The following is a 72,089-nucleotide window of genomic DNA, read 5'->3' on the forward strand; positions in this document are numbered from 1 at the left end:
CATCAGACAAAGATGATGGCAAGTTAATGGATGGGAGTTTTGACAGTGATGAGGAGTTGTATGCATTTTATAATGAATCAGACTTGAGTTCAATAACTTATATAATACATTCTTTTTCAAATTTCAGGCCCCAAAATTAATGTGTGTCATATACATGGGAGCATGTTACATGTAGAGAAATACGGTATATGACTCTCTGTCATACAATAAAATAAATATGTGACAAAGACTTTATTCAACTTATTAGTGTAAGATATAAAAACTGGCTCTAAGAAGCATTTGAGAAGCGGGGTACTTTTGGCAACCTTAAAATAAAATCACCGGGTTGTGCACCAATCTGGCTAATGTCCATCAGGTACATAAAGGGTTAACTGGGAGATCTTTTCAACAAGTCAGAAATTACCAGACAGAAATATCCAAATTAACATGAAACTTCAGTAAGTCTGAGACCTTTAGTAAATAGTAAATCAAATTAAATTTCTCAGAACCCTTGGGTAGCCTTCATATCATAGGACATCAAAAAGACACGTAGTCATGATCTTTTTTAATACTTCAGTGAAAGCTTGCCTGAGGTGAAGGTAATCTCCTTGTATCCATCCTTCTTTCAGCAGCTGGGAAGCAAACTAGGGGAGGTGTCCTCGTGTTGGTGACAACACTTTCCTTACATTACCCTCCTGACCAGATTACATAATTCACTCCACGGTGAAAAGAGCTGCGAACTGGAGATCTGAATGAAAAGGGGTAATGATTTTAATACTCTTGAACTTTAAAAATATGTTGCCAATAGCTTGAAAAATGTATATTTTTTTAAAAAGAATGTAATGAATGATGTTAACCATTAAATCATAAAGACTTTTTTTGATTTTGTAGCTTTGAATTTTATTTGAAATGATGGTAGCCTACTGAACTTTAGAAAACGTTCTGTGATTTCATTATTGTTCCTTTTTGTCTTTATACATACAAAAAGTTAAAAGCTCAAAGTTTTTTATTACAACAAACTTGCTATGTATACATACATTATAAATATTTAGATATTCTTTGCAATTTATATTATTGAATTTTTAAATTTCCAGTGGGTGACATTGAATATATTCATACTTGTTGAGCAAGTTTCTGTATGATAATCAATATGTTTACAGATCTCATAGTTGTAAAGTGAGTAAAAATAGCATAAAAAGCTCAACAGGAACTTTTCACTTTTTTTTTCTGTATTTTTCCAAAGTTAGAGGCTGGGAGGCAGTCAGACTCCTGCATGTGCCCAACTGGGATCCACCCGGCATGCTCACCAGGGGGCGCTGTTCTGCAGCAGCCGGAGACATTCTAACCCCTGAGGTGGAGGTCATGAAGCTATCCTCAGTGCCCGGGGCCAACTTTGCTCCAATGGAGCCCTGGCTGCAGGAGAAGAGCAAGATACAGAGCAGGGAGAGAGAGAAGGGTGGAGAAGCAGATGGGTGCTTCTCCTGTGTGCCCTGACCAGGGATGGAACCTGGGATTTGCACACGCGGGGCTGATGCTCTACCACTGAGCCAACCAGCCCGGGCAAGCTTTTCACATTTTTTATTGTTTAGAAAGTTTTACAGTATGTGTATATTGGTTTTTAAATAATAAAAAGATATAAAAAGGGACTGAGACATAATTAAAATTTTTTAGGTGAGAATTTTGAGAGAAAATACAATCATTTAAGAAAAGGAGTACAGCCTGACCAGGCAGTGGTACAGTGGATAGAGCATCGAACTGGATTGCAGAGGACTCAGGTTCAAAACCCCACGGTCGCTGGCTTGAGTGTGGGCTCATCTGGTTTGAGCAAGGCTCACCAGCTTGAGCCCAAGGCTTGAGCAAGGGGTCACTTGGTCTGCTGTAGCCCCCCCAGTCAAGGCACATATGAGAAAGCAATCAATGAACAACTAAGGTGCCGCAACAAAGAATTGATGCTTCTCATCTCTCTTCTTTCCTGTCTGTCTTTCCCTATCTGTTCCTGTCTCTGTCTCTCTCTGTCTCTGTCACACACATACACAAAAGAAAAGGGGTAAAGCCCAAAGAGATTTATGTAAATGTCCTTTGATTAAAGTAAATCTCAAAGGTTTAGTCTGAGTTTTGTTTAGATTTTTCTCCTCAGACAGTGAAGCCTTTTCTACGAGAGCGAGAGCGGTGTGGTACTTGCTGGTGCATAGGAACTATTGTATTTCCCCATGTAGAAGACGCTCCCATGTATAAGACACACCTTAATTTTGGGGCTTGAAATTTGAAAAAGAATGTATTACATAAAGTTATTGAACTCAAGTTTTATTTATCATAAAATTCATACAACTCCTCATCACTGTCAAAACTTCCATCCATTAGCTTGCTTTCATCTTTGTCTAATGACGAATCATTGTCTTTATATATTGCAGGGGTCGGGAACCTATGGCTCACGAGCCATATGTGGCTCTTTTGATGGCTGCATCTGGCTCGCAGACAAATCTTTAATTAAAAAAATAATAACATTAAAAATATAAAACATTCTTATGTATTACAATCCATTCATTTCCTACCGCTCATATTCATGGTTGCGGGTGGCTGGAGCCAATCACAGCTGTCCTCCAGGACAACACCAAATTTTTATTGGATAATGCGTAAGGTACACAGGTCGTTGTATGACTCTCATGGAATTACATTTTAAAATATGTGGCGTTTATGGTTCTCTCAGCCAAAAAGTTTCCCAAGACCTGATATATTGCCTCGTCCTCAGTTTCATATAGCATTTAAAATGCCATATCTCTACAACCAGTGTATAAAACGCACCCAGTTTTTAGACCCCAAATTTTTCAGAAACGGTGCATCTTATACATGGGGAAATATCGGTAAATCCTACGTTATCACCCTGCCAGTGACTGGGAATTTTACCAGTGGTGATTTTATGCTCAGTGGGTTGAAATCACAATCAGACATATAATTATTACCCAGGGAACAGACCTTGCTTGCTGAGTTCTCTCTGTGAAACAGAGTATAACCACTATAGATAGATAGATATCTTTGCCCCATAGTTTTCATTCACAAATTCAGTGAAACTGCTTTCTGTTAGACAGATTTGCTCCTGAGCTTAATGAGTCAGGGAAGCATCTTAAATTTTTATTTATTTCTGTTAATTTCCCTTCTCACATTCACTGAAAGTAGTCAGATATATTACATACCCCAAAATCAATTCTTGGAAAACATCATTAATATCTCTTCGGTGCTCAGTTGGTATTTTGTTCACCATCTCAGCTCTAAAAGGTTAAATGTTTGAGACAAGAAATTTCCCCTAATGGCCATTCAGTACTTTAACACATACATATTTATTGAGTCCATACTGTGCACTAGATTTGGGCTGGTCCCCAAGAATGCGGTGGAGACCCGCTCCGACCTGGTTCGCTGCCCTGCCTTGTCCTGCAGACCTCACAGGGTGAACTTGCCTCCAGCATGAGTCTGGCTTTGTGCAAAAAATCTCTGCCCTCTTCCCATACCTCCTGAGGGCAAGTATAAAATGTCATGTGCTAACTGAGGCATGTTTGTGCCTCTTAAATACCTATTACCGGACTTCTCATATGCGAATTATTCTGCCATGTTAAACATCAGTCCTCTTTATTGGCATAACAGAAACCTTTGTGTCCTGAGGGCAACCAGAGGGCTGAGAATCTTGGAGGGCGAAAGAAAGATCTACTCCAAGGTCAGTTGGTTCTCAGTCTAGTATGCACGATGTATCATAATTAATCAGCTGGAAAGGTTTAGAAAACACTGACGCCTGGGTCTCTCCCAGAGATAGTCTGATGTATTTGTCTGGGATGCCACATGGGAATGTGTAATAGCTTCGCAGATAATTCTCATGTACAGTAAAGGCTGCAAACCACTGCTCTAGGGGCAGTTAACTCCTGGCTGGTGGACCCAGTACATCACAAAGCACAGCCTAACATTCGCCTCTGACATTGCCACCTTATCTACAAGAGAACATTATGAAAGAACTTACTTTATCTTTTCTCTCTGACCTGTTGGTACCTGCTATGATCCTTTTGTAAAGATAAGCATGTTTCCTTTTAAGCTCATATGACAAAGAATTTCAAAATACTAATCTTACCTATTGTGAGTAATTCACCTTTTGTCACTCACTGAGATGTAAGTTGTGACTGAACGTCCTTTATTAAGCTGTTTCTGAAAGAGCCAGCTTGCAATGCCTCACAATTGTTTACTTTCCTTGCTTACCTTTTGGATAAAAAGGAGTCCTGGACATCCAGGACGACAGAGTGTACCAACCAATGCCAGAGAGATTTCTTGTTTTTCCTTTGTTTTAGAATTTCCTTTGGAAGCCAGTACTGACTGAAGCACTGCCCTCCAGGACCCATGCCAGCTCACAGAGTTCATCCACAAAGCCCGGTAACCCGTCCTGCACAATGCATGTCTGTTAGGAAACCTCTCCCCCCTCACTTGGCTGCCCTGGTGTTTGCCCTGCTACCAAGGAGACTGCCAACAAGAATGAGGTCAATTGAGTGTGCTCTTGTCTCAAAGGTCCCTCAGCTGCTTAAGGTTGTCGGTATATTTTTTATAGGATTTAAAAGAAATTATTGATTGATTTTGGAGAAAGAAGAAGAAGAGAGACAGACAGATAGAAACATCCATCTGTTTCTGTATATGTACTGACTGGGGATGGAATCCACTACTTTTGTTTGTATCTGGTCAATGTTCTAACCAACTGAGCTATCTGGCCAGGGCAGGTTGTTAGCATTTAAGGACGAGCCCATTCACCCAGCTGTGCCAGAGTTTGGCATCACTGCCCTCTCCCAAGAATAAATCACTCTCTCTGTTATTGAAGATCTTTCTTTAAAATATAATGTTATCTTTCCTATGCTGATGAGATGTCATAGGGCCCTCCTCAAGAGAGCATTGTGTCCCTAGTCAACTTTCACACAGTCTCCTACTTGGGAAGAAATGAAATATATCAACCACTGTTGTCTTTCCTGACCTGTGGTGGCACAGTGGATAAAATGTCAACCTGAGATGCTCAGGTCACCAGTTTGAAGCCTTAGGCTTGCCCAGTAAAGGCACATACGCAAAGCAAGTAAGAGTTGGTGCTTCCCATTCCTCCTCCTCACCTGGGCCTTTCTATCTTTCCTCTCTCTAAAATCAATAAATAAAATCTTAAAAAATAATAAGGTAAAATAAAAAAATAAAAATCACTGTCACCTTATGAGAAAGCCTAGCACAAATGTCAAGGCTTGTGCTAAATGCTGGAGTTGTAACCACCATGCCACAGGGATCTTGTCAGGGAGAGAATACGGTACAAATTAAGTAACCACAAAGTAATATGAGGTGATAGGTAATAAAAGTTAATGTTAAGGGATAGATAACAGAAGTTAATGTGCAAGGAATAAATTTGAGGAACAAAATTATTTCTGTGGCTCAAAAAAAGCCAAGGTCAAAATCCCCAATACCTTGGCATTAAAAAAAAAAGTATCTTTATTATTTTTCCTGAATATAAAAATAATATACATTTTTGTCTTATATCTGTTAGGATGCTTTCAGCTGTAAAATAAAACCCACTTAAGATAGCTTAAATAACTTCATGTGTTTGATAATAAAAGAGGATGTCCAAAGGTAGGTGGACTTCCAGGTTTGGTTGATGGCGCAGCTCAACAATGTTAAGTAAGATTCAGATTCCTTCCATCTCTGCATTCTCCTGGCCCCAGCTCTGCTTTATCCTAAGTCTGGTTCCCCTCAGGGTCATAGTGTGGCTTCCATGAACAGCAGGGGCCATAGACCTCTTTACTTCTGTCCATTCCAGGGAGTGAAAGAGGTGTCCCATACCCCTTCCAAAAGAATAAGGAAGAACTCCCACAAATCTCCCGGGAAACCTTTCATTTCATCTCATGTATTGCACTTGGGTCACATGCTCATTCCTGAACCAGTTATGGAGGTTGAGATCACCCCAGCACCCACCAGTCATGACCCTTTAGCTGAGGGCCAGCATCTTCTGTAGCACCTGGGCTGAACGGGGAAAAGCATTGGCATTTTGTTAAGAAGGAAAAAAAGAAACAAATTCAAAAGATATGAAAGTCACATTGGAGGGCCATGACCAGGCACCTTCACTAGATAAGCAAGAGAATGATATATAACTAAAAAGCTAATAGAAAAGATAAAATGGAATAATAAAAACTATATATTTGATTGATTCAAAGGAAGGCAGAACTAAAAGATGCAGAGAACAAGCTGATGACTGCCAGATTTTGGGGGGGGTGTTTGGTGGCTTGTAAAAAGGGTGAAGGGCTTGAGAAGTACAAATTAGTAGTTATAAAATAATCATGGGTATATAAAAGCACAGTATAGGGAATATAGTCAATAATATTGCAATAACTTTGTATGGTGCCAGGTGAGTACTTGTATGATCAGGGAGATGGCTTTGTAAATTATATAATTGTCTAACCACTTAGCTGTATACCTAAAACTTATAAAATAATATTGAATGTTATTGAATATTGAATAACATTATAATAGAAAAATGGAATAAAAAAGAAGGCAGGAGACAAAAAATATGGGGGGGGGGATGAGACAAAAATGAAAACAAAGAGCAAGATGGTAGACTAAAATCCAAGGTTAAATGTAGCTTTTTCAGATTGATTTCTTTCACTTAGTAATATACATTTAAGGTTCCTCTATGTTTTTTCATCACTTGATAGTTCTTTTTAGTGTTGAATAATATTTCATTGTCTGGGTTATTTATTCATTTACCTATTGAAAGACATCTTGGTTACTTCCAAATTTTGGCAATTGAGAATAGAGCTGCTACAAACATCCACATGTAAGTTTTTATGTGGACATAGTTTTCAATTCCTTTTGTTAAATGTCAAGGAGCACAATTGCTAGATCACATGCTAAGAGTATGCTGAGTTTCAGTTAAACTGTCTTCCAAAGTGGTTGTGCCATTTTGAGTTCCTACCAGTAACAAGTGGGAATTCCTGTTGTTCCACATCTTCACCAGCATTTGGTGCCATCAGTGTTTCAGATTTTAGCCATTTCATTGGTTGTGTAGCAATACCTTATTGTTGTTTTACTTTGCATTGCCCTGAAGATATCTTTTTACATGATTATTGCCATCTATGTATCATCTGTATATATACAACTATATATATATATTTTGCCTCATCTTTGGAGAGGTGTCTGATAAAGCCTTTGGCCCATTTTAATTAGGTTATTTGTTTTCTTTTTTGTTGGTTATTTCTTTTTGTTTGTTTGTTTTTAGGACTTAATTATATACTGTCTTTTCTTTTCTTTTTTTATTAATTTCAGGTGTATAGAATACTGGCTAGACAATCATATACTTTACAAAGTGTTCCCCCTAATATTTCTAGTACCTGCCTGGCACTATAGTTAGGGTGGTTTGTTTTCTTACTGTTGGGTTTTAAAAGGTAATAGTCCTATGTCATCTATGTCTTTTGCAAATACTTTCTTCCAGTCTGTGGCTTGTCTTTCACTATCTTGAAGGAATACTTTTTGTACTAAGGAATACTTATACACTAAGGCCTACTTTGCTGCAGGTATTTCCCAGTGTATAAATTAAAAATAATTCTGTTGAAAGAACTAGAACCCAATTCATTGACATAATAGAAGACATTTACTGGTTTACATGATTTGAAACATCCATAAGCAGTTGCAACTTTAAGTAAAGCCTGATTCAGCAGCTGAAAAAATGTTCAAGGATCACAATATTTTTATTTCTCTTTCTTCTCCCTTCGTCCACAGACTCCATCAACTCTAGACCTCACATGCCCACTCTATGCCTTCCAGGGAAAGAGAGATGGTGGTTCTTATCCAAATTCTGAGGCTACTCTCTTTCTCTTTCCCTCTGTCCCGCCCTCTCTCCCTCCCTTTTCCTCTCCTTTCCTCTTCCTCCTTTTCACTAGGTTTTGCTCCCATCCTTAATTCAATTAGTTGGTTCAACTTGGGAGTATATAGTGATTAGTCTAAGTTCGTTAGGCTCTACACCCACTCAAAGTATACAGATAAAATAAGGAGTAGAAAATTCCTGTCAAAGGAATTTTCAGCCTATAGAATGTCAGCCTATATAAATAACTTGAAGAGAAAAGGGTTCTGGGCATCTATGACATACAAGCAGAATAATATAGCCACAGAGTCCCTGATTGTTTTATCAAGTCTAACTTTCTTTAAGCCTTGCACTTACAGACTCAGTTCTAGCAAATGAAATTCTATACCTTGAAAAAGCAAGCCTTACTAGTTACAGATAATGGAGAAAAGAGTTACTGATGCCAGTACAAAAGATGAAATGCTAAGCAATAATTTTTAAAATATTTTATTTATTAATTTTAAGGAAAAGAGAGAGAGAAGAGAAAGAGAGAGAGAGAGAGAGAGAGAGAGAAAGGTGGGGGGGCAGGAAGCATCAGCTCCTAGGTAGTTACTTCTTGTATGTGACTTGACTGAACAAGCACAGGGTTTTGCACCAGTGAACTCAGCATTCCACCTCAGCATTCCAGGTCGATGCTTTATCCACTGTGCCACCACAGGTCAGACATACTAAGCAATAATTAAAAAAAATAATTTTAGATAAAATTTGGAGGCTGAAACATTTATAAGAATCATATTCTATTTTAGATTAAGTAACCACAAAAGTTTCCTTGTGAGGTTATCTATAAAAAGTTCTTTTCTGTGGTATGTGGCTGTCAAAGTTTAGTGTACTTTCCGAAAAACATAGCTTTTAATTGCTAAAACCCTTGCATGCTGACATGGATAACGATATTCACATGGAGATTTGTCACTTTAGAAGATTGAAACTGCCATTCAATTCTTCTTTGTCAAAAATAATCATCTTAGAACTAACTCCCTTTCTCTCATCTCTTTCTGTGCATAAAGGTAAGCAAATAGAAGACTGGTGAATTTATCTTAAACAAGGTGTTTCAGAAAGTTTATGCCAACAACCAGTTAGTCAATTGGCTTTTGGTTTTATGTTAATATTTTTAGAGTAGGCGTACATTATTTTTGTGCAGTGAAATTCAACAGTTTGCTGCTGCTCCCAAAACAATGTCTCAAATCCTCTCTCTCCCTATAAAGAAGACAAATAGTTCAGGTGCTTTCTTTCCTAGCTCCTTCATTTCTCAGCCCCGCTCCCCTTCCAGCCTCCTTTGCAGCTAGAGTGCAAGTTTGTGATGGAGGTTTCACCGGTCTGATGCTCCCACCCCAGATTTTTGAATTGGCAGCTCTTGACCCAAAGCGGTAAGACAGCGGCAACCGCAGCGATATTCAGTTTTGGGGAGCGGTAGGTACTGTGTAAGATGTGATAGCCATGTGTCACTGGCAAGGGTTGGGCTGTGACCCAGCAGCAGCCTGGTGTCCTTGTTCCTGACCTTTGTCCAGCCTGCTTCCCAAGACTTCCTGGTATTTCTTTTCTATTTAACCAGAGTTGGTTTCTGATGTTAAGAATTTTGGTAGTTACAAAGAAATAAGGAGAACGTTCCTCTCCCAGACTGTGTGTCCCACTTTGCCACATGAAAACAGGTCCTATAGCCCCGGTCATGCTTCATTTCCCATCCTCCCCTCTCCCCTCCCCTTTCTTCTCTTCTCTGCTCTCTCCAGGGCTCAGGTGTGATTCCATATCCCAGAAGACCCACCCAGCAGCCTGCGTCAGAGACATTCAACTCTCCACCCCTCACTACTTCAACCTCCCCCACAAACCTTCCCTGGGAGGAGCCACACAACTCAGCTCCTCTAAGCAGACAAGTCTGGTTTGTGTGGCTAGGATACCTCTGTGCCTATGTCAGAGCCCCCTGCATGCTGACAAGTTAGTTACTTTGGGAAATTAATTGTCCTTTTTCTAGAAAGATCTTTCTACATTGTCTTTAGCAGGACTAAATTATTCCTGTTGAGCCTGACATCTGCTTCCTAAGGGTTTGAACTTGCTAATTTCCTTCTCTCCTCCCTATCTATCTTTCACAAGCATTCCCTGAGCACCTCCTAGGAATGAGACAAAATGAGGGCACTCAACTCAGCCTCCCTCAGAGAAGTCTCACTTCGTGCTAGGATGTTCTGTAACTCAAAACAAAGCACTGAGCATCAGTGTAGTCAAGGCTGTTTCTCTTCTTTTAGGTGGCAGAAGTCTCTTCCCTTTCCCGTGCAAGGGAAATGCCTTCGGGCCAGGATCATAAAAAAGGTGACATTTCTACTTTTTCAAAAATAAATAAATAAATAAATAAATCAGAATAAAAAGTTTTTGCTCAGCAAGAGAAACTGATATCAAAATAAACAGACAGCCAACTAAATGGGAAATGATATTTTCAAACAACAGCTCAGATAAGGGCCTAATATCCAAAATTTACAAAGAACTCATAAAACTCAACAACAAACAAACAAACAATCCAATAAAAAAATGGGAAGAGGACATGAACAGACACTTCTCCCAGGAAGAGATACAAATGGCCAACAGATATATGAAAAGATGCTCAGCTTCATTAGTTATTAGAGAAATGCAAATCAAAACTACAATGAGATACCACCTCACCCCTGTTAGATTAGCTATTATCAACAAGACGGGTAACAGCAAATGTTGGAGAGGCTGTGGAGAAAAAGGAACCCTCATTCACTGTTGGTGGGACTGTAAAGTAGTACAACCATTATGGAGGAAAGTATGGTGGTTCCTCAAAAAACTGCAAATAGAACTACCTTATGACCCAGCAATCCCTCTACTGGGTATATACCCCAAAACCTCAGAAACATTGATACGTAAAGACACATGTAGCCCCATGTTCATTGCAGCACTGTTCACAGTGGCCAAGACATGGAAACAACCAAAAAGTCCTTCAATAGAAGACTGGATAAAGAAGATGTGGCACATATACACTATGGAATACTACTCAGTCATAAGAAATGATGACATCAGATCATTTACAGCAAAATGGTGGGATCTTGATAACATTATAAGGAGTGAAATAAGTAAATCAGAAAAAAACAAGAACTACATGATTCCATACATTGGTGGAACATAAAAACGAGACTAAGAGACATGGACAAGAGTGTGGTGGTTACCAGGGGTGGGGGGAGGGAGGACATGGGAGGGAGGGAGGGAGAGAGTTAGGGGGAGGAGGAGGGGCACAGAGAACTAGATAGAGGGTGGCGGAGGACAATCTGACTTTGGGCGAGGGGTATGCAACATAATTTAATGACAAAATAACCTAGACATGTTTTCTTTGAATATATGTACCCTGATTTATTAATGTCATCCCATTACCATTAATAAAAATATATAAATAAATAAATAAATAAATAAATGGAAAAAATTTTAACTAAAAGAATCTTCTAAATAAGAATCATGTTGCAGGACATCAGCCATGTGCCAGGAGTCACTCAGGAGTACTTTCTCTGTGTGTCAGTTGATGGCTACAAGTGACAGAAAATACCAATAATAAGAGTTTCCCAGACTTGGGCTCCTGGGAAGCTTTAACTAGAGGTTAGATGCAGGTAAATTCTGAGTGACAGCTGGTGAAGGTCAAATCAGCTACCTATATCACACTTAGACCTTCAGAGTTTCAAGGAACCAAAGAATATGCACAAGAACTGCTCAGTTACAGTCAGTGACAATCACTTTCAATAATCCACTTTCTCTTATTTTTGTCCTTTTTTATGCTCAATCTAATCAGCTTTCATAAATGTTAATATGCTTACATTGATATATATATAACATATACAGTATATACATATATAACAGTTTCATCATAAAAACATTTTAATAAAATTATGATATACATAAACATAGTCTCAAGTTAAAACAAATATGTAGCTGAATTGTTTAAAAATTTTGCCTAAGTTGTAAATACGCCAAACCATTCATAAAATAATAAGAGCCAGCAGTAATCTTCATTCCTGCTGAAGATGACTTTCCATGATGGTGACTGGAGGAGGGTTTTCACAAGCCACAGAACCTCAAGGGCCAGATTATCTGCATCTCCAGGTGCTGGAGTCACACTCACTTATAATACCTGTCAGAGATTCAGTCAGCACCTGGCAAGGGCTATTCCAAGTCATGTCCATTGAGAGGAAAAGGAGAAAGGGATTCCCAGGTGGCCAACCCACAGAAGAGTTCAGGACAGCCTCTGCTTTCCCTTGCTTTGGGAAGATTGGGTCCACTCCCCATGGGGTCCCCAAGGCACAGGCTCTCCTCCGCCTCAAGAGGGCTCATTCTGGAGACAACCTGGGTTTGACGGGTTTGGCTTCCCAAAGTTCTGAGAAGGGTTCATGCTCCAGCTCAGAAGGTGCCACCCACCTGCCAGGTAAACGTGCACCTGGGAGACAGATGAGCCTATTATTGGGGTTGACTTCCCAGCCACCTGTGCACCGAACTGTGTCCACTCACTGAGCAGGACTTCAATGTCATCACCAGTGGCTTAAAGGGTAACAGTTTGTCATCATTTTTAAACCCTAAAAACGGGCTAAATTCTTTGCACTACACAGACTTAGATCCAATCCTTTGCTTTTGTTCCAAATTATTTTAAAAGCTAAAAAAATTAATTAAAAATGTTTATTACTTCTACTACAGTACTTGCCAAGACACTCTTTCCAAGTATTTTTAAATTTTTTTTATTGATTGATTTTAGTGAGAGAGAAAGGAAGAAAGAGATAGACAAACAGACAGAAACATGGACGTGACCAGGGATCGAACCAGCAACCTCTGTGCTTCAGGATGATGCTCTAACCAACTGAGCCATTCAGCCAGGGTCTTTAAGTATTTTTTATCAATGATTGTCATCATGCACTGTTATAAAGCTTTTAATAGTTACCAAAATGCTTTTCCCCATTGCCTTGGTTGGCCACCCAGTAGTCCCTTGGTGTTGAAAGGAATAGGGAATATAATCATTTGACAACCAAGGAAACCAAGACCCAAGGAGGCATAAGATTTGCTCAGCCAGTAAACAGTAAAGGAGTCAGGCCGCCCGTGCTTGTGTTCTGAACATGTTTAAAATAGGACCAACCAGAGGACTTACCTCATATTTTTCCAGGCTGAAATACTTTGTAACAAAAACTATTAAACCTATCTTATGAGGTCTTCTATTCATTTTTTTTATTTGAAAGAGAAGATGCTGACTGTACTTTTCTGTTATCTACACTTTGCAGAAGGAAAGAAACAGAAAAAAAGAAAGATTCTGAGGACTAACTTACATACTGACATAAGAGTGTTTCTCCTTCAGCAGATGAAAGGCAGGTAGCAAACACAGCTGGCCCGCACAGCTGTTACCGACTTTGTGTAATAGTGACATTTCATCAACATTGGTGTCAGCTAGGATCTAGCAAACCAAGTTATATTTTAAAGGCCCAGAGTCATTAAGGGCCTACCATGGAAAATTATGCAAAATGAAGGATTAGTCCCTAATTTTTATTTTATGCAAAGATACCCTGTTCCAACAATTCTAAAATGCACTCTTTATTTTCTCATTTTACCACTCTAAAATCAGCACGCATCTCTGAAGGCAGGGTCCTCAACCTCAAAAGTACCTGAGACTTGATGACATACATAATGGCTTGCTTGAAGAAAGATACAACTGCAAGAGTTGATTTTAAGTGGGGGATCAGACAATAATACTAAAACCTAGGTTATATTTTAATCTTAGCTTTAGAATTCGTCAGTAGCAAACCCATGAAGCCCTAGGTACCCCAATCTCAACCTCAATAAAAGCCGAACCCTAGGTCCCCAGAAACTTCCAGGTCTTTCTCTCTCTGCCCTCGTGACCTCGATTTGTGGCCCTGGGTGTGCCATGTAACCTCTAGGACTTGCTTGTGAGTAACATAATGTTTTCAACGTTCCCTGGTGGGTATATTTTGCAATCGTAATGAGAACCACAAGGGTATATGCAACCACAGCACTGGCTGAGGAAATGTCTGTGGGGGCTCCACAAGTAGTACCAGCCCACTTGGATGCCCCCAAGCGTTCTTACCTGAGAGCGTCACTTGTGCTAGGCTAAGACCAGACACGAAACAACTGTTATCTTAAACAGCTCAGACTATTATTCTGTGACCTTTTATAGTGTGTGGCATATAAAGAAAATTGCAAGTACATGCTTTGCAAGACTAGGCAGGTAATTTTTTCCTTTTTCTCCACTCCAACCTTCTGCCCATCTGACTTCACTGCATATTTATAAGTAGACAAATCAGTATGATAAAAATGTCCCTAAAAAAGGAAGCCAATCTTCAAAGAAGCTAATAATAAATGACCTATTTCGTGAAAAAAAAAAAAGTGGTTAAAAACAACTAAAATGTCAACTTTGTTTTGAAGAAGCCAGTTAAGCAATATAGATATAAAGAAGCTACACTTGGCTAACAAAACTATGAAGCCTATTACAGAAATGTTAATAAAACATCCTGGTGTTGAAAGCTTATTTTTGATGAGCTGGAAAAGCAAAGAAAAATAATCCTGAACCATTTTCCAGTTTAGAAAGATTTTGTTTATTCTTCTTTGCTAGAGCTGGAGCCAACAGTTCTAAAGGTTTGGATTAGCTCTTAATATTTCTAGTCATTTGAGTATTCAAATCAGTGGTGCATTTCTGGGAACAGGCTGTCTCACCACAGGCAGTGGGCGGAGGAACAAAGCTTCCCCACATGTCAGTCACAAGCCTTCTCTCTCCTTTCACCACTTTAACCAGTGGCCTTTAGTCAGAAACTGGCATAGGGAAGTCAATGACCCCAGGACATCAACACAGCAAGGTCACACACCTAGGCCAGTTCCATGTGTAAAATAAAGTTATTGGCCTAGATTAACATCTCAAAACTTTTCCCAAAGAGAGTCCCCTGATGCACACAGGAGCTAAGTGTGGAGTTATGATGAAAGAAATGTTGGGGCTGATATTGCTGGAGAAGAAAGAGGTGAGCAGTGAGATTGCCAGTGGGGGTGGGGGGAGGGCAGCTTCCTTTGATGCAGGTTCCTCAAACCCCAATACTTAATGAACCCTGACAGGATGGCTCAGTTGGTTAGAGCATTGTCCCACTACACAAAGGTTACAAGTTCCATCTCTGGTCAGGACACATACAGGAACAGATTGATATTTCTGTCTGTCTCTCTCACTTCCTCTCTCTCTCAAATAAATCAATCAATAAAAAAAATTTTAAAAGCTCAGTTGGGCCTGACCAGGCGGTGGCGCAGTGGATAGAGCATCGGACTGGGATGCGGAGAACCCAGGTTCAAGACCCCGAGGTCGCGCGAGCTCATCTGGCTTGAGCAAAAAGCTCACAAACTTGGACCCAAGGTTGCTGGCTCGAGTTGCTGAAGGCCTGTGGTCAAGGCACATATGAGAAAGCAATCAATGAACAACTAAGGTGTTGCAATGAGAAACTGATGATCGATGCTTCTCATCTCTCTCTCTCTCTGTCCCTCTCTCTGACTCTCTTTCTATCCCTGAAAAAAAAAAAAAAAAAAAAACTCAATTGGTTAGAACATCTTCCTAAAACACCAAGTTTGTGGACTTGATCCCTGGTTAGGGCACATGTGGGAAGCAACCAATGAGTGCACAACTAAGTAGAACAAGAAATGAATGCCTCTCTCTCTCTCTCTCTCTCTCTCTCTATCTCTCTAAAGTCAATCAATAAAAAAAAATCTTTAAAAAAACCAACAACAAAAGTAATTAATGAACCCCTTTACATTCTTGGACAATTATTGCAGGCCTCCTCACCATGTTACTATCATTTTAATTTTTATTATAATGTTATTTCAATATACACAACTATAAAATAATGTGTAAACTATGTTTATAGATTACTATATAACTGCAGAACAAAATTACAATCAAATACCATAAAGATAATAGAGTTGAAATTTGTGATGTTAATTTAATGTAATGGATAAATGGGTGGTATTATCTTTCAGAAACTAAATTGTCAACTTGAGGTTAATGGTAGAGAAATGTTAGTTCAGGTCTGGTCTTATATTTAGTCTGCTTCTCTATTGTAAGTTTGTAAATATACTTCAGAGAACATCTGTTTGCATGCAAACAGGAGTGTTAATACCGCCCAGCCTTGGCTTGCAGTTCGGGAGAAGCACACATTTCACTTAACTGACACCCCATAAGCAAGTAATGCAACTCTGGCCAGTTCTCTCTGCTATTTGAAGATACTAGTCTGTACTCAGCAGATACTAGTCTGCTGAGAACAGACTAGACCCATTTCAGAACAGAATCATTCTTCTAGTCATCCTTACTGCTAAAATTATTGTTGATGCAATGGTGAAAGTTAGTATTTTCAATGACTGAGACCATAGTGCACATCTACTGGAAATGTGTCATGGTTATGGGACATGCTTGCATTTAGTGTGTCCTGAGATAACTCAATTCTCCCACCACATTTCCATGTTCAGCCTCCTGAAAAATCTCTCAGGGATAGAGTACACTACAAAGTATCCTAGATTGCACTTGCTGTGAATTCCAGGATAAATTGAAGGGTTAGCACAAGGATTTTGATGATACATATACCACTACTTAACTGTGATCATCCAGATGGTTCAGGATGTGCTAAGAGTAACTGTTACAGGTTATCACGACAATAAAAACCAAAATTTAGATTCTCATAGAGAACTTGCAGATCCTTGAGAAACTGTCCAAGAACTCTGAGAAAGACTAGTTTAGCTAGGAAATATAAACTCCATTTGCTTTTAGGAGACTTGGGTCTAAGTCCGGCTCTGCCACTAAAGCTGTGGTTAGGCAAGTGTTCACATGTTTGCGCATCTGTTTCCTCATCTATATGTAAATGGTTCTACAAATCTCATTTACCTCACAAGCTCACTGTGAAAGTGAATGAGGCAGTGTATTTGAAGGTACTTAAACAATTCTACTGATTACAAATGGAAGACACAATCACAGTGGCAGGGGCAAGTGGCTGCATGACCTCCAAAAGGCTTTAACATGTCCTGGTCCACTGTTCCCTAAATAGCATAGGACAGACAGACCTGAGTCTCTTCTGGCCCTTCCAATTCCTCCTGTTTGACCACTCCTGAGCCAGCAAGGGTGGTAGTTATTGGTCAGTGGGTTGAAAGGATCCCGAGAAACTTAGAGCCCATTTGTTGCTCTCTGCTGCCCTCTTCAGTACAGAAATTGTCATTGAACGGGGTCTCAGAAGCAAGTGAGGAAATGTTATTGTTCAGGCCCAAGGCTTCCAGGCACCTCAGCTCAACTTTCCAGCCCTAAGGCCCTCCTCAGAATCCCACTACCCTGGGCTGGCCCTGCGCCATTGCAGACCCTTAGGCCTTCAGGCCTATGTAAGCCCCTCTGTTCATCAAGCAGTCTGCACAACCCCTTCCAACTCCCTTTTGGTTGTTATGGCTTAGATAAGACAGATTTTAGGGCCCAGAGACCCCGTAAAGTTTCCTTATGTCTGTTGACCTGAAGTGGAATAGTTTCTGATTACATATTAGCCACCGAGGTAATAAAGACATGTTTTGTTGTTCTACTTCCATTTAATGTCACAGGTCCTTTTTAATATCCAAAACTAGCCCTGGCCGGTTAGCTCAGTGGTAGAGCGTCAGCCTGGCGTGCAGGAGTCCCAGTTCAATTCCTGGCCAGGGCACACAGGGGAAGTGCCCATCTGCTTCTCCACCCCTCCCCCTCTCCTTCCTCCCTGTCTCTCTCTTCCCCTCCCGCAGCCAAGGCTCCATTGGAGCAAAGTTGGCCCGGGCGCTGAGGATGGCTCCATGGCCTCTGCCTCAGGCGCTAAAGTGGCTCTGGTTGCAACAGAGCACTGCCCCAGATGGGCAGAGCATCGCCCCCTGGTGGGCATGCCGGGTGGATCCTGGTAGGGCGCATGCGGGAGTCTGTCTGCCTCCCCGTTTCCAACTTCAGAAAAATACAAAAAAATAAAATAATAATATTCAAAACTATTTCAACCATTAGTGTTTGCATTAGCTTTTTGAACACCTTTAAGGGATGTCATATTAAATAAGCAGTAACTGTCCTGTCCAGATAGTTCACTTGGTTAGAGCATCATCCAGAAGCCCAGAGGTTGCCAGTTTGATCCCTGGTCAGGGCACATACAGGAGCAGATTGATATTGCTCTCTCTCTCTCTCTTCCTCTCTCTCTCCACCAATAAAATAAACATTAAAAAAAAAGCAGTAACTTCCTAAAATAGCTTCCTTTCCTGTGTTCCAATCACAGTCTCATTATCTTTTACACTAGAGAAATAATTTTTGAATGAGCCACACAGGGCACACAGAGGATCGGCAAGGTCAGGGAAGAAAATAGAGAACCTTTATTTTTATATAATATATTTAATTGTACTTTTCTTAAATTTTAATTTTGGACAATGTTTTACTATATATATACTGTAATATATTTATTAATGGACTAGTACAGGCATAGATTTATAAATAGTTACATATTATGAGGGAATGCTAATTTCATTTCACTAATTTATCTTGTTACTGAAGAAATACAGTCATAAAAGTCAAAAACCTCTCTTCTAGAAGAGATCTGTTACCAGAATAACTGAGTTTTTTAAAAAAATTATGTCCTAACCCCATTTCAGACTCAGTGAACCATATAGTCTTCAGGAGTAAAGCAGGAGCAGATTTTTAAAAAGCATACCTGGTAACTCTGATGCAACTCCTACCACCTGCAAAAAAAATCGCATTATTCAATGGACTGTAAGCTCACTGAGGGCAGACTATGTCTTTCTATCTTGCTCACCATTGTATCTACAGAGCCTAGTACACTACTTGATACAGATATTCCACAAATATTTGCTGAAAATAAATGAATGAACACATGACCCACAAACTGGAGACATTCACTGCTAATTCCCCCAGCCTTTGTTTTCATGGTTAATTTTCTTAAATGTCTATTTTATTAATTTGAGAGGGAGAGAGAAAGCAACAGGGCACATCTGTTCCTGTATGTGCCTGACCTGAGATTGAACCAGCAACCTCTGTGCTTTGAGATGACACTCCAACCAACTGAGCTATCAAGCCAGAGCTCATGCTTAATGTTTTTATATAATTGCTTTATATGTTCAAGAATCCATCTTATATAAAACTAAAATTCTTGATCATTTTAATAGATATGTATTTAATATTTAAACTGACTAAAGTGTTTTAGTACTATTTAGCATTTTCTATTGTATATTGCACTATGTAAAAAATCATTTTGTGGCCCTGGCCCTGTAGCTCCATTGGTTAGAGTGTCATTCTGAGGTTATGGGTTCAATCCCCAATCAGGGCACATACAAGAATCAACTAATGACAGCATGAATAAGTGGAACAACAAATCGATATTTTCTCTCTGTCTGCCTGTCTCTCTCCCAACCTCTTGCTCTAAAAATCAATATAAAAAATCATTCTGCATAGCCTGACCTGTGGTGGCGCAGTGGATAAAGCGTCAACTTGGAATGCTGAGGTTGCTGGTTCAAAATCCTGGGCTTGCCTGGTCAAGGCACATATGGGAGTTGATGCTTCCTGCTCCTCCCTCCCCCTTCTCTCTCTCTCTCTCTCTCTCTCATTCTCTTTCCCCTCTAAAAATTAATAAAAGTAAAAAAAAATTTAAAAAATCATTCTGCATAAAGCTTTCTTCTATACATCCAATTATATGCATAGAATAGAGTTCCTGATTAAGTATTTTGAGATCAAAGATTTAAAACATTTTAAAGGCTGTAGTTACTATGGCAAGGACAAATGAACATTGCCCCTAGGAGCAGGAGACTGGTTTAAGGAGCAAAGGCTTACAGGGGTTTTGTGATCGGTAGAATGAGATTCTTCAGGAGTGCTTTGGGTGTGGCAAAAAGACTTGCAGTGTCTGAGTTCTAGGCCCTGTTTCTCCTATTTATTGGCTGTGACACTTACTAACTTTTTTAATATTTATTCATTTTTTTAGAGAGGAGAAGAGAGAGAGAGAGAGAGAGAGAGAGAAGAGGGGGAGGACAGGAAACATCAACTCCCATATGTGCCTTGACCAGGCAAGCCTAGGGTTTCAAATTGGCGACCTCAGCGTTCTAGGTCGACACTTTATCCACTGCCCCACCACAGGTCAGGCCAACACTTACCTTTTTAAGCCTAAGTTTCTTCACCAATAATATGAAAACCAGATCTGAGGAAACCCTGGCATAGTAGACAGCCCTAGACAGGAAATTGGAAGGCTGGACTGCAGAGAGATAGTTCCACTTATATCAGCATAAACCTCAGAAGTCATGTCACCTCACTGACCCCGGTTTTGCATTTTATCGATTTATTTTTTTGTTTATTTTCTTGATGTTTAGTCCGAGAGGAAGAGAGAGAGAAAAACAGAAACATCGATCTGTATATGCCCAGACCAGGGATGAAACAGGCAACCTCTGTGCCTTAGGACAAGGCTCTAACTAATAGAGCTCTCCAGCCAAGGCTGTTTTTGCATTTTAAATCTTCATTTTCATAACTGGGGGAGCGTCACTCATTCATCATAAGGCTGGTTGCCCAGAAGATTGAATTAGAACCTATAGGCAGGAAAAGCAACACTATAATTCACAGCACATGTTTAAGGTCTTGTAATTTTGGCTTCTGCCTTTCACACTGAGATAACTAGAAACATCTGGCTACTTAACACTGAATCTATGAAAATATGTTCTCCTTTGTGTTGTGTTTTGCTGTGACAGAACAATGCTGGCCTCCCACCAAGTGGTGCATCTGGATTCCCTGCACGGCATTCCTTGTGCTCGGAGTTCTGGCTGCTGTGATCGGTCTTGGGATTACCTTTGGGATGCCTGGAAAACCTGCAAGTATGAGTCTCCTCCAGGTGTCAGATATGTCAATAATTCACGCAACCCATGAGAGTATCTCGATCCCCCACATTATTTCCGAAATGGGTGCGTCTTCTAATAGTGGGTGGTGGGCACATAGTATGTGCCCCTACTGCTATACACACTTCATGCAACTTTATTACATTCTTTTCAACAGTGTTACAAGGTGAGCTGCTGTTATTGCACGATGAACAGAGACTCAGGGAAGTTAGGGGACTTGCCCAAGATCATATAGCTGGTAAATCAACAAGCCAGGATTCCAATCCAGGTCTGCCTAACTCCAAAGCCTCTACAGGACATGGTTTCTACCTTCAAGGAGTTTCTGCTGTAATTAGGGAGAACAGGGAAACAGTGCTAAAGAATACAGAAAAGCATGTAATTCAGTATTAAATTAGGTTGGGTGGGCTGTTAAACATTATTAGTAAGTTGAGAAAAATCAGTCACAATCATAATGGTAAGCACCTCATGAATTGAGAAACTCTGGAGTCATCTTCCTCTTAATTTATCAACTTGATAACAACTATGAAAATTTCAAGATGCAAAATGTATCTTCACTATGCCCTCACCAGTGCTAAACCAGGTCTCTACAATATTTCCAACATGCTTCCCACTCTACACACCAAAACAGAATTTTCTGGAAATAAGTTATTTTAGGGGTAAACATTTTTATAGTACTTAAATGTTTTTAAAAAACATCATCTCATTATTTTGACAAACTCCCACTCATTTTTGAGTATGCAGATATATTGCATTTAAATAATGATCTCAATTTAACTTATAGTGTTCTCTAGAGATGGGTGTACCAAGATATCTTTGTTCCTAGTTCTAGCTAAGAAACTAATGGAGTGGGCTCCACGTGCCCAATCCACAGCAAAGCTGCCCCCAGAACCAGGGATTGCTCCCTCTCCCTTCCCGGCATTTCAATTCCTTCTCAGGCAGGAGTGAGTCTGCACTTGTTGGTCCAAATGCGAGTAGTATTGCAAGACATGCAAACAAAGTAGGTCCAGAGAGTTTTGGAGAAAAAGAAAATAAAGGAAAAAAAGAAGAAGAAATAACAGGGTAAAGAACAATGGTAAGAAGCAGAAGGGGGAAGGAGGAAGCAGACTGTTAATATTATCACATTATTATATAAGCTAGATGTTCAAGGTCGTGGATGCATACGTCAATATCCAGTACTTGTCTTATAAATCTTCCAGAGTGGCCATTTCGACAGTGTAGAACAGCTTCACAGCATGTTGGCTTCTTGTGTGAGGACCTCACAACTTGTTTGCCACCCTCCCTGCTCTGTAACGGCAAGCTGGACTGCAGCGGTGGCGAAGACGAGTCTGCTGCCTACTGTGGTGAGGGGGACAAATAATCAAAATGAAAGAATAGGCACCAGTAACTAATGAGTATAATTTAGAATTATCATTGAAACATTACCATGCATGAATGATTTCTATTAGAAATAATGCCTTTGTTTAATATAGCCCAGATGCCCAGCAGTCTCCCACAAAACTTGATATTCAAGTGTCCCAACCAGAAGACTTGGACATATGTGGACAAGGTGTGTGACATGAGAAACGACTGTGGTGATTGTGCAGATGAATCAGGTAAAAATAAAAATATGTAATTGATATTTTAATGGATACATAAACTAACCCATACTTTAAAAACTTTCTACGGATATTTACATTTACAATTAAGCAATTCCATTATTTCCAGTAGCTTACATATTTAAAGGAGGTGAGCTCTTTAGCCAAAAAGTAAAGCCAGATTTGCAAAGATTAACAAAGGAAATACTAATCCTGGTGGACAACTCTTGTCTGCGATCAAATTCCTTTTAGATTTCTTTGGAAATTTTGGTCAAGATTAAAGAAAAATCTATTGACTGCTTTGGCTCTCAAGAAGTATTTTTGTTTATTTCACTTTCTTTATTTTCTTGCTCCTCCTTCCCCTGGTCCTTCCGGCCTCCCAGTGTTCTCCGTGGTGGTTTAACACTGCCCAGCACCCTGCATGGCTCTGTAATCTGGCATGCTGGACTCTTCAAACCATGGCCATAAATACAGTTAGTCAGATATAAAATAATCTATCAGAAATATAGTACAACTACAGAAATCATTTCTGGCCTTTTGCCTGGCCATCACGGAAGGTAGAAAAGAAATGCTGCCTGGAAGTTGCATGTTATCTAACAATGTGTTGGCAACAAAAAGCTAAAAGCATAAACAAATCCCTTTCTTCTTGCTAGCTGCCAATTAGCAAATACTGATTCTCTTCCCTGCTTACTGAACATACAAATTCATATGGACCTTCCTTGTTTATGTAGCACGTCAGTGTGTATATGTGTAGGCTGATGGAGAGAGGTAGTACTCTTTTTGGATTTCAAAGTACAATTTTTCTTTTCACCCAAATGTGTAGAATATTTAATAAACATCTGCAATTTTCCCTTTGAACAGTTTTCACTTAACATTTTTAAGATCAAAGTGCCATTTCATTTCCAACAGCATCTTTTCCAATCCACCTTGATAATTTAAGTTATGCTTTTAAAAATAAATAAAATTGTCCAGTTTTACAGTGCCCAGAGTGTTCAGGCTGGAGATGTGATACTGTTTTCTTTGCTGACTGTGCCTGCATTCCCAGAACTCGCTGCAAAAATGGCATTCAAGACTGTGCTGATTGGAGTGATGAAAACGTATGTGAATAGAAGCATTTTCTAATTATTATATTGGGAAACATAATAACTGTTATTAGTTTCCTTCTGACTTTTCACCAAAAAGTTAACATATTTATATTTTGGGAGGGAACAATCTACTAAAGAATCCGGTGTTAAATAATGGAGAAAAATAATGATTAGTAGAAATCAGACCCAAACTTAGTGACCTTGAGCTCATTTCTAGACTTGTGTAGATTTCTGCCCTGTGCACACATTGTTATTATGGGGATATCACAAGTGTACTCTAGTTTATTTCAAAAAAATAAAGAGTATTAATCCTAAGAGTTCTCAGATCAAAATTGATGTCTATCTCTTTATTAGTGTACCCTGGTTCAGATCCAGCTGAAAGCTAGTTTGGCCTAGGGTTAGTCTTAGTTGTGGACAACAGCCAGCAAGTAGTGACAACAGCCAAAAGTTCAACGAGATCAGAACTATCTGCCTTTCTACCCTAACAGGGCCTGAAATTCTTTCTAGTAGGTCCTGAGGTCAAGAGCAGATCTGGATTTGAATATCATCCTACCACTTAAGGGGTTGTGTGACCTCACATGCGCAATATCACTGCTTGAGGATGGTTTCCTTGTCTATACAAAGTGGCTCTTTTGGGGGCATTGTTATGATAAGCAATGAGATACAATAGTCACAGCAATTGTAGGCAATTAAAGAAAGATTGTAAGGCCTGAGCAGGCAGTGGCACAGTGGATAGAGCATCGGACTGGGACACAGAGGACCCAGGGTTCGAAAGCCTGAGGTCACTGGCTTGAGCGCGAGCTCACCAGCTTGAGCACTGGGTCAGTTGCATGAGCGTGGGATCATAGACATGATGCCATGGTTGCTGGCTTGAGCCCAAGGGTCGCTGACTTAAAGCCTCAGGTCGCTGGCTTGAGCCCAGGGTTGCTGGCTTAATTAAGCAAGGGGTCATTCACTCTGCTGTAGCCCCCCAGTCAAGGCACATATGAGAAGGCAAACAATGAAGCACTAAGGAGCCGCAACGAAGAATTGATGCTTCTCATCTCTCTCCCTGTTTGTCCCTATCTGGCCTTCTATCACAAAAAAGAAAAAGATTGTAAAAATATGATAGATTGTATTGTTGAAAAAAACAACTGTGATCCGTTCTGGGGATTATACTTCCCCAATCCTTTTGGCCATCAAGACTTGACTATGCCTGACTTGCTTTGGCTGATGAAGTTTGGTTAATGATGTGCATTACGTCCAGCCCTAAGTGTGAAGAGCCAGCTAATTGTTTCCTTTTCCTTTCCTGAGGCTGCCAACATTGATTAGAGGCTGCTCTGAGGAAAGGTGGAGTCCAACCAGCCAAACCACTAACATCAAGTGTGACAAACCTTTGTAGCAACTAAACTTTTTAGTCATTTGTAACACAACCCTGCTTATCTAGATATTAAAGATATTACAAGAAAATTCTTTATTAATCCATAGCTACCAACACATATCAGATTATTTAAATGGACCAAAGAAATAACATTTTTAGAGGTTGTTGGAACAAAGTCTAAATACAGGCAAGAGAGGATTAACCTGAGCCAGCATCTGCTACAAGCAGCAAGTTTACCTAGCCTTTTTTCTATTTAGCCCCATTCCTCTGCAGATCCTGGGTGAAAAACTGGGTATTCACATGATGGAATTCTTCACATGCTCAAGTCAGCCTATCACTCACCTCAGTCTCTTGGGATGAGTTTATTAAATCTAATTGTTTCTCAACGCATGGCCAGTGGACCTGTAGCATCCGCATTACCTGGGAGCTTATCAGAAATGCAAATCTTCAGGCCCCACTCCAAACCCTCCCAATTCTTTGCCCTTTTACCCATTCCACATGCTTTGGTCAAACTCAAGTGACAACCGCTTTAAGAACCAGCACACAACCTATCATCTCACTGCCAGGAAGCTGAGTTCCCCGAAGGTTGCCCATTAGTCTGGGACCTGGAATGACTACATAGCAGAGCCCAACCTAACCCACAAGTCTGGAAACATGTAATTCTGTCAATCGAGGCTTTGGAGTTCTTGGTACTGTAGCAATGTATAGAACTGCTACATGTACTTTAAGGAAAATAATACGTCAAGATATGCACATACTGTAGACACATATCCCACTGCGCCATCACAGGTCAGAGACAAGTACCTTTTGAAGGTACTGTAGCTGTATCTAAAAGCTAGTGGTCCGGCTATCGCAGGGGTTAGGTTCCAGAACCACCCAGCCCCCGCTGCGATAGGTGAAAATCCTCTTAGTGATTTTATAATTTTATTTATATATACAGAACACAGTGCTCTGGTTGGTCGCCTCCCATCCATCAGCCAATAAATAACTCGCGTGTACGATCTCATATGGGCAAACTAGTTCAAGCGGAAGCGGCTGTAGCTGCATTTTCCATACATGGGAGTCTTTTGTCTACTCATCTGCTGTACCCTAACGTATTTTGATTTCAATTTAAAACTTCTAATATTTTAATTAATATTTTTTAGTTTTCAATTTTTTAGGCTTAGAAAATGGTTATTTTACCACAAATATAATTAAAATATAATGCCTATATACCACAAAACCCCACAATATAGCAAAAAATCCACAATACAAAATTAGATATATACAATTTAAAAATTTGCAATACAGTGAGACCGCAAAAAGTGAACTGTGATATGGCGAGGGATGACTGTATCCAAAAATGCTGAGGTCATCAGTTCAAATCCCCAGGCTTGCCTGATCAAGGCACACAAGAGAAGCAGTTAGCCACACCTCTAACCTCTAAAATCAATATAATCTTTAAAAACATTTAAAAAGTACTTGTAAATTGGTATGAAGATTTAAAGTGAATTATAAAAATTTTAAATTATTTTTCATTGTTCAAGTAGAAACTAAGACAATTTTCTTCAATTGGCCCTAATGCAGATTACATGATTGTTTTAATTAACTTTTGCAAAATTGTTAAAATTTCAACATTACAATTGTTAATACAATTTTTAAAAAGTAGGCCTATTATTGAGAACTTCTGGAGTGATGAAATTCTTCCAGTACCCTGGTTATGGTGGCAATTATACACGTTGTGTGTTTAAATTCTTACACTGCATACGTCAGCATTACTGTAAATTTAAAAAGCAGTTTTTAAAAAAGTAGCCCTATTCATTTAATGTTATCAATTAAGGAAAAAGTCAAGGTGACATTTCTGCCACTATCCTACACAGAAGGGATGAACTACTTTCATTTTTTTGAAGTAATTTTTAGTTATGTCTACAAAATGGAACACCTAGTTACTACTTCATATATTGAAGATTAAATGAGAGAAAATATGTAAAGGCACTCAGAATTGCTTATAATATAGATGATAATTAAGAGGAAAAAACCTTTGCTCACCAATGAAGGAATATTCTCTTCTAGGTTTATAAGTCTACCCATCACATAAACCAGGAAAGCCCTGAGGGCTATTGGAGAAGTTTTCAAACATGAGAACTTTATACCACCTTTGTTATATTATACTATCATGTTAAATCTTTAATAAAATTTCATCAAAGATCATCTGTCTTATTACATGCCATGATTAGCTTTCTACAATAAACTGCTTTCTGTGTACAAACCAGTGTCACAATGAAATAAAAAATAAAACTATACTAGGCAAAGAACTTTATTAACCTTTGTTTCAAATTTTATTCCCAGGCTTCTTCAGCTTAATTAGCTGCAAAGAATGATTTAAGTATAAGCAAAAACTGAAAAGAGCTGCAGTGTCCAAGGCGCATAGGCTTAAAAATATTAAGAGATCTAGATTTTATCAGATCCATAAACAAAATTTGAAAAAGCAGTCATAATATAAAATAGCAGCTCCCAGTAACTTCTTCAAGTTTATCTTCTTCAGACATCGACTCAATTCAATTTGCTTCATTCTTGGAAGCCTCATCAAAATTCTCCACAAGATCTAGAAAAAAAAAAAAAGGTAGAAACTCAGAAAAAAGCCACCTCTACAAATACAGATCTTAAGAGAAAATAGGGAAATGCTCTCAAAATATATCCTACAGCTAAATCAGAATATAAATTTAAACACTTATTTCCAGAGAGACCACTACCCATCTGGCACATTTTGAAGTATGTTTTGACATATAATTAAAACAAGGAAAGTCATTAATTTGCCAGTGACATAAATATTGTGCTTAAAGAATATGTATAATCGCCCCATTCCTATCCCACACTAAGAGTTAAACTTAAGCAATACAATACATTAGTCAATGTGGGGAGCAGAATCAAAGAGAAGCATGACACACAATACTGAAGTTTCCCTGTATTCCTAAGAACACCTGTCCATGCAAAGCGGAATTACTATCGCTTCAGTGTCCAATTAATATTTGTTTTACCACACAAAAAATAATCCAAAAACAGCTGAGATACAAAAATGCCTTATGATTGCCAAAGGAGATTTTTTTACCGATTTTAGAATGGTTATACCCCAAGAGATCTGAATAACTTCTCCATGCTGTCTTACAAATTTTGGATCTCATAGTAGGAAACAAGGATCATTTGTGATCTGTCCATAGTTATTATATTTAGGTAATAATATACATACATGTTTATTCAATACTTAAGGTTCTATACCTCCAACTTCTTGGGATCCCAAACAGAAAAAGCCAAGTCCACAAACATACCTCCAGTGAAGTAACACTGCATTACTTTTCTCATTCTAAACCAGTGGTCCCCAACCCCTGGGCCATGAACCGGCACCGGTTCATGGGTCATTTGGTACCGGTCCGCAGAGAAAGAATAAATAACTTACATTATTTCCATTTTATTTATATTTAAGTCTGAATGATGTTTTATTTTAAAAAAATGACCAGATTCCCTGTTACATCCCTCTAAGACTCATTCTTGACGCTTGTCTCGGGTCACGTGATATTTATCCGCTCCACCCCAAAGGCTGGTCCGTGAAAATATTTTCTGACATTAAACCGGTCCGTGGCCCAAAAAAGGTTGGAGACCACTGGTTTAAGTGAATGAGATTCATGGCTCCTCTCCCTCTCTTTACTCTATACTTCCTCCCTCAAGGTAGTTTTTCCTATACAACAAAGACTCTTGACTCTCCCTTACTAAGGGTCTTCAGTTTAACCACAAGTGAAGGTTCCTACCTGGAACTTCATCATCATCATCCTCTCCAGTAGCCAGTGGTGCTTTTCCATCCACAGCTGTGAAAGGGAAATGGAAATGTTACTCACACATTTGTCTAGGTCTTCAATAAACACTAATCAAAAGAACAAATGAAAGGTTTATATTCATATGGTGACATTTGGGATTTCATCTCTAATACTAGCAGTAACACGATAGTCTATAAATGAGCTAGAACACTAGCAACAGCCAACAAACCAAATTCTACACCCTCCTTCATCCTTGGGCCCACCACAGACACTGAGGTAGTATGAGATTATTAGGGAGCCACCAGTGTACAAGTAAACCTACACACCAAATTATGGTAAGACTTATTTTGGAAGGTAAATTAGGAGGCCATTTTCTCATGTTTTGCATGGCATAAGGGAAATGCTCAACAAACCTTTACAAAATGAAAATAAAACGATCAAAAAATTAAGCATCTTTGAGAGGTAAGCATTCAGTTTCCTTTTATTACACAAGAAAGGGAACTAAACTTGAGAGTTGGGACTTCACAGTCCTCTAGCCCCATATTCTTTTCAGTGGGCTGCTTCAAATGCCTATTTCAGCTCCAAAACCCTAAGACGACTTTCTAGGAACTCTATGCCTCTCCATGTAACAAAAAAATTAACTGAAGCAGTGAGTGAATGCCTAGAAAAACATGGACCACTAAATAAGACTATATAATTTTTGCTTCTGTATTCCTATTCTTAAAAATGTTAATCAGAGGACTTCAGCATAAAGTAGCCACACCCCTGATGTACAGTTAACTCAACTACATGATTTTCTGCCCTGAACAAAATCTTTATCATACTATAATTTAACACACTAGAATAGTGGCAGGCCAAATCTTAAAGATTAGTGGTAGTATCAATATAGATACAATAGAAGAAAACTGATAATTTATAATATATTAATTAATTTTAAACTTCCAGTTATTAAAAAAACCCACAAAATTAACATTTTCATCATTTCCAGTTAATCAAAGGAAACATTTTAAAGTCTCTCTTCCAAAGCAAGAAAGCTAGTAGGAAACAAACATGTATACTAATCACAGCATACCAAATTATTGCATACACTAAGAATACCCAGTTAAAATTACTGTAAAAATTGGGTTTTGGCCCTGGCCGGTTGGCTCAGCGGTAGAGCGTCAGCCTGGCGTGCGGGGGACCCAGGTTCTATTCCCGGCCAGGGCACATAGGAGAAGCGCCCATTTGCTTCTCCACCCACCCCCCTCCTTCATCTCTGTCTCTCTCTTCCCCTCCCGCAGCCAAGGCTCCATTGGAGCAAGGATGGCCCGGGCGCTGGGGATGGCTCCTTGGCCTCTGCCCCAGGCGCTAGAGTGGCTCTGGTCGTGGCAGAGCGATGCCCCGGAGGGGCAGAACATCGCCCCCTGGTGGTCGTGCCGGGTGGATCCCGGTCCGGCGCATGCGAGAGTCTGTCTGACTGTCTCTCCCCGTTTCCAGCTTCAGAAAAAAATACCAAAAAAAAAAAAAAAAAAAAAAAAAAAGGTTTTTTTTAGAGAATAGGTTGCATTGCCAAATTTTAAGTCATTTATATCCACTTTGTACCCTGAGATCTTAGAAATCTATTAAAAAATAGTAACCCATGCAAAACTCACATTGTTTGGGCAGAGCTTCAGCCAGTCTCCTTAAACTAGTCAGACTGTCTGCACCAAGCTGGTTTAAGATGCTGGGTAGCATTTCTGTCAGCTGCTTTGTCTCAGCATGGCCTGTAATGGTGAAAGTGTTCGCTGCCAGAGATGCCTGAACTTTAGGGTTGTTAAAGTGGATCACTGTTCCTTGGTTTGTGAACATATTTACCTATAAAGAAAAACAAATTTAATTAGCAATGCCCACCAAAACCCCTTTAAAACTAAACATTTTATTAAGCATAAATTGAACTCTGGCTAACTAATCTAGTAGTCACTGTGTAGCACAGATAGAATGGAAAGTGCAATCTAAGGGCTTTCAAGCTTATCTCCCTCATAATCATTTACAGAGTAGAAACATTTTAGAGGAATATAAAATATTCTGTTGCAAGTACTGTAGAGTCAAAATATCATTTAATGTATGGACATTAAAGCTTTATTCAGACAAAATCTTGTTTTTATTAAGAAATAAAACTTGACACTTACCTCTTCAATACCAGAGATATTGTTTACCCCCAACTTCTTTAAGGAGAACTGAAGTTTTTTATCATCTGCTGTAGCTGTTCTGTGAACCACCTTCTTCTTTCTACGAGCAGTTCCCTAAAGTGGGGGAAAAGGAAAGAACACAGAACACATTTATACCATAACAGACCTCTTCCAATAAAAACAATTTCAAATTCCTTTTTGACTTTCAGATCTCTATAAGAAAACTACCATGACCACAAACTTTTATGCAGTGAGTAGGAAGGTTAATGCAAAGATAGAAGTCAAAAGAAAAGGAAAAGAAATATCTGCAAATACTTAATAATTTCTAAGATTCTAGTTTTTTTAAATATAAATGATCTTCAATCCAAAGTCCTACTTTTTATATTATCTGCCTAAAGTGATCAAAGAGGTAGCATATGTCAACATAAATTACACCTCCTTTAGAAGCTCAATATCCAAAACTACTAACCGTTTGTTTTTACATTAAAGAAAAATCAACATCCATTAATAGTCATATGCAAGACAGTATATGACCCAATCAAATCTGTCTGTACACACTTCTTATAGCACCCAAGAGTAAAATCTGAAATTCTTATCTTAACCATGATCTGTCTTGCCTGTGCTATGCCACTCTTGACCCTCACATCTCCTACTACACACATAAACTCATCTTCACCAAATAAGCCTCTTCACTGTTACTTAAATAGTCCAAACAAGAGCTTTTGGACATACTTCCCTATTCTTCCCTAGTATGCATGGCTCTCTCCCTAACTATAGATCTGTGCTCTTATGCCACCATATCAAGAGTGGCTTTTTCCAATGACCCCAATATCAAATAGCAACTTCCACACTCACCATTTTCCATCTATCCAGATTTAATACTCTTTATAATACCTATTACTGATGGAGATAAGTATATTTTACTGTCTGTCTCCCCTCATTAGACTGTAACTCCTTGGGGGCTTCTATCTACTGCCATAAAACTCAGTATCTACGATAGCATCTGGCTCACTGAATACTCAATACTCAATAACTTGATGAGTGAATGAATACAGGCTTCAGGAAAACTTGTGGTCTCTTGCACTTACATGCCAAGTCTCCAATCTCCCCTTTCTCTAAAATTTCCTATAAATTTCCAAAACCAGGCAAATATGACCACCCATATTCTGCTTAATTACACTCAATAGACTCTCATATTGGCTAAGCCCTTTACATTGTACACAGCAGGGGTCCCCAAACTTTTTACACAGGGGGCCAGTTCACTGTCCCTCAGACCATTGGAGGGCTGGACTATAAAAAAAACTATGAACAAGTCCCTATGCACACTGCACATATCTTATTTTAAAGTAAAAAAACAAAACGGGAACAAATACAATATTTAAAATAAAGAACAAGTAAATTTAAATCAAGAAACTGACCAGTATTTCAATGGGAACTATGGGCCTGCTTTTGACTAATGAGATGGTCAATGTGCTCCTTTCATTGACCACCAATGAAAGAGGTCCCTCTTCCAGAAGTGCAGCGGGGCCGGATAAATGGCCTCAGGGGGCCACAGTTTGGGGACCCCTGGTACACAGGCTCTTCTTGGAAAGACTACCATGCACCTGCTTCACTGTCCCCAACCTCCATACCAATTCTGATCATCCTTTAGAATCCTGTTCAAGCCATTATCTCTTCTGTGTTTTGCCTAAACTCGACAATTAACACCCTGAACCAGCCAAGTCATTTTCAGCTCTATATTTTGTATATTATACTGTACAGTGAAAAAAGATTTTAATAAAAGATTTCTACCTCCCCTACTAGCCTAAAAGTATCCTCTGGATACTTTAAAGTTTAAACTACCTAAATTTTTTATTCTCATGATCCAGCATAGTAAAAGCTAAATAAATAATAGTTTAACTGAAAAAAAAAAAAATCAATAGTTACACAGAATACTGGTAACCCCCCCCAAAGAAACCTTTAAAAATAATGATCTTGAAGAGACCATGTATACTTGGTTTTCAGAGAATCCTCTCCCAAAGACATTCTAAAACACTACTAAAGATTCTAAAAACAAAACCAGCACACCTTCTAGTTTTCATACACTTTACATATATAGGGTTCAATTTTCTCTGAAATAAGTTAATATCAATGGTCTTGATCAGACACCAAAATAGAGCTTTTATAACACTTATCTAGAAGTATCTACATTTGTAATTTCCTCTAAGGCAAAACTAACTCACCTAATTTCACATTATGGTCACAGAAATACTTCCTCTATTAACTAATTACTCCTTCTGAAACCTAGTCCAAAAGGCATGATTATTAAAAACACCAGTATTAAGAGCATCCAAACACTGACCCACAAAGAATATGATGAGTATTTTCTGGCACTTGAAGGTCACACCTTGCTTGTAACAATTACTAAAAAGGACAAGAAAACACCTACTAATAGACAAGTGCTGATCTTAACTACTGCTAGCTTTAGGGGGATAAAAATACATACACTGCAGGAGAAGTCCAGGACCTAACAGATGTACATCTCAGTATTTAGGTCTAAGTGCAACTTCAGGCTATTTCATGGTAGACTGACTCTACTTGAAGGCAAATGCTTAAAGTTGGGGATAACTAATAGAAAATAAACTTGTAGTATGGAAGCTTTTACCATACAAGTGAATGAACACAAGTTTTCCCAAACGAAGACATACTCTGTTCCAACAGGCTATACCACACCTTGTTAAATACTAGGAATGTGCTAACAATGCAAAATATAACCAGGTAGACTTCAGTCTGGAGTGGACTTCCAATTTATGTATATCACTTAAAGAACAATCTAAATTAAAAAAAAAAAAAATCTCCTAGAAAGGACTCAGTATCCATCAGGAAACACCTATCAACCAAAAACTGATCATTAAAAAACCCCAGTCAAACTCTCATCCATCAGTTTTGGCGTATTTGCAAAGTTAAAATCCACTTAGGTAATATTTTCAAATCCATAGTCACTGCTCTTAATTTCCAAAATGTATTCATAACATCTTCAAATATCCTAGGAAATATACATTGCATTGGATTGCAATAGCTAAGGAAGCCTCACAGAAAGGTCTTAATTTACAAAGACACCAACTTCTCACCATTAAGCTGACTGTATACAACTTAGGCCGAAACATACCAGAGGTATGATGGCCACAATGATAAGTAACTGAAATGATACATTTTCTTACCAATAACATTAGGAAACACTTTTGACCTACTTAAAAACATTGTAACACTGGAAAGTATATTTACATAAAAACAATGTAGTTTAAGTACTCTTTCATCTCTACTAACTTGCTTTTTTCTTTGAGTAGACGACCGGCAGGATTCGCCGATACTCTATTGTGTATCTAATTTAATTCGCCGTCGCCTCCCCCAGTTCGCTAGCTCCGTGAAATGCCCTCCGCAGACAAAGTGACGCGCCATAGAGAGCAGCGACGCCAAAGCAAAAAACCTAAAGCTTAACACTTAAAAAAAAAAACCCAAAAAACTATTAAAACTTACTTTCCCACCAATGCGCACTTGTGCCTGCAGTTTGGCCAGTTTCTCTTGGTTCATGATAGTTTCTTTCATCTAGAAAAACAGGAAACCTTCAGCGAGGCCAGGTCCAGTTCACTCGGGCATTCCACGCTCGTGACTTCCCAACACACAGCAGCAGAACAAACGTCCTACACAGGCCGCGGCCTGCATCCCAAACCCACCCTGCAAAGCTCCCCATTTCACCTTCCTGCCCGCCCCCCAATACTCCCCCCTTTTTACAGGTGCGGGGAGTGGGCTCTAAACCACGCCCGGTCAGCACCCCCCACCCCGGCCCTGGCCCGGCCTCGGCTTCGGCCTAGCCAGGGCCCGCCCGGCCCGGCCACTCTCCGAAAGCCTCGCGGTACCTGAGGCTCCGGTCCTCGGGTCCCGCCGCGAGGTGGAGGAAGAGACGGCGTCGCCTCGCCCCCAGGGCAGCCGCCCGTGGCTCGACCTCGACCCCGAGAGTCAGCCTGAGCGGGTGCGCCTGTCCGTCGCATCGCCTTCCTCTCCTCAGCCCTGACCCTCCCTGTCTCGCTCCTTCCGGGCACTTCCCGCCCCCGTTCCCGTCCTCCTCCCACGCTGGCGTCCACAGCCTTTTTGTACCTTGTTGGAGAGGAAACGGGGCCGTGCGGGGGACTAGGGTTGGCGCTCAGGGGGTCTTGGGCAGACCAGCTGAGAATAAACTCACACGCGCGGGGACGCAAGATGGCAGCTAGAGGGAGGCCGGAAGTGACGCAAGGCTACTTCCTCGAAAAGTCAGGAAACGGACTTCGCCGCGAGCCCAGTGCTTTGCTGCGCAAGCGCGGCCCCTGGACGCGCGGTTTGTGAAGGTCCCGAGTGGAAGTCCTTTCCTTATCACCCAGCGCTGGCCGGGTGGGGATCACATCAAACACTGGGCAGGAGGCACCGCAAGTAGCCCCGGGGAATGCCGTAGTAGAGGCTCAGAGAGCACAGCTCCTTGCACAGTTAGGGTTGAATAAGTCGGCCCTGTCTCCCGCGAGCTGTGAGCTCCAAGTTCTTTCCTCAGAAGAGGGCGTTCAGGTTTGCGGAAACGCTTGGAGCTCTCAGCGTGTGCTCATCTTTTCATCTGCTCATGGCTCGCTGGGTGACATAGATTGGAGCGATCTGAATGTTTTGAAAGTTACCCTTTGACCCGAATGAGCCTTTACCAAACTTTGTCAAAAACAATGAAGCTAAGTTTTTTTTTTCTAAGGTTAAGTGGTTTGGAATGTTGCAGGACCGTGATTCAGAATCTCTGGGGAGCGTGTTCGGAAAGCGATTTCCTCGGACTGGAAATGGGCCCGGGTAATCCGCAGTTCAGCAAGGGCTGATCACCTTACCCTTGCATGTGATTACTTTACTTCTCTTGTCTATAACAGACAAAATGTTGATTCTGTATCAGTTGGCATGGATTTGACAAATAGCGAGTCACAACTGAATGAATTTTGCCTTAACTACAGTAGTAAGTCAATCAAAAAAGAATTTGTACCTGGACTGTTTTGGAGAGGCTAAACTGGTGTGAGTTGAATTTTTTTTTTAAACGTTAGGACATGGATTAAGACAATCAACATTAAAGACAGATATTAAGAATGGAAATTTAAGCCCTGGTCAGTTTGCTCAGTGGTAGAGCCTTGCAGGCATGTGGATGCCCCGAGGTCGATTACAGGTCAGGGCACAGAGGAGAAGCGACCATCTACTTCTCCACCCCTCCCCCTCTCACTTCTCTCTCTCTTTCTCTCTTCTCCTCTTCCCCTCCTGCAATGATGGCTCCACTGGAGTGAGTTGGCCCTGGGGATCACTAGGGATGGCTCTAAGAAGAACTTGATTGCTGAGTCACCGAGCAACACCCCAGATGGGCAGAGCATCGCCTTCTAGCGGGCTTGCCCCGTGGATGCTGGTCAGGGTGCATATGAGAATGTCTCTGCCTCCCCTCCTCTCACTGAATAAAGAAAAAAAAAAAAAAAAAAGGAAATTTAGCCTGACCAGGTGGGGCAGTGGATGGCCTGGGATGCTGAGGACCCAGGTTTGAAACCCCATGTCACAGGCTTGACTGCGGATTCACCAGCTTCAGCACAGGGTCACTGGCTTGCCTGGAGCCTCCTGGTTGTATGATGAGAAAGCAATCAGTGAACACCTAAGGTGCTGCAACTATGAGTTGATGCTTCTCATTTATGTCCCTCCCTCTCTCTCTTTTTCTCTTGCAAAAAAAAAAAAAAAAAAAAAAGACTGGAAATTTAAATCAAAATGCTGATCTAATCAGCCTTTTTTGTGATCTTAGCTATGAAAAAAGCCTTTGAAAAAAAATGAGCTCGAAATCTTAGAGAAAATACAATTTAGCAAGAAAACATGAAGGTGCAGATTCCTCTACAACGAAGATTAACATTTTGTTTTTGAACAGTTTACACATTTAAACTTGTATAAATTGTGTCTCTAAGAAAATAATTTCTGAGTACATTTTAAAGATAATTGTAACGGTTGATATTTTCTCAGAAAATAATATTGCTTGTATTATTAAATATGAGTCAAGTTTAGCACAGGAGAGGGAATTTGTACTGTTAAGCTATGTGGGTCACTTTCCTCACAATAAAAGTCAAAATGACTGTTTCAACACAATTCAGTGCTATACAGATGTTACAAACTGTATAGAAAGACTCCTCTTTTTGAAACTTTATCTTTGTTCAGGAACAGTTTTTTCCCCTTCATGTTATACTGTGTACATCTGAAGCATTCTCCTAGTCATGTGATGTTTTCTGAATATTTACATAAATACAAGATTCTGATTCACTATTTATATGCTTGTTTTCAGGAAATATTCCAGGTTATTTTTTATTTTCCTTTATTTTCCACTTTTCTTTATTGTTCCTTTGTAATTTTTAAGTCTCGCACCATGTTGAAAATCATGAACAGCCTGACCAGGAGGTGGCACAGTGAATAGAGTGTTGGACTGGGACACAGAGGACCCAGGTTCGAGACCCCGAGGTTGCCAGCTTGAGTGCGGGCTCATCTGGTTTGAGCAAGGCTCACCAGCTTGAGCCCAAGGTCACTGGCTCGAGCAAGGGGTTACTCGGTCTGCTGTAGCCCCCAGTCAAAGCACATATGAGAGATCAATCAATGAACAACTAAGGAGCTGCAACAAAGAATTGATGTTTCTCATCTCTCTCCTTTCCTGTCTGTCTGTCTCTATCTGTCCCTCTGTCTGACTCTGTCTCTGCCACAAAAAAAAAAATCATGAACATTTCTCTAATAGTAAAAAATATTTTTGATTTTTGGTTTCTTCAGCTGCTTCTGCTTATTAGTGAGTGTTAATTTTATTAGTAAAATTATGCTTCTGCTAATATTTATATACTCATTTTTTAAAAAGTAACAAAAGATTATTTTACTCTAAAAATAGTCACTAAGTTGCTGTCTTAGCTCAGGGTTGGCAAAGAGTAATTTCCATGCTACCATTTCCTGTGTGCTTCTGTGCTATGGCAAATAGGGATAACTGGCCCACACTTTCCAGCTGAGCTTGAATAAGTCAAAGAATCATTTACTCAGCACTCAAAGTGGCCTCTGTCAATAGAGTAGGCAAGAAACAGGAAACCTGTTTTCCCTCCTTGGTTTATAGTTATGGTCTAATCAAAGTCCATAAATTGTCTTCATGTCTCAGTTGGACTTGAGTCTGCTTCAGCAAGAGCTAACATATTTACTTTATATTATGTTTATTTTTTAAAAGCCCCATTCTGACCCACAAGAGGTTTTGGAAATCACTGAGGATAAATATTACCATGCTTTTAGTTGCTTCATAAGTGGCTCTTGACTGATGGCCACAAGGGACTTTTGTGGGTTTGTTTCTAAACCTTCTTAAACTTGTCTTGCATCCCACCTTGTTCAAGTTAATATCTAGACTACATTTAGCTTTCTGTTTAAATGTCTTAGGAAAACCTTTGCTGACACCCTCAAACTCATTAAGTTATAATTATTTTAGTTATTTTTGGTTGTGGTATTTTGTTAAATGCAAAAGGACAGATTGATCATTTTATTGAATTAATGGAGACTTGAAGTAGGAGTATTAATAACAATTTCCCACTTGGTTAATATAGAGTGTAGGCTCTTTGGTTGTTGGGTTCTCAGAAATCTTATGAAATAGGGACTCCCAGATTACTGGTGAGGGAACAGACATTTTGAGTTAAATCTGTCAAAATAGGCAGCACTTCATCCACCCTCCACCAATTCTATTCATCTGTATGTATCTGAACCTATAAACATCGACTTCACTCCTATTATACATGGAAGAAATATTTCCTCTACTTGCACTTTTATTTCATTCAGGACTTTGATTTCTCTATTACTGTTATCTTCCTGTATCTCTATTTCCCCCCTTTAACTAGATCATTCTACCAGTACAATAATATGCTTTGTATCAGGTACTTGAAAAGAGAACAAAAAACTTCTTTTGACCTCTTTTCTCCAGCTACTACTTAATTTTTGTGCTCCCCTGTATAGCAAAATTTCTTCTCCAAACAATTGTCTAAACCTTCCTCTTGACAAATCCAAAAGATAAATTCGCTTCTCTTTTTAGCCTTTAGGTCACATTTGGCACATTTGAACACTTCTGTATCTTTGAAACATTTTCTTGTCTGGGCTTCCAGAGTATCTTACTTCCTGCTTCCTCTTAACTATGTTATATTCTCAGTCTACTTTATCTTTTTCTCTGACTTCTAAATATCAGAGTTGCTCACATTTTAGCCCCATTTTCTTTCCTGTCTGTACTCTCTCTAAATGGTTTTATCCAATCCCATGGCTTTAAATGTTACCTTTACATTGATGAGTCCCAAATTTATAATTCCAACCCTAACTTTTTGAACACTAGACTGAATATTCTTTTTATGTTATAATAGAAAACTTCAGGCACACAAAAGTAAAAATGTAATGAACCTACATAAGCCCATCACGCAGCATCATCAATTATTAAATTAATATGTAATTTCAGTATTTTTAATATATGGTAGGGTGAATACATTTTTTTCCCTTTTTTGGTGACAGAGATAGAGAAGACAGAGAGAGAGAGACAGACAGGGACAGACAGACAGGAAGGGAAAAAGATGAGAAACATCAATTCTTTATTGTGGCTTCTTAATTCTTCATTGATTGCTTTCTCATATGTGCATTGACCAGGGGGTTCCAGCTGAGCCAGCCTCCCCTTGCTCAAGCCAGTGACCTTGGGCTCAAGCTGGTGAGCCTTGCTCAACCAGATGAGCCCACACTCAAGCTGGCAACCTCGGAGTCTCGAACCTGGGTACTCCACATCCCAGCCCTATGCTCTATTCACTGCGCCGCCGCCTGGTCAGGCAATTTTGTCTCTTTTGAAAGGAAAAGGAAGTTCTTCAGATAACCTTTATTCTATAGTTAAAACTAAATGACCCAGTCGTCTTTGCAAGCCAGAAAGCTTCTACATTCTTCTCCCTCCTTTCTCTAAAGAAAGGACAGGCAAGAAGCCTGACTTTTCCTCCTAAAATTTTAATATTAATTTTTGCAATTCTTTGGTACCTTACCACAAGTGAACCTGTTTTCTCACCTAAAAATTGGGTTCCCAAACTTTTGATGTGTATCTCAATGACCTAGAGTCCCACGCTCACTGAAACAGCCTAAGGCTGGGCCTAGCTATCATATTTTTACCAAGTTTCCCCAGAGATTGTTAGACACCCAACTCAGAACTGTTGTCTAAATATACTTTTATGACTTGATTGGTCAATTCATGCATTTATTTATTTATTCATGTATGCAGAAATAAACATGCACTGAGTGTCTGGGAACGGTCATAAAGCTCTGAGGTCTCAGAAAGGAAAGACCTAGCCCAGCCCTAAAGTTCTCTGTGGAGAAGACAGACAGCTGCTAAATGCGATACAGTGTTACACACTCTAATACAGGCAGGTGAGATACTGAGAAAGCACAAGGAAAGGCATTCCCACTTCTGCTCAAAGAGCACATCAAGGAAGATTTTCCTGGCTCTCGAAGCGCTAGAGGAATCAGCCATATGAGAAAAAGAGGAGACTATTTTGGGCACAGAAGAATAAGGAGGCATGAAACTACAAGTAGTTTGAGACAGCTAGAGTGAGTAGTATTTCCTGAAGGCTAAGACCCGTCACACAATACTCAGATTTAGGTAGTGCACACTCACGTAAGTCATTGTATAGTAATAGAATTATACTCTTTGCAATTTTTTTTCACATCTCCTTTTGTACAGAGAAAGTATATATAAATATTTTGGGTTCCAGTGTGTAACACCTTTGAAATATTTGCTAATCTTTTAAGTGTAGGTTTAAACTCAGAGCTTTAGCTGACAGCATTTTTACTTTATGGCAGTTGAAATCAACTTGCTATTTTTGTTAGAGATACAAAGTTTTTCCTTTATAAAATACTTTATTTGAATAATTAAAATTGATCTATTTAAAAAATATTAAGTAGATCATTCTGGTATACCAAAAATTATGAAGAAGGTGTTTGAATAACTGACTTTTTGAAGGCTTGATGGAGATAAGTGGCAGGAAATAAGGCTACAAAGACAGAGGAGTAATTATGGGGACCCTGGAAACAGGGCCTAGACCTGAATTTTACTATTAAGTGAATGAGGGAGTCCAGAAGAGTGTTAAGAGGATCAAACTTGGAAACATCTACAAACAATAGTGGAGGAGCTGGATCAGGGTGGGATGGGATGGGTTAGAGGGAATTCTCTGAAGATTGGCTATAGACAGTCCAAAGCTGTTCTTCTGGATGGATTTGGTAAACCCATTAAATCAATGGAGACTTCTGAAGGAGGTGAAATTGATCACTTTAAGAGCCTTCAGCCCAGTTTGACTGATACTGTAGTTTCAGTATGAACAGAATAGCTAGTTTAGACAATAAAGCATGATAGTTCTACAGATTATTAGTTACAGAAGTAATATTCCGTGCTAAAATTTCATAAGAAGTTTGAGATATAACAAAATTACAGCTGGTTTATGATAATTGGTACCCAAAATACATACCAATAAAAGACAAAACAAAACTCCTTTCTTCCATGTAATTTAAGTGAAATACTTCATACTACTCCTCAAGTCCCCTAAATCTGGATGCTCAACTGTTGCCGGTCATTGTTCCCCCATTGAGACTGGGCCAGGAGTGACTGCCAGCTTTTTTTAAAACAGTGACCATACTTGGTTGTAGAACCAGATGCCAGACATCTGTCTTCTAGCAACTAAGATCAAAATGAAACCCTACTCAGCCCTGGCTGGTTGGCTCAGCGGTAGAGCGTCGACCTAGCGTGCGGAGGACCCGGGTTCGATTCCCGGCCAGGGCACACAGGAGAAGCGCCCATTTGCTTCTCCACCCCTCCGCCGCGCTTTCCTCTCTGTCTCTCCCTTCCCCTCCCGCAGCCAAGGCTCCATTGGAGCAAAGATGGCCCGGGCGCTGGGGATGGCTCTGTGGCCTCTGCCTCAGGCGCTAGAGTGGCTCTGGTCGCAACATGGCGACGTCCAGGATGGGCAGAGCATCGCACCTGGTGGGCAGAGCGTCGCCCCTGGTGGGCGTGCCGGGTGGATCCCGGTCGGGCGCATGCGAGAGTCTGTCTGACTGTCTCTCCCTGTTTCCAGCTTCAGAAAAATGAAAAAAAAAAAAATGAAGCCCTACTCACTAGATATTTAACATATAACATAGAACCTAAACAAAAACTGCCTCAGTTAGAAGACTTCCTTTCCTACTTTTTCAACAGCTATGAAGATATAGGCATTTGCAATGTGGCCTTTTGTTCTTTACTTTGTCTTTTTTTTTTTTTAATGTCGGACTGGCTTATTTTTTCAAATGCCTTTTTAGATTCTCCTCTTCTTGACTTGAGACTTTCTATAGGACCTTCTGCTTTTCTCTCTTTCCTCCAGAGAATCCAGCCATTGGTTGAGCCTCCACAGTTGAATTTCTGCTGACTTCTAAATTTGTATTGCAATCCTTGGCCCCTCGTTCCCAGGCCTGAATCTTCATATGTCTCCTAAATCTCTATCTTTGGATGTCCTCAACTTTAGTGTATCCTAACCTAAATCTTCCTAGTGAGTTAAATCTCCTCAGTCATCCCATTTTGACTATCAATTACTGAAGCTGATAAATTATATATCTCTTTTAGGAGAAAACATTTGGCAGCAGGGTAAAAAAAATCTAGAATTCACTGAATTTCCAATTATTGAGTACAGGGCTATTAAATAGAATACTCAGGAGAATACTGAACAGCTTTAGCTGCTGGTGATGCACTGATTAGAACCTTACAAATTCTGTACTGTATTAGCCAATATACTTACTATAGGTCAATTTAAAATATATTTTTGAAAGATAGTTTATAATACAGTTATCTAAGTCTATCTAACATCTGTCTGTCATAAATTAGCAATAGGCATTTTTCATGAAGGTCAGAGTGGAATTTCATTAAGTATAGATTCATGTTTGTTGCCTTTCAGTATGTAGTACCCTAATAATACATACTTGATAAATGAGCTGATATTGATAGAATGTCACATAGATATGTTAAACAAATTCTTTCACAGCTGAAAGTTTTTCTGAAAGAAAGGTTTTATTGAGCCAGTGTTAGCCAGAAAAGGGGCCAGGTCCTGGAGGATGAAGTCTAAACTGCCAGCAGCATGGCTAGGTGGAAAAGACGAGCATGTCTGCTGTCCTAGAGCTGACAGGCACTTTTATACATTATACAAATATAAGTTGTTTGAAAGAATTTACATTGGCTACAGATAAATGGAGCAGGAAAAGATGGAGCAGGGGGAAGTTCTATAATAGGTACATAATCTATAAATAAATATTTACTGCTTTCGATTGGTTACAAACAGCAGCTGAAAGCTCTTGCATATGCAGGATGCAATGGTGTTTAGTGGTCAGCCAGTTGATGTCTGGAGGTTGATTCAAAGGCTCCAACATACATTCAGGAGTGTGAACAGTGTTTTCTTAGTTGGCCCACAGTTATTAACTTATTAAGTATTCTTGGTTGCTAATTACAGAGACTCATCTCCAGTTGGATTAAGTACACCAGGAAGTCCAGGGGTTCAGATATCTTCAAGCATGACTAGATCTAGTTCTCAATGATATCACTGAATACTAGTCTCTCTCTGTTCTGGTTCCCTGGCTCTGCTTTCTGCTCTTGGTTTATTTTGTTTTATTAATTGAATTTATTGGGGTAACAATTGTTTAATAAAGTTAATGTAGGCTTCAGGTGTAAACTTCTACAATATATCATGTTCACCACCCCAAGTCAAGTCTCCTTCCATCACCATTTATCCCCCCTTTACCCTCTCTTACTTCTTCCCACCCCCTTTACCTCTGGTAATCACAATGTTGTTGTCTGTGTCTGAGTTTTTAAATTTTTTGCTTAATTTCTTCACCTTTCTCACCCAGCCCTGCAAGCCCCCTCCCCACTGACAGCTGTCAGGCTGCTCTCTATGAGTCTGTTTCTATTCTGTTCGTTAGTTTATTTTGTTCATTAGATTCCACATGTGAGTGAAATCATATGGTACTTGTCTTTCTCTGCCTGGCTTATTTCAATTAGCATAATGCTGTCCAGCTCTATTCACATTGTTGCAAAGGGTAAAATTTCCTTCTTTTTTACAGCTGAATAATACTCTATTGCATAAATGTACCACCACTTTTTTATCCACCCACCTACTGATGGACACTTGGGCTGCTTCCAAATGTTGGCTATTATAAATAATGCTGCAGTGACCATAGGGGTGCACATATTTTTTTGAATTAGTGTTTCAGGTTTCTTCAGATATATTTCCAGAAGTGGAACTGCTGGATCATAAGGCAGTTCCATTTAAAAATTTTTTTTGACAGAGACCGAGAGAGAGAGACAATGAGAGGGACAGATAGGGGGACAGACAGACAGAAAGGAAGAGAGATAAGAAGCATCAATTTTTTAAATAAATTTTTATTAATTTTAATGGGGTGACATCAATAAATCAGAGTACATATGTTCAAAGAAAACATGTCCAGGTTATCTTATCATTCAATTATGTTGAATACCCATCATCCAAACTCAGATTGTGCTCCATCATCTTCTATGTAGTTTTCTTTGTGCCCCTTCTCCTCTCCCTCCTCCCCCCACCCCCTGTAACCACCACACTCTTGTCCATGTCTCTTAGTCTCGTTTTTATGTTCCACCAATGTATGGAATCATGAACTTCTTAGTTTTTCTGATTTACTTATTTCACTCCGTATAATGTTACCAAGATCCAACCATTTTGTTGTAAATGATCCGATGTCATCATTTCTTATGGCTAAGTAGTATTCCATAGTGTATATGTGCCACATCTTCTTTATCCAGTCTTCTATTGAAGGGCTTTTTGGTTGTTTCCATGTCTTGGCCACTGTGAACAATGCTGCAATGAACATGGGGCTACATGTGTCTTTACATATCAATGTCTCTGAGTTTTGGAGGTATATACCCAGTAGAGGGATTGCTGGGTCATAAGGTAGTTCTATTTTCAGTTTTTTGAGGAACCACCATACTTTCTTCCATAATGGTTGTACTACTTTACATTCCCACCAACAGTGGATGAGGGTTCCTTTTTCTCCACAGCCTCTCCAACACTTGCTATTACCTGTTTTGTTGATAATAGCTAATCTAACAGGTGTGAGGTGGTATCTCATTGCAGTTTTGATTTGCATTTCTCTAATAATTAATGAAGATGAGTATCTTTTCATATATCTATTGGCCATTTGTATTTCTTCCTGGGAAAAGTGTCATTCATGTCCTCTTCCCATTTTTTTATTGGATTGTTTGTTTGTTGTTGAGTTTTATGAGTTCTTTGTATATTTTGGATATTAGGCCCTTATCTGAGCTGTTGTTTGAAAATATCATTTCCCATTTAGTTGGCTGTCTGTTTATATTGTTGTCAGTTTCTCTTGCTGAGCAAAAACTTCTTAGTCTGATGTAGTCCCATTCATTTATCTTTGCCTTCACTTCTCTTTCCTTTGGAGTCAAATTCATAAAATGCTTTTTAAAACCAAGGTCCATGAGTTTAGTACCTATGTTTTCTTCTATGTACTTTACTGTTTCTAGTCTTATATTTAGGTCTTTGATCTATTTTGAATTAATTTTAGTACAAAGGGACAAATTGTAGTCGAGTGTCATTCTTTTGCATGTGGCTTTCCAGTTTTTCCAGCACATTTGTTGAAGAGGCTTTCTTTTCTCCATTGTGTGTTGTTGGCCCCTTTATCAAAAATTATTTGACCATATATATGTGGTTTGATTTCTGGACTTTCTATTCTGTTCCATTGTTCTGAGTGTCTATTTTTCTGCCAATACCATGCTGTTTTGATTGTCGTGGCTCTATAATATAGTTTGAAGTCAGGTATTGTAATGCCCTCATCTTCATTCTTTTTCCTTAGGATTGCTTTGGCTATTCAGGATTTTTTGTAGTTCCATATAAATCTGATGATTTTTTGATCAATTTCTTTAAAAAAATGTCATTGGAATTTTGATGGGAATTGCATTAAATTTGTATATTGCTTTGGGTAATATGTCCATTTTGATTATATTTATTCTTCCTATCCAAGAACAAGAAATATTTTTCCATTTCATTGTATCTTTTTCGATTTTCCTTAACAGTGCTTTGTACTTTTGTTATATAGGGCCTTTACATTCTTTGTTATGTTTATTCGTAGGTATTTTTTGTTGTTGTTGTTGCAATCGTGAAGGGGATTATTTTTTTGAGTTCATTTTCTAATATTTCATTGTTGGCATATACAAAGGCTATGGACTTTTGTATATTAATTTTGTATTCTGCTACCTTACTGTATTGGTTTATTGTTTCTAGTAATTTTTTGTGGAGTCTTTGGGGTTTTTGATGTATAGGATCATATCATCTGCAAAAAGTGATACCTTTACTTCTTCTTTTCCGATATGGATGCCTTTTATTTCTTTATCTTGTCTGATTGCTCTGTCTAGAATTTCTAGCACCACATTAAATAAGAGTGGGGAGAATGGACAACCCTGTCTTGTTTCTGATTTAAGGGGGAAGGTCCTCAGTTTTATGCCATTTAATATGATGTTAGCTGATGGTTTATCATATATGGCCTTTATCATGTTGAGATATTTTCCTTCTATACCCATTTTGTAAGTATCTTAAACATAAAGTTGTGTTGTATTTTATTGAATGCCTTTTCTGCATCTATTGATAAGATCATTTGGGTTTTGTTCTTTGTTTTGTTGATATGGTGTATTACATTAACCGTTTTACCTATGTTGAACCATCCTTGAGATTCTGGGATGAATCCTACTTGATCATGATTTCTTTTTTAATATGTTGTTGTATTCGATTTGCTAGTATTTTTTTTAGTATTTTAGCATCTGTATTCATTAGAGATATTGGTCTGTAGTTTTCTTTTTTTGTGCCGTCCTTGCCAGGTTTTGGTATAAGGGTTATGTTGGCCTCATAAAATGTGTTTGGAAGTATTGCTTCTTCTCCAATTTTTTGGAAGACTTTGAGTAGAATGTTTGATAGAATTCACTAGTATAACCGTCTGGGCCAGGAATTTTATTTTTGGGGAGGTTTTAAATAATTTTTTTCTATTTCCTCCCTGCTAATTGGTCTGTTTAGGCTTTCTGCTTCTTCTTGACTCAGTCTAGGAAGGTTGTATTGTTCTAGGAATTTATCCATTTCTTCTAGATTGTTAAATTTTGTGGCATATAGTTTTTCATAGTATTCTACAATAATTCTTTGTATATCTATGATGTCTGTGGTGATTTCTCCTCTTTCATTTTGGATTTTGTGTATATGAGTCCTTTCCCTTTTTTCCTTGGTGAGTCTTGCCAAGGGTTTGTCAATTTTGTTGATCTTTTCAAAGAACCAGCTCCTTGTTTTATTAATTTTTTCTATTGTTTTTCTGTTTTCTGTTTCATTTATTTTTTCTCTGATTTTTATTATTTCCTTTCTTCGGCTGGTTTTGGGTTGTCTTTGTTCTTCTTATTCTAGTTCCTTAAGGTGTGAAGTTAAGTGGTTTACTTGGGCTCTCTCTTGTTTGTTCATATAGGCCTGAAGTGATATGAACTTCCCTCTTATTACTGCTTTTGATGCATCCCATAGATTCTGATATGTTATATTGTCATTTTCATTTGTCTGTATATATCTTTTTATCTCGGCGCTTATTTCTTCTTTGACCCATTAATTTTTTAAAAGTATGTTGTTTAATTTCCACATTTTTGTGAGTTTTTTTCCCTCATTTTTGCAGTTGAATTCTAGTTTCAAGGCCTTATGATCAGAAAATATGCTTGGTACAATTTCAATTTTTCTGAATTTTCTGATGTTATTTTTGTGGCCCAACATATGGTCAATTCTTGAGAATGTTCCATGTACACTAGAGAAAAATGTATACTCTGTTGCTTTGCCATAAAATGTCCTGTAGATGTCTATCATATCTAGTTGCTCTAGTGTTTCATTTAAGGCCAATATATCTTTATTGATTTTCTGTTTGGATGAATGATCTAGAGCTGTCAGCGGTGTATTGAGGTCTCCAAGTATGATTGTATTTTTGCCAGTTTTTGTTTTTTTATCAATAAGTAGCCGTCTTATACATTTTGGTGCTCCTTGGTTTGGTGCATATATATTAAGAATTGTTATGTTTTCTTGATTCAGTGTCTCCTTAATCATTATGAAACAATCGTTTTTGTCTCTGATTACTTTTGCTATCTTGTAGTCAGCATCATTAGATATGAGTATTGCTACATCTGCTTTTTTTTTGGATGTTATTTGCTTGGAGTATTGTTTTCCAGCCTTTCTCTTTGAATTTGTTTTCATCCTTGTTGCTTAGATGTGTTTCTTGTAGGCAGCATACAGTTGGATTTTTTTTTTAATCCATTCTGCTACTCTGTGCCTTTTTTTTTTTTTTTTTTTTTTGGTATTTTTCTGAAGCTGGAAACAGGAAGAGACAGTCAGACAGACTCCCGCATGCGCCCAACCGGGATCCATCTGGCACGCCCACCAGGGGCAACGCTTTGCCCACCAGGGGGCGATGCTCTGCCCCTCCGGGGCGTCGCTCTGCCACGACCAGAGCCACTCTAGCGCCTGGGGCAGAGGCCAAGGAGCCATCCCCAGCGCTCGGGCCATCTTTGCTCCAATGGAGCCTTGGCTGCGGGAGGGGAAGAGAGAGACAGAGAGGAAGGAGGGGGGGTGGAGAAGCAAATGGGCGCTTCTCCTATGTGCCCTGGCCGGGAATCGAACCCAGGTTCCCCGCACACCAGGCCGATGCTCTACCACTGAGCCAACCGGCCAGGGCCCTCTGTGTCTTTTTATTGGTGAGTTTAATCCATTTACATTAAGTATAATTATTGACACTTGTGGGTTCCCTATTGCCATTTTATTTATTTTATTTTTAAATTTATTCATTTTAGATAGGAGAGTGAGAGAGAGAGAGAGAGAGAGAGAGAGAAGGGGGGAGGAGCAACATCAACTCCTATATGTGCTTTGACCAGACAAGTGCAGGGTTTCGAACTGGCGACCTTAGCATTCCAGGTCGACGCTTTATCCACTGCGCCACCACAGGTCAAGCCCTATTGCCATTTTATAAATTGCTTTCTGTTAGTTTTGTATCTAGTTTGATTCTTCTCTTTTTTTTTTTCTATCATTTGTTTTTTGTTTGGTTGTATTCCATATTCTTTCCTCTGTTGCTACCATTTTTAAGTCATGTGCTTCTGTGGTGGTTTTTTCAGGGGTGGTTACCATTAAGAAATGAAAAGAGTACCTACCATGTTCATTGTAGTACACTATCTTATGAGTGCTTCTGCACTCCATCGTCCTTTGCTACTGTTAACCTCCATCCTCTCCCTGCCCCCTTTTTTTGTTTTTGTTGTCACAGTTTAAATTTGGTTTTATTGTGTTCTTGGTGGAGCTTTTACTTGTGGTTTTGTTTTGTTTTGTTCTTTGTATCTGGTTGGAAAACCTCCTTTAGTATTTCCTGGAGTGGGGGTTTTCTGATGATAAATTCCCTCATCTTTACTGTATCTGTGAATGTTTTTATTTCTCCTTCATATTTGAAGGATAGCTTTGATGGGTAAAGTATTCTTGGCTGGAAGTTCCTCTCTTTCAGGACTTTAAATATTGGGGTCCACTCTCTTCTAGCTTGTAGAGTTTCTGTTGAGAAATCTGATGATAATCTATTAGGCCTTCCTTTATATGTTACATTCCTTTTTTCCCTGGCTGCCTTGAGAATTTTTTCTTTGTTGTTGGTTTGTGCCAATTTCATTATGATGTGCCTTGGAGTAGGTTTGTTGGGGTTAAGAAAACTCGGTGTTCTTGAATTTGAGGCTTTAGTTCTTTCCACAGGGTTGGGAAGCTCTCATCTATTATTTGTTTGAATGTATTCTCCATTCCATTTTCTCTCTCTTCTCCCTCTGATATACCTATTATTCTTATGTTAGTGTTTTTGATGGAGTCAGACAATTCTTGTAGGGCTTTCTCATTTTTTAAAATTTTGAGTCTCTCTCTTCTTCTCTCTGTTGTGCCTCAAGTTGCTTGTCTTCAGTGTCACTAATCGTACCTTCTATCTGGCTTGTTCTATTAGCTCAGCTTGTTACCTCGTTTTTCAGTTCATGAATTGAGTTTTTCATCTCTGTTTGATTTTGTTTTTATAGTTTCAATTTCCTTGGTAATTCTTTGTGTTAGTTGATTTGTTTCCTGAGCTCCCTAAATTGCCTTTCTGTGTTTTCTTTTAATTCTCTGAGTATTTTTAGGATTTCTATTTTAAATTCTCTGTCATTTAGCTCCAAGGTTTTCAATATATTAAATTTTTTCTCCATAGATTTTTTTTCTCATCTATCTGTGCTACATCTCTGTCTTTTGTATCCATAATATTGAATTTCCTTTTCCTTAATAGCATTTGAGGGTGATTTTATTGATAGCACTTCGTGTTCAGTGTGTGGGACTTCCAGACACTCCAAGGATAGATTTTTCTGTCACTGGTTGAAGAACTTGTTGAAATTTTGGGAAGAGTTATCAGTAGCACTCCTTATGATGCCATTTCTCTAACGTCACTCGAGAAACATCAATTTTTAATTGTGGCACCTTAGTGGTTCATTGACTGCCTTCTCACATATGCCTTGACTGGGGCACTACAGCAGAACAAGCAACCCCTGCTCAAGCCAGTGACCTTGGGCTCAAACCAATAACCTTGGGCTTTAAGCCAGCGACCTTTGAGCTCAAGCCAGTGACCATGGGGTCATGTTTATGATCCCATGCTCAAGCCAGTGACCCCCGTGCTCAAGTCCAATGAACCTGTGCTCAAGGCAGCAACCTTGGGGTTTCAAACCTGGGTCCTCTGCATCCCAGTCCAACACTCTGTCCACTGCACCATCACCTGGTCAGGCCATTTTTAATTTTTTGAGGTAACTCCATACTGCTTTTCATAGTGGCTGCACAAGTTTGCATTCCCAGAAACAGTGCATTAAGGTTCTCTTTTTTCTACATCCTTGTGAACACTTGTTGATTGTGGTTTATTGATGACAGCCATTTTGACAGATGAGGTGATATCACATTGTGGTTTTAATGTCCATTTTTCTGATGATTGCTGACATTAACCATATTTTCATATGTCTATTGGTCATTTGTATGTTCTCTTTATAAAAGTATCTATTCAGGTCCTTAAAAATTAGATTGTGTGTGTGTGTGTGTGTGTGTGTCTGAGTTGAGTTTTATAAATTTTTTATAAATTTTGGATAATAACTTTTTATGAGATGTATCTGGCAAATATGTTTTCCTATTTGGTGAGTTATCTTTTCATTTTGTTGATGATTTTCTTGCTGTGCAAAAGCTTTTTAGTTTGATGTAGTCGTATTTATTTTTTTCTTTTGTTTCTGTTACCTGAGGCGATATATCAGAAAAAAAATATTGCTATAAGAAATGTCTGAGATTTTACTGCTTATGTTTTCTTCTAGGATTTTTATGGTTCTGAGTCTTACATTTAAGTCTTTAATCCATTTTGAGTTTATTCTTGTGTATAGTATAAGAAGGTTGTATAGTTTCATTTTTTTTGCATGAATCTGTCCAATTTTCTTAATACCATTTATAAAATAGAGCATCTTTACCCCATTGTATGTTTTTGTCTCTTTGTAATATATTAGTGGACCATAAAGGTGTGGGTTTATTATTTTGTTCCATTGATCTATGTGTCTTATTATTATTATTTTTTTGGATCAAAATTGATTTACTTTATTTTTTTTAAATTTTTTTAAATTTTTTTTAATGGGGCAACATTAATAAATCAGGACACATATATTCAAAGATAACATGTCCAGGTTATCTTGTTCAATTATGTTGCATACCCATCACCCAAAGTCAGATTGTCCTCTGTCACCTTCTATCTAGTTTTCTTTGTGCCCCTCCTCCTCCACCTTTTCCTCTCCCTCTTCCCCCTCCCCCCGTAACCACCACACTCTTATCAATGTCTCTTAGTCTCACTTTTATGTCCCACCTACGTATGGAATAATGCAGTTCTCGGTTTTTTCTGATTTACTTATTTCACTTCGAATAATGTTATCAAGACCCCACCATTTTGCTGTAAATGATCCGATGTCATCATTTCTTATGGCTGAGTAGTATTCCATAGTGTATATGTGCCACATCTTCTTTATCCAGTCATCTATTGATGGGCTTTTTGGTTGTTTCCATGTCCTGGCCACTGTGAACAGTGCTGCAATGAACATGGGGCTACATGTGTCTTTACGTATCAATGTTTCTGAGGTTTTGGGGTATATACCCAGTAGAGGGATTGCTGGGTCATAAGGTAGTTCTATTTTCAGTTCTTTGAGGAACCACCATACTTTCTTCTATAATGGTTGTACTACTTTACATTCCCACCAATAGTGTATGAGGGTTCCTTTTTCTCGACAGCCTCTCCAACATTTGCTATTACCTTGTTAATAATAGCTAATCTAACAGGTGTGAGGTGGTATCTCATGGCAGTTTTGATTTGCATTTCTCTAATAACTAAAGAAGATGAGCATCTTTTCATATATCTGTTGGCCATTTGTATTTCTTCCTGGGAGAAGTGTTTGTTCATGTCCTCTTCCCATTTTTTTATTGGATTGTTTGTTTGTTGTTGAGTTTTATGAGTTCTTTGTATATTTTGGATATTAGGCCCTTATCTGAGCTGTTGTTTGAAAATATCATTTCTCATTTAGTTGGCTGTTTATTTTGTTATCAGTTTCTCTTGCTGAGCAAAAACTTCTTAATCTGATGTAGTCCCATTCATTAATTTTTGCCTTCACTTCTCTTTCCTTTGGAGTCAAATTCATAAAATGCTCTTTAAAACCCAGGTTCATGAGTTTAGTACCTATGTCTTCTTCTATGTACTTAATTAATTGTTTCAGGTCTTATTTTTAGATCTTTGATCTATTTTGAGTTAATTTTAGTACAGGGGGACAAACTGTAGTCCAGTTTTATTCTTTTGCATGTGGCTTTCCAGTTTTTCCCAGCACCATTTGTTGAAGACGCTTTCTTTTCTCCATTGTGTGTTGTTGGCCCCTCTTTCAAAAATTATTTGACTATATATATATGTGGTTTTATTTCTGGGTTTTCTATTCTGTTCCATTGGTCTGAGTGTCTATTTTTCTGCCAATACCATGCTGCGTTGATTGTCGTGGCCCTATAATATAGTTTGAAGTCAGGTATTGTAATGCCCCCAGCTTCATTCTTTTTCTTTAGGATTGCTTTGGCTATTCGGGGTTTTTTATAGTTCCATATAAATCTGATGATTTTTTTGCTCCATTTCTTTAAAAAATGTCATTGGAATTTTGATGGGAATTGCATTAAATTTGTATATTGCTTTGGGTAATATGGCCATCTTGATTATATTTATTCTTCCTAACCAAGAACAAGGAATATTTTTCCATCTCATTATATCTTTTTCGATTTCCCTTAACAATGGTTTATAGTTTTCATTATATAAGTCCTTTACATTCTTTGTTATGTTTATTCCTAGGTATTTTATTTTTTCTGTTGCAATCGTGAAGGGGATTATTCTTTTGAGTTCCTTCTCAGTTGTTTCATTGTTGGCATATAGAAAGGCTATTGACTTCTGTATGTTAATTTTGTATCCTGTGACCTTACTGAATTGGCTTATTGTTTCTAGTAGTCTTTTTGTGGATTCTTTGGGGTTTTCGATGTATAAGATCATATCATCTGCAAAAAGTGATATCTTTACTTCTTCTTTTCCGATATGGATGCCTTTTATTTCTTTGTCTTGTCTGATTGCTCTGGCTAGAACCTCTAGTACCACATTAAATAAGAGTGGAGAGAGTGGACAACCCTGTCTTCTTCCTGATTTAAGGGGGAAAGCCTTCAGTTTTGTGCCATTTAATATGATGTTAGCTGATGGTTTATCATATATGACCTTTATCATGTTGAGATATTTTTCTTCTATACCCATTTTGTTGAGAGTCTTAAACATAAAATTGTGTTGTATTTTATCAAAAGCCTTTTCTGCGTCTATTGATAAGATCATGTTCTTTGTTTTGTTGATATGGTGTATTACGTTAACCGTTTTACGTATGTTGAACCATCCTTGAGATTCTGGGATGAATCCCACTTAATCACGATGTATTATTTTTTTAATATATTGTTGTATTCAATTTGCTAGTATTTTGTTTAGTATTTTAGCATCTGTATTCATTAGAGATATTGGTCTGTAGTTTTCTTTTTTTGTGCCATCCTTGCCTGGTTTTGGTATGAGGGTTATGTTGGCCTCATAAAATGTGTTTGGAAGTATTGCTTCTTCTTCAATTTTTGGGAAGACTTTGAGTAGAATAGGAACCAAGTCTTCTTTGAATGTTTGATAAAATTCACTGGTATAGCCATCTGGGCTTGGACTTTTATTTTTGGGGAGGTTTTTTCTATTTCTTCTCTACTGATAGGTCTGTTTAGGCTTTCTGCTTCTTCTTGACTCAGTCTAGGAATGTTGTATTGTTCTAGGAATTTATCCATTTCTTATAGGATGTTGAATTTAGTGGCATAAAGTTTTTCATAGTATTCTACAATAATGCTTTGTATATCTACGGTGTCTATGGTGATTTCTCCTCTTTCATTTTGTATTTTGTTTATATGAGTTCTTTCTCTTTTTTCCTTGGTAAGTCTTGCCAAGGGTTTGTCAATTTTGTTGATCTTTTCAAAAACCAGCTCCGTGTTCTATTAATTTTTTCTATAGTTTTTCTGTTCTCTAATTCATTTATTTCTGCTCTGATTTTTATTATCTCCTTTCTTCGACTGATTTTGGGTTGTCTTTGTTCTTCTTTTTCTAGTTCCTTAAGGTGTGAAGTTAAGTGGTTCACTTGGGCTCTCTCTTGTTTGTTCATATATGTCTGAAGTGATATGAACTTCCCTCTTATCACTGCTTTTGCTGCATCCCATAGATTCTGATATGTCGTATTGTAATTTTCATTTGTCTGTATATGTCTTTTGATCTCTGCACTTGTTTCTTTGACCCATTCATTTTTTTAAAAGTATGTTGTTTAGTTTCCGCATTTTTGTAGGATTTTCCCCCTCATTTTTGCAGTTGAATTCTAGTTTCAAGGCTTTATGATCAGAAAATATGCTTGGTACAACTTCGATTTTTCTGAATTTGCTGATGTTGTTTTTGTGGCCCAACATATGGTCAATTCTTGAGAATGATCTATGTACACTGGAGAAAAATGTATACTTAGTCACTTTGGGGTGAAATGTCCTGTAGATGTCTATCATGTCCAGGTGCTCTAGTGTCTTGTTTAAGGCTACTATATCTTTGTTGAATCTCTGTTTGGATGACCGATCTAGAGCCATCAGCGGGGTATTGAGGTCTCCAAGTATGATTGTATTTTTGTCAGTTTTTGTTTTAAGGTCAATAAGTAGCTGTCTTATATATTTTGGTGCTCCTTGGTTTGGTGCATATATATTAAGAATTGTTATGTTTTCTTGGTTCAATGTCCCCTTAGCCATTATAAAATGGCCATTTTTGTCTCTGAGTACTTTTCCTGTCTTGTAGTCAGCATTATCCGATATGAGTATTGCTACGCCTCCTTTTTTTTTTGGATGTTATTTGCTTGGAGTATTGTTTTCCAGCCTTTCACTTTTAATTTGTTTTTATCCTTGTTACTTAGATGAGTTTCTTGTAGACAGCATACAGTTGGATTTTCTTTTTTAATCCATTCTGCTACTCTGTGCCTTTTTATTGGTGAGTTTAATCCATTTACATTTAGTGTAATTATTGACACTTGTGAGTTCCCTATTGCCATTTTATATATTGCTTTCTGTTAGTTTTTTGTCTTGTTTGATCCTTCTCTTTCATTTTTCTATCTTTTGTTTTTATTTGGTTGTATTCCATACATCTTTCCTCTATTGCTATCTTTTTTGAATCATGTGCTTCTGTGGTGGTTTTTTCAATGGTGGTTACCTTTAAGTAATGAAAAGGGTTCCTACCCTTTTCATTGTAGTGCACTATTTTGTGAGTACTTTTGCACTCCATCATCCTTTGCTGCTGTTAATTTCCATCTTCTCCCCCATCCCTTTCTTTTTGTTGTTGTCACAGTTTAAATTTGGTTTTATTTTCTTTTTCTTGGAGCTTTTACTTGTGGCTTTGTTGTTTTTTTTTGTTGTTGTTTCTATCTGATTGGAGAACCCCCTTTAATAATTCCTGGAGTGGGGGTTTTCTTATGATAAATTCCCTCATCTTTTCTGTATCTGTGAATGTTTTTATTTCTCCTTCAGAGTTGAAGGATAGCTTTGATGGGTATAGTATTCATGGCTGAAAGTTCCTCTCTTTCAGGACTTTAAATATTGGGGTCCACTCTCTTCTAGCTTGTAGAGTTTCTGCTGAGAAATCTGATGATAATCTAATGGGCCTTCCTTTATATGTTGTATTCTTCTTTTCCCTGGCTGCTTTGAGAATTTTTTCTTTGTTGTTGGTTTGTGCCAATTTCATTATGATGTGCCTTGGAGTAGGTTTGTTGGGGTTAAGAAAACTCGGTGTTCTTGAATTTGAGGCTTTAGTTCTTTCCACAGGCTTGGGAAGTTCTCATCTATTATTTGTTTGAGTATGTTCTCCGTTCCATCCATTTTCTCTCTCTTCTCCCTCTGATATACCTATTATTCTTTTCTTTTTTTTTTTAAAGGCAGACTGCCACATGCAATGCCTCACTTGGATGTGTCTGGAGTCTTGGAAGCTTGACTACCCTACGTTCTCCTACAAATGGATCTTGAGACTTGTTTGGAGGTTCTAGCAGGGGAGTGCAGCTACTCGTATACCCTTGACTGAAGAACGGTCCTCTCCTCTAGCGGGGAAGGTCATCCTCTTCGACCAAGCGCACAGCTTCGGGTGGGATGCACATGGAGCGGTGAGGGAGGAAGGGGACACCCGCCTAACCAGCCAGATCAGCCGAATCAACCCTGGCGATCAGTGAGGTGACAGATGTCGCAGCCAGATTGCCCTCACATCCTGATATACCTATTATTCTCATGTTATTCTTTTTGATGGAGTCAGATAATTCCTGTAGGGCTATCTCATTTTTTAAAATTTTTGAGTCTCTTTCTTCTTCTCTCTGTTGTGCCTCAAGTTGCTTGTCTTCTATTTCACTAATCCTAACTTCTATCTGCCCTGTTCTATTAGCTAAGCTTGTTACCTCGTTTTTCTGCTTGTGAATTGAGTTTTTCATCTCTGTTTGATTTGTTTTTATAGTTTCAATTTCCTTGGAAATATATTCTTTGTGTTCATTGAGTTGTTTTCTGAGCTCCCTAAATTGCCTTTCTGTGTTTTCTTTTATATCTCTGAGTATTTTTAGGATTTCTATTTTAAATTCTTTGTCGTTTAACTCCAAGGTTTCCAATATATTAAATTTTTTCTCCATAGATTTTTTCTCATCTATCTGTGTTACCTCTCTTTCTTTTGTATCCATGATATTCTATTTTCTCTTCCTTAATGGCATCTTAGGGTGGTTTTGTTGATAGTATTAATGAGATTTAATAAAGAATAAAAAGTTAAAAAAATTAAAAAAAATTGAAGAGTTATTTTTTCTTTAAATTAATAATGAAATAAAGAAAAAGAAAACAAAATGTTAAAAAAGGAAATTATTCCCCCCCTTTTTTTTTCCTCTCCTCTCCTCTCCCCTCTTTCTTGAGAAAATCTTGTGGTGAGCTGTGAATTATATTGTACTAAATGAAAGAAACAATGCCTGTAATGGAGGGCCTGAATTGGGGAGAAGTAATAAAGGGGCAAAAAACAAAAAACAAACAAACAAAAAAAAAACAAAAAAGGGGGGTATGGACCCACAAAAAGAAAATAAGGAAAAAATTTGGGTCAAGAATAAAATGATTTGCTTTTAGGTGTTGGTTGACTAAGAGTTATGATGAGAGGAATAAGAGGGAAACAGGAAAATGGGAGGACAAATTAAAAAGTTACTATCGTATTTAGTAGAACAAGAACTAAATAAAATGGAGAGCCAGGGATGGGAGCACTGCTAGTGAGTTAAAAAGGTGAAGTAAAACCCCCCCAAAATGCCACAAACATAAGTCTGAGTCCCAGATAAGATAATTTGTTCATTATTGAGGTTTGAGTGAGAGGAGATGTAAAGGAGAAAGGAAGAAACTAATATAGAGGGAGAAAAGAAAGACAGAGAAAAAAATAGAGGGAACCACTAAAAGAAGAAAAAAGAAAAAAGAGGAGAGAGAGAGAGAATTAAGAGTTTTGGAGTGCAACTCTCATAGAGAGAAAGGAAGAGGAAAGAAAAGATGATGGGATAGTAGTACTTATGGGTAGTGTAGTTCAAGGAGAGGAGAGAGTAAGACCGGCAGAGAGTTGAACGACCAAATTGGAGGAGGAAAAAAAAAATCAAGAATGAAGATAAGAGAAACAAATGAACAAAATATAATAAAATGGGATAGGTTATAAAGTCTGCAGATTATTCTTGATTTTGAGAGGTTATCTTCTTGCCTTTTCTTTTCTCTCCCTCTTCCTGGTCGGTGACTCTGTACCCCGGGTTCTGCCCCTTTGGTACGCTCAGGTAGAGGTTTGCAGTTGATAAGTCTCTATGGCGATGTCATGTATTGTGCTTCAGTCTTGTTGGCAGTCAAGGCTCATTAGCATTTATAGGCTCTGACAGTGAGAGAGTCTGCATTCCTGGAGCCTCTCTCCTAGTCTTTCCTTCCTCAATTAGTAGCCTGATAATCCAGCTATAGGGTTGCTGCTGCTTCTTTATGGATAGTAAGGGGCTCAAAGAGCTGGCAACTCCCCACTCTATTCCCACTCAGACAGGGCTCTGGGTAAGGCTCAGTCAGTCAGAGCTGCTAGCATAATCAGGCGGGGCTTCCACCTACTTAAAGACCTCTGGCTCTGCCACTCTGTCCTGTAACACGGGCGGGCGCCCACTCCTGGGGCGCTTGGAGGAAACTCTTGCTCACTATCTTCGTGCGTAGACCAGGATATCAGGCTGGAAGTCTCACACTCTGAGTGAAACCTCCTCCCGCATGGAAAAGTTTCAGCATTGGAATTGGCTCTTGCTCCCTCCCCGTGCTTGGCTTTTTTAGGGCGCTGGGGTGGCCTGCAGATTCCACTTTTGGCCCACACAAAGGCTCCTGACTCTGCCCCTCTGTGGAATAACACAGGCACACACTGCCGAGGCACTCAGAGGAATCTCTTGCTCACTATCTGTGCACGCAGACCAGGATATCAGGCCAGCCACCTCACCCTCTGAGTGAAACCCCCGCCCGCACAGAAAAGTTCCAGCATTGGAATTGGCTCTCGCTCCCTCCCTGTGCGCGGCTTTTTCAGGGTGCTGGGGCAGCCCAGAGATTCCGCACACAAAGGCCCCTGACTCTGCCCCTCTGTGGGATAACACGGGCGCACACTGCTGAGGCACTCGGAGGAATCTCTCGCCCACTATTTGCGCGCGCCGACCCGGAGGTCGGGGAAAATGGCTGCCCCGCTTCTCTTTCTTTGTCTGGGTTTGGCGCGAGTGTTAGCTTGTATTGACTGGGTTGCCACAGGCACAGTTTTTCCTCGGCTTGGATCTCTGTGCCACAGCCTGGTTTGGCCGTTTGTGCCGCGGCCTGGATCTATTCACCCCCTTTGCCCGCCTTAGTTTCTATATTCTCAGTTCCCAGTGAAAGCAGGCCTGTTTAGGTTAGTGAGGAAGGTGGAGCATTTCTTACTCCCTATTTCCTTCGGGGTTTGATTATATATTTAGCCAATTTTTCCCTCAACCATACCTTCGGGTGTATTGTGAAACATCTGGAGGCTCCAAGGATAGGTTTTCCTGTTTCTGGTTGAAGATCTTATTGAGTTTTGGGGGAGATTTATTGGTATCGCTTCCTGCTGCACCATTACTCTGATGTCATCCTTATGTGTCTTATTTTTATGCCAGTACCATGCTGTTTTGATTACTATGGACTTTACTGGGTTGGTTTTATTCTCTGATAGGTTTTCCCCAGGTCTCTGACAAAGGGAGACTCCAGCAACTTCTGGCATACTACCTGACAAATGTAACCGCTACAGAAAAAGATATCCTCTTCTTGGTTTCAGCAAAAGTTCCAGAATTAACTCTGATTGTCTGGGTTCAAGTGACATGTCTCCTGCTAGTCATGCCTGGGCCACCTTGTACCTCTGGAACTAGGGAATGAGACTGTTCCCCAAATGAGAAAAAGATCCTGTTACTAGAAGATGTGCAACAACTTGGAGTAGAAAAAAAACCACAAAGAGGACATGAGTACAAGAAAAAAAATGTGAATAAACCCATTTAAAAACTTAAAAAATTGTTTTTTTCCATTGATTTGAGAGAGAACTAGAAAGAGAGAGAAGCACCAATTTGTTGTTTGACCCAGTTGTTCCATCTAATTGTGTACTCATTGGTTTCTCCACATATGTGCCCTGACAGGGTATACAACCTGCGACCTTGATGCACTGGATGATGGTCCACCACATCAGTGCCACTCAGCCAGAGCTAAACCTATTTTTATTTTCAAATTTTGGCTGGGATTCATCCTGGTAAACAAATAGCCAAATCTTCTTTATCCTAAAATGTGTAGTTGGCTTTAATTAAGTTTCTCAACTTTCAAAAAAAATTATTGTTCTCAAAAGGATCCTTTATACACATTTATTTTTGCCTAGCCACCCCTAATGAAATTTTAATACCACAGATATACTGTCTGTTTGTATACTGTATGTGTATGTGTGCTTTATACATAAAAGGGATAGGTATAACCTGACCAGGTGGTGGCGCAGTGGATAGAGTATCGGACTGGGACGTGGAGTACCCAGTTTCAGAACTCTGAGGTCACCCGTTTGAGTATAGGCTCATCTGGCTTGAGCGCAGGCTCACCAGCTTGAGCACGGGGTCACTGGCTTGAGCGTGGGATCATAGACAAGACTCCATGGTTGCTGGCTTGAGCCCACAGATTGCAGACTTGAAGCCCAAGGTTTCTGGCTTGAGCCTAAGGTCACTAGCTTGAGTAAGGGGTCACTCTTCTCTGCTGTAGCCCCCCTGTCAAGGCATATATGAGAGGTAATCAATGAACAGTGAAGGAGCCACAATGAAAAATTGATGCTTCTCCTCTCTCATCTTTTCTGCTTTTCTCTCCTTATCTGTCCCTCTCTGTGTCTCTCTCTCTCTTTCTCTGTCCCACACACACACACAAAAGAGTAAGTATAAAGCTTACTCTTTTTATCATGCTAAGTTAACAACAAAAATTTTAAGGTAAATTTTAAAATAAAATTTAATATTCAATATAATAAGGTTAATATTTTATATATTTATATTTAAATATATTTTTTCATTTTTTAAAATTGATTGATTTTAGAGGAAGAGAGGAAGGGAGAAGTAGTCATGTCTTGTTCCACCTAGTTGTACATTCACTGATTGCTTCCCTGTGTGTCCTTCCCTGGCCCGGGATGGAACCCACAACCTTGACCCTTCAGGATGATGCTCCAACTGATTGAATTAACTGGCCAATGAATCAATACAGATTTATTTAATATATATTTATATATTAAATATTATTTATTCTATATTAATTATTTAAATAATTAAACATTTATATATTAAATATATATTTAACATAATATAAAATTTAATATAATAAATTTTAATATAATTTAGTTACTTATGAATTGTAATATTTCTATATATACATATTAGCAATTTTAGAAGTATATAATAATAATAATGTAATCAATTAAAAAAGTTATCCAAAACATTTTTTTCAACAAAAGTAAAACCATTGAAAAAAGTTAGTTTCTTAAATATTAACTGTTAACTTTTGCTTGATATGGAAAAATGGCTTTTAACTTAATTAGATGCTAGATATTCAAATATTTTTGCCTTTTAACATTTGACATAGCTATTGATGGGTTTAATATCTTTTGTAAAATTAAACAGTAAAATACAAGCCATCTTTATGTAATTCTCAAAGCTTAAGTAACACACAAAGCACTGAGCACTTGAGGATCAAATATAGACAATGTCCTCAAGGTAGCCAGTTCCACATACGAGCCACCTGTAAAGATACAACTGAGGTGGAGCAATCAGTTGAGAGGAAGTCCTCCAATCACAGTCATCTGTTTACCATAGGTTGTAGTACTGACCTTGCAAACTTTGTGTATCTTCCATGTCAGTGTCAATGATGCTCATGTAACACCTAAGACAGCTCAACATGAAAAACTAAATACTAAGGAATAAGATTTTGTTGGGTGGGGTTGCACTTTGGAGGGCTAGAAACCATTGTAATATCATTTTTGGCCCTTCTCAAGAATCAGTTTTTGCCCTCTTGAGAGCGCTATTACTCCCATTGAGAATGAATCTATTACTATAACACATACCTTAAAGAGCAACTTTTCTCCTTACATTGAGCTGAACTCTGTCTTCCAGTAAAATTCACTTTTTGGTTCTATTTTTCTCATACCAAACAGATTTAATATCTTTATAATGACACAGTCTCACCTATCTGGTAACCAAAATGATATACCCTCCGTACTGAATGACTCCTCTAAGCATTCTTTTTGAGGCTAACCTTACAGATTCCTTGACAGACACTATGTCCTTTTTTAAAAACTGGTTTTAGAGAGAGAGGAAATAGGGGAGGGAGACATAGATTTGTTGTTCCACCCATTCATGCATTCATTGGTTGCTCCCCGTATGTGCCCTGACCAGAAATTGAACCCACAACCTTGGCATATCAGGACGATGTTCCAACCGAGCTACCGGGCCAGAGCCAGGCACTATGTCTTGTTTACCAGGCTGGGTGCCCTGTTTGGAACCACTCCAATTTGTTGTTAAAATGAGGAAACACTATCTGAACATAGTATCTTAAAGCAGAGTTGAGGAAGAATTTCTTTCCCTGTTTTGGACAGTACAGCAGGGCAGCCCGAATGACTTGCTAATTGAGTAGTGAATTGAAATCGCTAAGCATTTTTTCATGTTTCCTGCCAATATGCTGAATTTCTCCCCAATTCATTTCTGGTTCATGAGACCTAGGTGTGATTTGCACTCATGCTGGCTCATATGTTAAACTCTTCCCGTTGTTCCATCATGTTGAAATATTTGAAGATTCTGATTCTGTTATTTCATCTATCCATTCATTCATTATTTATACTTACTTTTCTAAAGATTTTAAAACAAAATTTAATACAAAATAAAACATCAGTGTAAGAAAAAAGGAAAAAAGAAATTCTTGTTCCTAGAATTAAAAAATGTGCCGAGACTGAGCATATGAAGTTTACATCTAAATTTCCCCTAAAGGGGAGGATTGCATTCTTCCTCTATGCAGCCTCCCTGGTAGAGAGAATGGATCTGAAAGGGCATCTCAGGAGTGCTCACATACTGACTTTTCAACATGAAACACCCTTGGCATCATGAGATCATCACATGTCAATGTACATTGTAAATTGTAAATGTTAATGGAGTAACAGAATTTCATAAAATGAAAAATATAGTCCTTTTTGACCTTGTAATAATACAAAAATGTATGTTACCATTTTGGCTATATTAACATGTTAGCAATGTGACATCTAACACTGACTAAATCAGCAGTGTAAGTTTGAGGGGAAAAGGCCTTGCTACTGATATCCCCTTTAATGAAGGCAAAAGAGTAATTCTGACTTGAATTATTTGTACATTTGGACCAATTCTTTACTCTGTGAGAATAGACTTGGCTTATGAGAGTTAATTCATAGCAGCTGGAGGCTGAAACAATTATAAAGCTGCTTTAGAATATCCTAAATTACGCCTAAGAGACCTGCTTTTGACAGGTCTTCATGTAGTCCAGTCAGTTGGCATATGGAATTTGTATGTACAAGTGAGTGCAACAGTTTCAACATGTAGCATTTATTAGTTCTTCTGTTGGCATGGCGAGACAGATGGTATACACATTTGGTGCAGATGCAAGCTTTGCTGTTGGCCTTACAAGCCTGACTTTGCTCAGTTACTTAGTTCACTTAACTTCATCTCATGTCACCATACTGCCACACACATGTGCTTGAGAAGCCAAACCCTTCCACCTCCTGCCCCAGACTCTGCTATAGAAATGCCCTTCTTTTTTATTTTTTAAAATTTTTTGTCATTTCTTTTCTTTTTTTAAAATTTATGATTTTAATTTGTGTTTAAATAGATTCAAGTGTCCCACCAAATATATCCCCCCTACCCCCTTATTCCCCTCGGCCCCCCATCCCCCCATCCTCCAATACCCTCCACCCTTCCCTCCAGGATTTGCTGTCCTGTTCTCTATAATGATGTGTTATGTATATGTAATTTTATTAATCTCTTTGCCTTCTCTGATCCCATCTTCTCTTCTACTTTCCCTCTGTCTGCTTTCCCTCTGGTCCTTTTGATTCTGCCTCAGCCTATGTTCCGTTCCTCAGTTCACATTGTTCATTGGATTCCTCAAATGAGTGAGGTCATATGATATTTTTCTTTCTCTGCCTGGCTTATTTAACTTAGCATAATAATTTCCATGTCCAACCATGTTGTCGCAAAAGGTAAGATTTCCTTTTTCCTCGTGGCAGTGTAGTATTCCATTGTGTATATATACCACCGCTTTTTAATCCACTTGTCCACTGACGGACACTTGGGCTATTTCCAGATCTTGGCTATTATAAATAATGCTGTAATAAACATGGGGTGCATTTCTCCTTTAGAATCAGTGATTTGGTATTCTTAGGATATATTCCTAAAAGTGGGATAGCTGGGTCAAACAGCAATTCCATTTTTAATTTTTTGAGGAATCTCCATACTGTTTTCCACAGTGGCTGCACCAGTCTGCATTCCCACCAGCAGTGCAAGAGGGTTCCCCTTTTCTCCGCACCCTCTCCTGCACTTATTATGTGTTGTTTTGTTAATAAGCGCCATTCTGACAGATGTGAGGTGGTATCTCATTGTGGGTTTTTTTTTTTTTAATTTTTTTTTTTTTGTATTTTTCTGAAGTTGGAAACGGGTAGGCAGTCAGAGAGACTCCCGCATGCGCCTGACTGGGATCCACTCAACATGCCCACCAGGGGGCGATGCACTGCCCATCTGGGGCGTCGCTCTGCCACAATCAGAGCCATTCTAGCGCCTGAGGCAGAGGCCATGGAGCCATCCTCAGTGTCCGTGCCAACCTTGCTCCTATGGAGCCTCGGCTGCAGGAGGGGAAGAGAGAGACAGAGAGGAAGGAGGGGGGAGGGGGGGAGAAGCAGATGGGCGCCTCTCCTGTATGCCCTGGCCGGGAATCGAACCCAGGACTCCCGCACGTCAGGCTGATGCTTTACGACTGAGCCAACCGGCCAGCGCCTCTCATTGTGGTTTTAATTTGAATTTCTCTAATGATTAGTGATATTGAACATTTTTTCATATGCCTATTGGCCATCTGTATGTCCTCTTTGGAGAAATGTGTATTCATTTCTTTTGCCCATTTTTTGATTGGATTGTTTATCTTCCTGATGTTGAGTTTTACAAGTTCTTTATAAATTTTGGTTATTAACCCCTTATCATACGTATTGGCAAACAAATTCTCCCATTGTGTGGGCTGTCTTTTTGTTTTGTTAATGGTGTCTTTTGCTGTGCAAAAGCTTTTTAGTTTCATATAGCCCCATTTGTTTATCCTGTCCTTTATTCACTTGCCTGTGGAGATAAGTCTAGCAAAAATATTGCTGTGAGAGATATTGGAGAGTTTACTGCCTATGTTTTCTTCGAAGATGTTTATGATTTCACAAGTTACATTTGTCTTTTATCCATTTTGGGTTTACTTTTGTGAATGGTATAAGTTGGTTTCATTTTTTTGCAAGTACCTGTCCAATTTTCCCAACATCATTTGTTAAAGAGACTGTCTTTACTCCATTGTAGGCTCTTACCTCCTTTGTAGAATATCAATTGTCCATATAGGTGTGGGTTTATTTCTGGGTTCTCTGTTCTGTTCCATTCATCTGTATGCCTATTCTTCTGCCAGTACCAAACTGTTTTGAGTACGATGGCCTTGTAGTATAACTTGATATCAGGAAGTGTTACACCCCTCACATTATTCTTCTTTTTCAGGATTGCTGAGGTTATTTGTGTTCTTTTCTGGTTCCATATAAATTTTTGGAATATTTGTTCTATATCTTTGAAGTATGTTATTGGTATTTTAATAGGAACTACATTGAATTTATAGATTGTTTTGGGTAATATAGACATTTTAATGATGTTTATTCTTCCTATCCATGAACATGGTATATGCTTCCATTTGTTTGTATTTTCCTTGATTTTCTTTAACAACATCTTATAATTTTCTGAGTACAAGTCTTCAACCTCTTTGGTTAAATTTACTGCTAGGTACTTTATTCTTTTTGTTGCAATAGTGAAGGGAAATGTTTTCTTAATTTCTCTTTCAGACAGTTCATTGTTGGTGTATAAAAATGCCACTGATTTCTGAATATTGATTTTATATCCTGCCACCTTGCTGGTTTCATTTATCAGTTCCAGTAGTTTTTTGACTGAGACTTTAGGGTTTTCATATCATCAGCAAATAATGATAGTTTTACTTCTTCTTTTCCAATTTGGATGCCTTTTACCCCTTCTTCTTGTCTGAGTGATATGGCTAAAACTTCCAGAACTATGTTGAATAGGAGTGGAGAAAGGGGGCACCCCTGCCTTGTTCCTGATCTTAAGGGGATTTAAAAAAAATTTTGTCCATTGATTATGATGTTGGCTTTGGGTTTGTCATAGATGGCCTTTATCATGTTGACGTATGATCCCTGTATCTCCACTTTGCTGAGAGTTTTGATCATAAATGGGTGCTGGATTTTATCAAATGCTTTTTCTGCATCTATTGATATAATCATGTGATTTTTATTCTTTCTTTTGTTTATGTGAATCATATTGATTGATTTGCGGATATTGTACCAGCCTTGTCTTCCTAAAATAAATCCCACCTGATCATGATGTATGATTTTTTCATGTATTGCTGGATCTGGTTTGCTAATATTTTGTTGAGAATTTGAGCATCTAAGTTCATCAGGGATGTTGGTCTATAGTTTTCCTTCTTTGTAGTGTCTTTACATGGTTTTGGAATCAGTATTATGCTTGCCTCATAAAAGGAGTTTGGAAGTCTTCTCTCCTCTTGAATTTTTTGGAATAGCTTGAGAAGGATAGGAGTTAGTTCTTCTTTGAATATTTGCTAAGATTCGCTGGTGAAGCCATCAGGTCCAGGACTTTTGTTTGTTGGGAGTTTTTTGATAACTGTTTCAATCTCATTTGATGAAATTGGTCTGTTTAGGTTTTCTGATTCTTCTATATTGGTTTTTGAAAGATTATATGTTTTGAGGAATTTTTCCATTTCACCTAGGTTGTCTAATTTTATGATATACAGTTCTTCATAGTATTTTCTTACAACCCTTTGTATTTATGCTGTGTCAGTTGTTACTTCTCTCTCATTTCTAATTTTATTAATTTAAGTCCTCTATCTTTTTTTCTTGGTGAGTCTGGTTAAAGGTTTATCAATTTTGTTTACCTTTTCAAAGAACCAGCTCTTGGTCTCATTGATCCTCTGTATTTTTTTTTTAGCCTCTATGTCATTTATTTCCACTCTGACCTTTATTATTTCCTTCCTTCAACTTCCTCTGGGTTTTACTTGCGGTTCTTTTTCTAGTTCTTTTAGATGCAGGGTTAAATTGTTTATTTGAGTTTTTTTTTTTTTTTAGCTTCTTAAGGTATGCCTGTAGTGCTATAAACTTTCCTCTCAGGACTGCTTTTGCTGTGTCCCTTAGATTTTGAGTTGTTGTATGTTCATTTTCATTTGTTTCAAGGATATTTTTTATTTCTTCGTTGATCTCATTATTAACTCATTTGTTATTTAATAACATGCTATTTAGTTTCCAAGTGTTTGCTTTTTAATTTTTCTATTGTAGTTGATTTCTAGTTTCATGCCATTGTGATCTGAGAAGATGCTTGATATGATTTCAACTTTCTTAAATTTGTTGAGACTCGTTTTGTGTCCTAGCATGTGGTCTATCCTAGAGAATATATCATGAGCACTTGAAAAGAATGTATATATATTCTACTGCTTTAGGGTGAAAGGTTCTGGAGATATCTATTAAATCCAGTTGATGTAGTGTGTCCTTTAAGTCTGCTATTTCTTTGTTAATTTTCTTTCTTGAGTATCTATCCATTGATGTTAGTGGGGTATTAAAATCCCCTACTATTATAGTATTGCTGTTGATCTCACTTTTTATGCCCATCAAAATCTGCTTTATGTATTTAGGTGCTTCTATATTAGGTGCATAGATATTTATAATGGTTATATCTTCCTGTTGGATTGCTCCCTTTATCATTATGTAGTGATCTTCTTTATCTTTTACTATAGCCTTTGTTTCAAAGTCTATTTTGTATGATATAAGTATTGCAACCCCCTCTTTATTTTCATTTTCATTTACATGAAATATTATTTTCCATCCCTTTACTTTCAGTCTATGTGTATCTTTTCTTTTGAGGTGGGTCTCTTGTAGACAGCATATGTATGGGTCCTGTTTTCTTATCCATACAGCTACCCTATGTCTTTTGATTGGATCATTTAATTCATTTACATTTAAGGTTATTATTGATATGTAGTTGTTTATTGGCATTTTATTCTTTAAATGTACAATCCTCTTTTACTAGATTTTCCCTCCCCCTTTGTTCTGTTTACAGTAGGCCCCTTAACATTTCTTGTAGCATTGGTTTGGTTGTAATAAATTTCTTGAGTTTTTTGTCTGGGAAGCTTTTTATTTCTTTTTAATTTTAAATGATAGCCTTGGTGGATAGAGAAGTCTTGCTTGTAGGCTCTTGTTTAGCATTACTTTGAATATTTCTTGCCATTCCCTTCTTGTCTTTAATGTTTCTGTTGAGAAGTCAGATGTCATCCTTATGGGGGCTCCTCTGTAGATAATAGACTGTTTTTCTCTTACAGCTTTTAGTATCCTTTCTTTATCTCTTAATTTTTGTATTTTAATTATGATGTGTCTTGGTGTTGGCCTTTTTGGGTTCATCCTTAATGGAACACTGTGTGCTTCTTGAACTTGTGTGACTTTTTCCTTCATCAATGTAGGGAAGTTTTCAGCTATGATTTCTTCAATCAGATTCTCTATCCCTTGTTCTTTCTCTTCTACTTCAGGAACCTCTATGATGTGGATGTTATTTCTCTTCATGTTGTCACAGAGCTCTCTTAGAGTTTCCTCAGACTTTTTGAACCTCTTTTGTTTTTGCTGCTCTGCTTCTGTGTTTTCATTTATCTTGTCTTCTAACTCGCTGATTTGATTCTCAGCTTCATCCATCCTGCTTTTAATTCCTTCCAGTGTGGTCTTCATTTCTGATATTGTATTTGTCATTTCTGAATGATTCTTTTTATTATTTCAATGTCCTTTTTTATACTTGCTATCTCTTTATTTAGTTGTTTGTTATGTCCATCCATTGTTGCTCTAAGATCTTTGAGCATCCTAACAATCATTATTTTAAACTCTGCGTCTGGTAATTTGGTTATTTCTGACTCATTCAAATCTTTTTCTGCAGAGATCTGTTGATTCATTTGGATTGCATTTCTCTGCTTTCCCATTTTGCTCATGTTTAAGAAGGGTGTGGCCACAGGACACTGATGGGTGTGGTCTCTCTGTTGTCTAGGTGTGGTCTGTCTGCTGATCTGCCACCCCCTCTGCTGCCACCTCGAGCGTTTGGGCATAGGTGTTGCCGGTGCTGGCCTGCTGTGGTGGTCGGTGGTCGCTGCGGTTTCTGTCTCACCTCTGTGGGTGGGACTGTTTTCACATGTCTGAGCTGCAAGCCTTGGCCAGCCAGCCTCTGCACCTCCCTCAAGGGTTGGACTGTGCTCTTGTGCCAGGGCCCACAAGCCTCAGTTTTCTTCCTCCACCCCGCCCCCACAGGCAGGGCTGTGCTACTTCGCTCAACCATAGGTCTCAGCAGATTCCCTGGCTTTTGCCTTGCCCTTGTGGACAGGACTGCAGGCAAGAACCTTTCGCTTGCCTGGCCCACAGCTGTGGGTTGTACTGCTTTTGTGTGTCCCTTCTGCTGCCATGGCTGCTCTCAGCCTTCATTCCTGCCAGTCAGAACTGCTGTCGTGCTGAGCCTCAGTCACAGCTAGCCCCGGCTTCAACCCCTGTGGGCAGGACTGTGCTCACGCTCAGGCCGCAGCCATAGCCAGCCCCAGCTTCTGTCCCTGCCAATGGGACCACACTTTCATGTCTCACTGCTGCTGCTCTCCGGTGAGCACTCAGCAGTATGGGGGGGGGTGGACAATGCAGCTCAGACCTTAGCACTCTATACCATATCCCTGATGGCTCCCTGCTTTTAAGTGACTCTACTCTGAGTGCAGCAGGGTAGCTTCTGTTTGGCTGGTGACCTGCTTCCCTTTGCTGGTATTGCTGGTTCCAGGAAAAATATTTACTTTAGATTTGGGGAATGATTCAGTCCAGGGGTTAGGGTGGCTGTCCCTCAAAGTGTTTCTTCCTGTGCCTCCTAGATTACTCTCTCTTTCTGCTACTCTGGTCTTCTCATCTCTCCCCGTCCCCCAGAACCCAGAGTGAATGGTTGTGAAAGAAGTTTTTTGTGTGGTCCCTTTAAAAAGAATCCTGGAGCCTGACCTGTGGTGGTGCATTGGATAAAGCGTCAACCTGGAGTGCTGAGGTTGCTGGTTAGAAACCCTGGGCTTGCCTGGTCAAGGCACATATGGGAGTTGATGCTGCCTTCTCCTCTTCCTTTCTCTCTCTCCTCTCTAAAATGAATAAATAATTTAAAAAAAGTTAAAAAGAATCCTGGGTCTGAGAAATCTGTCTCTTTCTCACAAACATTATCCTGGCTTGTTTCACAACTAAATACTGTCTGTATGCCTCTTCTAGGCTCTGGGGCTGCAGGCTTGGGCTTCTGTCCTTGGGCCCAGGACCCTCCCCTCTCTGCTAAACTCACTTCCTGCCCTGTGAGTCCCTCGAGGCTGCCGTTTGCTCTCAGGGGCTGGGAAGCCCTCTATGCCTTTCCACTTTTCCTACCAGTCTCAGTGTGGCTTCTTCAGTGTCCCTTGGTTAAAGAGTCCTCTTAGTTTAGTCCAAAGTTGGTTTTTCCAGGTGATTGTTCTTAAAATTAAGTTGTAATCCACTTTGGTTCTGGGAGATAGAAGTTGGTATGTCTGCCTACTCCATCACCATCTTGCTGCTGGAATGCCCTTCTAATTTAAGATTTCCCTTCTTTCCTGCCCCTTTTTTGGCTCATATCTCCACCTCCACTGTGTTTTCACCCCCTCCTGCTGGTCCAGGGTGAGGCCTGGAGGCAGCAGTAGGGAAGTACACTCTCCCGCAACCCTTCTTAAACCCTAATGTTACTCTTGGCAGCTTCCAGCCCATTTCCCCACATTGACCCCAAATTCCTCCTCTATTTAACCTCAGCTCCAAAATGAAATACCCAGGTGAGCAAGTGCTGCAGATTAACCTCTTGTCCCAGTTATTCCCAAAGAAAAACTGGCAGTAGGAGAAATGTCTTCCCTCCTTCTCTGTAGGACCCACATGAAATAGCACAAGTCTCAACACTTTCTCCATTGCTAATAGGAGTACAAACCCATGAAAAAAAAATAATAATAACAATAATGATAATAAATGGACACAAAACAACAGAACCCTTAAGAACATGTGTGTTTTGCTTTCTTTTGTGTGTGTGTGATCTTTCTACTCTTTTGCATGTGTGTGTGTCTTTGTATGTGTGTGTGTATGTGTGTGTGTGTGAAGTTATATCTGAAGAAGTGAAAAACTGTGGTAAATACTGCTTTTCAGTTGCCCAGAGGAATAGAGAAATTCTGTTCTGAAGCTGGTAGTGGTGGGTTAGTGACTGGGGGTCTTGCAAAAGAGACCTTTGGAGATACCTTAGCCAGAATCCATGACAGCCACAATTCCTTGAAGTAGTCTTGTCTCAGAGAGGCCCAGTTCCACTTTGTTGACCTTTATCTACATCCTCATCCCAGTCTTGCCCTAGTCTCTTGCCTCCTTTCCCCAATTCCACATTTTAGATGGAGAAATAGAAAGAAAAAGGATTCTCCATTTCATTCTAGAGGTGGAGTAAAGGGTAGAGGAGAGCTGTAACAGAGTTCTAGGTGTATCTTCTCATAGGCTTAATACTTTGTAGGCCACAGGCTGTGATAGAAAGAGAATTGGCCCAGGAAACTGAGGCTTCCCTTCTAGGCTTGGCTCTGTCACCTAACACTTCGGACAAATCACTTAATTTATGTGTTAACCTGTCTAAACATCCATTTACACAAAATTGCTTACTTTGTGTGTTAGCTTTGCAGAGCATCCATTTATATATGCTTCAAATATAAATGATGGTACTTGCTCATCTCACAAGACTATGGGGAATTTTAGATTACATAAAACA

The 72,089-nt window shown here is 39.0% G+C and overlaps 2 protein-coding genes across 3 annotated transcripts; one reads left to right on the forward strand and one right to left on the reverse strand.

Moving 5' to 3' along the window:
* Positions 1–732: 732 nt before the first annotated feature.
* Positions 733–24,629, forward strand: LOC136319498 (low-density lipoprotein receptor class A domain-containing protein 1-like). The gene is made up of 8 exons (XM_066252742.1): positions 733–741; positions 3,616–3,685; positions 4,305–4,386; positions 20,600–20,722; positions 21,940–22,083; positions 22,213–22,335; positions 23,290–23,414; positions 24,369–24,629. Exons 4-8 carry the CDS (start codon positions 20,704–20,706, stop codon positions 24,627–24,629), a joined length of 672 nt encoding a protein of 223 aa, XP_066108839.1. The 5' UTR covers positions 733–741; positions 3,616–3,685; positions 4,305–4,386; positions 20,600–20,703.
* Positions 24,630–27,042: 2,413 nt separating this feature from the next.
* BTF3 (basic transcription factor 3) lies at positions 27,043–34,985 on the reverse strand. Of its 2 annotated transcripts, none has more exons than XM_066241406.1 (6): positions 34,832–34,985; positions 34,214–34,282; positions 30,698–30,811; positions 30,182–30,383; positions 28,545–28,601; positions 27,043–27,346 (listed from the first exon to the last, which is right to left on the reverse strand). In XM_066241406.1, exons 2-6 carry the CDS (start codon positions 34,280–34,282, stop codon positions 27,300–27,302), a joined length of 489 nt encoding a protein of 162 aa, XP_066097503.1. In that variant the 5' UTR covers positions 34,832–34,985; the 3' UTR covers positions 27,043–27,299. The 2 variants fall into 2 exon arrangements, with proteins under 2 accessions (XP_066097503.1, XP_066097498.1); XM_066241401.1 differs by lacking the exon at positions 34,832–34,985 and adding an exon at positions 34,594–34,807.
* Positions 34,986–72,089: the final 37,104 nt, after the last annotated feature.

Source organism: Saccopteryx bilineata, chromosome 1 (genome assembly GCF_036850765.1).
Source record: "Saccopteryx bilineata isolate mSacBil1 chromosome 1, mSacBil1_pri_phased_curated, whole genome shotgun sequence".
Lineage (NCBI taxonomy): Eukaryota > Metazoa > Chordata > Mammalia > Chiroptera > Emballonuridae > Saccopteryx > Saccopteryx bilineata.

Coding starts and splice junctions, on each gene's coding strand:
- LOC136319498 (XM_066252742.1), top strand. Junction 22,084..22,212: donor CGAGTCTGCTGCCTACTGTG/GTGAGGGGGACA, acceptor TGTTTAATATAG/CCCAGATGCCCAGCAGTCTC. Junction 22,336..23,289: donor TGATTGTGCAGATGAATCAG/GTAAAAATAAAA, acceptor AAAATTGTCCAG/TTTTACAGTGCCCAGAGTGT.
- BTF3 (XM_066241401.1), bottom strand. CDS start 34,725: ATGCGACGGACAGGCGCACCCGCTCAGGCTGACTCTCGGGGTCGAGGT. Junction 34,283..34,593: donor CCCGAGGACCGGAGCCTCAG/GTACCGCGAGGC, acceptor CTGTTTTTCTAG/ATGAAAGAAACTATCATGAA. Junction 28,602..30,181: donor TGAAGCTCTGCCCAAACAAT/GTGAGTTTTGCA, acceptor TCCCTTTCACAG/CTGTGGATGGAAAAGCACCA.